This window comes from Magallana gigas, chromosome 1 (genome assembly GCF_963853765.1).
Source record: "Magallana gigas chromosome 1, xbMagGiga1.1, whole genome shotgun sequence".
NCBI classification, from domain to species: Eukaryota; Metazoa; Mollusca; class Bivalvia; order Ostreida; family Ostreidae; genus Magallana; species Magallana gigas.
The window spans coordinates 29,083,710-29,155,798 of record NC_088853.1 but is presented as its reverse complement, the minus strand read 5'-3'; the positions used below and the strand labels follow the sequence as shown (position 1 = coordinate 29,155,798).

The following is a 72,089-nucleotide window of genomic DNA, read 5'->3' as shown; positions in this document are numbered from 1 at the left end:
GCTGACTCATGAAATACTTTTCCAGTATATAATCTTTAAATTAAATTACAAAAATATCTTGGAATTAATTTACAAAAAAAAGAAAACTATTGAAAATGATGTTTGGAATGTTTAAATCATTGAAAATGATGATTGGAATGTTTAAGAGTAAAAATCAACAAGCATCAAGCATTCCATGGAAAGTGGAAAAATTATTTTTTGAAAAGCTGCTTGTATATTATTGAATTTAATCTACTTCACACAAAATCCCTGATAAACAATGATTTTTGTCATACTATGGGACTGGTATCCAAGGAAATTTATTTCCTTAGTTACGGGTGCACAAATCTTTGAAAATAAAACAATGATTTTAGCTAAACATCTACGTAAATTATTCCTTTACATGATATTATATAGTATTTTGCTTTTTGTATTTATCATAAGATTGAGTTTTCCCATTTTTAGGAAAAAATAAAATTTTAAAATATTTCATTGTAATTGTTGCCATGACAACAGGAAGAGAACATGCATTTAGACGCTTATCAATTTTCAAAAATTGCACATCTTTATCACTTTATATGCAAAATCTACAAACACTGCTGGAAAAATGAATTATGTATTTCTGTTAGTGATCATCTGTACTATAAATATGCAAAATAAAATCCATAGGCAACTTTGAGGGGGAAAAGTTGTACAAGGTTTAAAAGTATATCAAATTTGCATTTTAAGCTTTTACAAAGGGGTAAAGGTAACATAAAAACCAAGTACATGTATTATTAAATTGAATAGATCATATTGTTTCTTATTTTTAAAATATTCCCTGGTTGAAGATGCACAATAAGTCAAATTTCCATATTTTATAAAGTTTGTTTTTAAAATGACATTTTAAAGATCAATCATTTTCATCTAAAATTAGAAAACATGGACACACGGACGTAAGGGCAAATATAAGGTAAAATACTTATTTCATTTATAAATGAGGTATTTTACTCCTCAATGTGGTTGAATCATAAATTTAGTGAAAATCTGCATACAAAACAATCATTTAAAATATTATGTACCAAGAAAAAACAAGGGAAGGAGGTCAGGTTTTACCCTCTGAGTTCATTTGATTTGACCTTTTTGTACTTAAAGTGCAATTCTCAACATAATGAAAAATGACTTAGATATTCTTGACAAAAAATGTGAACAATAACATCATATACCAATATTGTTTTTCATTATATAAGTACTATAATGATGGTCAGAATGATTATATAAAATAAATATATATATAATATATATTTTGTTTAAGTTGCATCTTTCCTGACCTTTTTGTACTTAAAATTAGCCAACTTTTAATAAGAAGTGTGATTTGAAATAAAAGCTTTCTAAATGTTTAGATTTCTTATGATTTCAATGCAGTTTTCTGGATATTTTTGTTTTCCATTTCATAAATAAGATATCATATATAAATGTTTAGAAAGAGGGCTTTAAATGTAAAATTCTTACAAAAATATTCGAGGTTTTTTCTTTTTATTTGAAACAGTTTACACTAAAAGTCTATCACCTATAAAGCTCTCTGAAGGGCGCGTAATTATTTAAAATGACCTCAGCTTAGAAGAAAGATATGCTCTTCATCTCTATATGTAATACTGAATCTCCAGTCTACTCTAACATGTCTAGGAGATTTCAAGTTGTTCTGATAAAATCAAACACCAATAAGATTATTGGGGGGGGGGGGGGGGGGGGTGGAAGTCCATCATAATTCATTTTTCAATATGTATATTTAAGAAAAAACATTGCTGCATGAAAAAGTATGTGCAGAGATGTTATTTAAAAAGTGAAGGTCAGAAAAAGAAATCAAGGAGGTAACTTGATCCTCAGAAGGCGAAATATCCCATTTAGTCACCAATAGTTTCATGCGCGGATCCAGAAAATTTTTCCAGGGGGGGTCCGAAGGATAATTGTGTTTGCCAGGGGGGGTCCGAGGCATATTTTCGCGATAATTTTACTATGTAAATTTAATAAATTTTCATTTTCCAGGGGGGGTCGGGACCCCCCCCCCCCCGACCCCCCCCCTCTAGATCCGCGCATGAGTTTCTTTCTTTCACTGATATCAGCCCGAATCATATTTGGATGTAACTATAATAAATAAATGACAATAATTATTTCAGTTTAATTGGTCATATCCGCCCCCTCCCAGCACCCATGCATGCAGAAATTTCACATAAGAAAAATTGTCTCAACAATATATGTATATGCTTACTTTGAGAATTGATCTACTAAGCCACTTTTAAAAAGTGTTCTGTCCATCTCCCTACTCGATCAGTAATAAAACTTTTTGTCATTAAGATGGGGAAATATTTTTTCTTCAAAATCTAATAATCAATTATTTTACATAAAATTGAATTGGTCTGCAAAAATTCAGAGAAATATTATGACAGTCAGCTGATATAGATAGTACAGTAGCCTTAATATCAATATGTGAATTGTTGGTTTATATTCTTATGCATGGATTTATTTCCTATTTAGTCTTGGTTTTGTCAATGTCATCAGGTCAGTTCAAATAGCTTGACATAAACCTGTATTACTGCTTTTACTGCAGAACTTGCTGAATGCTCTATCTAACATGGATTTTATTCTTTATTTAACAGTGTAAAGTTAACACAAATAAAACAATCTTATGTTATGAATATCAACTTTAATTTTTACCATCATTAATTGTAATAATTTTCACTGAAAATAATTCAACAACTCAAATGATCAAGTGGTAATAAATCATTATGCATCAGCATTGACATATGAACACATCTTATTTTCAAAAATAGACAGAGTATAAGTCAGGCACACATTTGCTTTGAAATAGTTCAGAAAATACTTGTTTGTACCTTTGTATTTAACCCAAATATCCCTATATATAATTATATATAATTTTGAGTTCTATTTGATAAGATTCTCAGTTTAAGTTGAAAGCCAGCTCTTCTTTTCTGTGGAACAAAGTGGTTAACATAGCTGTTTATCTTCAAGGATGAAAGAAATTCTGCTAAAGAAAATCATCCCTTGTCAACTATAGTATTTGTTGGTCTGGTTTTTTTTTCAATTGCACTTTCACCCTCTTCTTTTGCAAAATTTAAATATTTCAAGCATTGTCTCTGACATCTGTCTGGTATGAATATTTTAATTTTTGTGTAGACATGGTAGATTTTAGTGTCCATCCTCATTTAAGTTGATTCATTTGGCTTGCATGTGACACATTTTCTGTTTACAACTCACTAAGTTATCTGTAATAAAACAAAGAACCCGTTATAACTAATACACCTTTCCATCCCCTATTTAATTAAAGCTGCTTGGTCCGATTTTTTTGTTATTACAGTATCAAAATTTTTTCCATACAAATCATTAATCTTAGAAAGTTATGGACTTTCCCCTATTTACACCAGTAGAATCAGTCTCCTTTCAAAGTTAGAAATATTCAAAGTAAATAAAAATAATTTCTCTTTGGGCAAACGAAAAAACAAACCAAAATGCATCACGGGAATGTTTAGAAAAGGAAACCGCTTGGTTTCGTCCCCCCAATGATTGGGGTTATTCAACCCGCATACTATGCATCGATTGTAAAGAAAGCAGACTTTGGAAATATTAGCGAACAAAACGTACACATGTTTATTTGTAATTGTCTGATCATTTCGACCTTTATTTAAAGCGATGTCAAAGTCGTAATTCAACCATACCCGTCTCGTCGTCAGGGGTGAAATTTAACATGAGGCGAAATAACGCGGTACCTTTTAATGTCGTTTGTTTTGTTAGCAAATTTTGTACGTATTTTTCTTCATTGAAATTTGGCATAATTGACGGGTAAAACTACTGCAATGTCTATTATTATACATATACTAAGCATAGCAATCGTTTAAAAGCGTGCATAAAATTTGATATAAAATCGGACCAAGCAGCTTTAAACTGTCTTGAAAACTCATACAGTAAAATATTTTACTGTTATAAGTCATTTAATATATGTGTAAAATCTTGACTTTTTCTAGCAATATGGTACAAATAGTTGATTTTATGTGAATACAACATTAATTACCAACATATAGAATAATAAGAAGACTGATCAATTATTCACACAAGATACATTTAAACATGGATTTGTATACATGTAGCTACCATATAGTCTATACATGTATGTTAATACATTTTTCATTAAAAGTTTATTGTCCTTGATGCACAAAAACTATGTACAATAAGCAATCACGTATACATTTTCTTTGTCATGTTTAAACTTTTATTTATAATGTTGTGTGCATTGACATGTTAATCCGAATTTTCACGAAGATCTACAGCATCCACTATTTCTCCCGTTAAAGAAATGTTTGCTAGTAGAAAATAAGAAACCAGTAAAAGTTGTCACTTACCATGATAATGAACTAAATAAACACTTCTATAATCCAGAAATTAAAATCCATAGTCGTCTCACTTCAGCTCCGTAGAAATATTGGATGTAAACAATGTAAACAAAATACCGTTTTTACCTCCTTTCGTAAGAGAGTCATATCAAAGGGAGGTAATTAGAGTAAAACTTGCACGTTTCCAGGTGTATAAAATCAGTATTTATTTATAAACGGGTGACTTGCCGAAAGATTTTTTAATTGATTCTTCTAGAACAAATGTCATAATATAAATATGTAGTGTTAGTTAACCTTGACATGGTTGTAGAATTTTATAAAAGTGCACTGAATTGACTGGTGTTTGCATGCAAAATTAACAAGATAAAACGGGTATAAATATCAAAGGATGAAGTAAATGTAAATTCTTGATGATGTTTAAATTACAGCAAAGTGTTTTGTAGTATAAAAAATTATTGATAGAGTTTTAAGATGATTTAACATAATATTGTATTTGTATATACAAAAATTTTCATGTTAAAATGAAGTACAAATCAGTCAGTCTAAAAGCACGTGGTTTCCATAGTAACAGCACGAATAAAAAAAAAATTACCCAAATATTTTAAATACAATCTTCATTCTGATTATCTTTATATGTGTTTTTATCATTATTGTTTTTATGTCACTTTCCATATTTTTCACAAAATGCTCGATGCTTGCTGATTTTTACTCTTAAATATATTGAAAATGAAATTTGAAAGGTTTAAATTTTCATTCCCCACAACGTTTTCTGAGTTTTAAACACATCACTCTAGATGCTGATGTTCAATCCTTGGCGTAGTTGAGTCTGGCAACTGGAGAGGGGAATGAGTGAAGAGGGTGTCATCAGACCCACTTGCTGATGCTAGATATGAGGTGTTCTGAAGGCGAATGGTTTCCACGCGACGCACTGTTGCTTTTCTACACCAACATCTATTCCAGAAGGATGGCTGTTTAAGACAAAGGGCTACCCCAAACCCGGTGAAAAAGGCCCCGAGAAACATCCCAATGACTAAATATGTAAGGATGAGTACAGCTTCACTCAATTCTAAAAAAGAAAAAAAGTTTTATAAGAAACATTTCATCAATGTAACAGGTTTATTAGTACTAAATATATGCATATATATATTCAAATAATTTGTCTGTGAAGATTCTAATACATACGAGGTGTTAAGTTAAAAGGTTCTAAGGATGAAGAGGTAGTAGTTGAAAGGGTGGTGTTATTAGTCCAATCGGTGGTAGAAAGTGTGGTGGATTGTGTGGTAGATTTCGTTTTCCAAACTTTTCTTGGAGACTTTGTTCTCATAGTTTTGGGAAGCAGGGTTGTCTGAAAGGAAATATAGTATGATTTAAAGAATGTAATATTTCTCCCCCTCTCTAAAAGAAATAAATCTAATACAAATATTTTATTGGTACAAACACAATTACAATAATCATCAAAGACCTGGTGAACATTATTTAAATACATATGTAATGTTTACATAATTTTTTAAGAATTGATAAGTAACAGTAAACTATCTTCTAAGTTTAAAACAGTCTCTGATAAATTTAACTAATTTTTAAGATTTTTATCACATTACTGTTTATATACATATAAAAGAACATTTTCCTTGATAATATACTCGATGCTATTTCTGATATTTGTATATATTATAACCTCGCTGAGATAAGGATTATTATATATTTTGCAAAATTTGTTATCAATGTGATTTTGTTTAAAAAAAGTGATCAATATTGAATTGACGTTAATTCCCGCTGCGTGCGAGATCCGCGAGATTTGATTATTGTTCAGAGTAAATATTGACTTACCACAACATTTTTACACTTTCTGTCGTTGATCGTTATCGTAACGTTGATATCTAGCATCCAGTTTGTGAAATTTCTGCATGAAAGTGTAGGGGAGTCCTTAATTGCTAGATAACGCAGGTTTGGTACATCCGTTTGGGCAAAGGAGATTTTCTTCACTCTAACCATTTCCACCCGCTGGATTTCTCGTAATTTCGGGGTATGTCTCACATTTCCATCATCCCCATTGCACCTTAGGGTTTCTTGATCCCATCTGCATGTAGATAATGCAGGACTAAATCCGCAGACCAGACAAATCCAAAGTAACAACATCTTTTAACTCAAACTAACAATCTCAATTCAAAGTGACGCTAACTGAAAACGAGGCTTGGATTCGACTAATGTACGCAAAATATATAAGATTGTAAAAATTCTATAAATATTTTAAAATTTCAGTCTTAGATTAATTACATCATGGTTGTATACTTTAAAATATATCTATTCAGGTAATTTTTTTTTTTTAAGAAGAAAAAAGAATTAAAAAAAAAAAAAAAAAAAAAAAAAAAAAAAAAAAAACTATTCACCTGAAAGGATTACTGTTATAGATCAACCAATGTATCAAAGAAAATAATTCATTGTCAAAAAAAAAGAAAAAAAAAAGACATACTAATTATGTAATAATATCTATAGCTATTCAGACACTAAAGGTGTTGATAGATCAAGATGCTTGTCTAAAGGTGTTAACATTTTGTGTTGTTATATAATCATGAACACCCATTATATCGATAATGCACATTATAACATCCATTAACATAAAAAGGTTATATATCTATCGATGTGAACATTATTAATTAATTTATTACACATGTATAAGTTTTATTATCATAAAAATGTTACACTGACATAAATTTCTAACGTCATGTTATAACACTTCCATTGTTTACATATAGATATATATAGAACGAATTTTATTTTCAAATCACCAATTCTTTCAGAGTTGTTAAACATGGAGCAAAAAGTGTACTACGTTTTGATCACTATATTGAATTTATTGGTAAGTTAAATTATTTAATCAGTCTAATCTTTAAGTAACAATCAATTTTTTTTTTTCACGGTATACTTATTTCTCCTCTAATCAACCTTTTTTTTTCCCATCACATAGAAACTAATTATTCTGGCAGAAATGCCATCTCCGTCATCACACTCGGAGAATCAGGATCAGGCTAGGTCAGAGGGACCTAGCCATCAGCCTAGATCCGAGGGAGCTAGGCGACGGAATGGAAGGAGGAGAAAAGTATGTATATAGTTTTTAAAATATTTATTTCATACAAGTAAATACATTTTTTTTTTTAAAATAAAAAAATACAGTGCGATATTATTCATGTCAATAAAACATTTTTTAAATCTATGTACACAGACAAATATATATATAAATACATATTACATTACAGTGCAGAATGTGGGGAGAGGATGTGGTATACTACACGTCCTCTAACGATAATATGTCTCTAAGAGGGACTGATTTCAAAAATCCCGACAGCGTTGGATGATGCAGGTAAATATTGTTCTTTGTTAGTTGCATTTTTTTCTCCCAAAGTTTTATTTATCTTCAATAATAATGGATCACGTAAAAAACCGCTGTCCTTTAAATGGGTGTTTTTTTCACAATTTGTTTGATTTATCTTTGATAATTCAACAGACACTATTGATAATATTGAAATCAAACATAAAATTATAAATAGATTAGTTGACATTCTTCCTCTTGTCTTTTTATAATTATTAAGAATGTCATGTTCATCTGTTTCAATATTCATTTCATTAACTAACATCTTCACTCCTCGACTCAACGATGCAAAATGATAATGCTAATCATTTGTTAAACGATAAATATCCTATTTTACGAAGAAATTGTCGATTATTTTTTCATTTTTTTCAAGTTCATCTGTAAACAATGATAAGATATTTGAAAAAGATCTTCCTTCACATCTTAACACTGAAAACAATATGCAAAAAAGTCCACAAGAAGAAGTAAAATAGTTTTGAATTCTTTTGTTAGAGTAAATGAAATTTGGACCATTTGCAATTAAAAATGTTGAAATGTAATGATTATATTTATCCACGCTATTAGCTAAGGGATCAAAAAATTCTATAGTAAAGGAATGTGTAGTTGGTAGATATATACACACCCAATGTAATCCCGCCTTATCACTTGTATCTGTATTAACCACATATAAAGCAGGTCTCTGTGTCTCTATGAAATTCAACTGATCGGAAGCTAAAACACCTTTGAATTGTTTCTCAACAGTCTTATTAGACATCAGCAAATCAAATATTTCGCTGGAATTCATTATTTCACATTAACATTACGTGCCGCATCTATAGATAAACAAGACGGAAATTTAGCATATAACAATAGAGTAACTGTTTCACTCAGTGGTGTATTGAACTTTAATTCTATTCTTGTATGCCCCTTTCTTATAAGAGGGAACATTCCCTCCTTTTCGCAACAATCCAAATCAAATACATAAATGCAATATCCCTTTGAATATTCTTCTCTAGAAAAATTTACAACTTTTGAATTGTTACACAAACTATAGTAGGACTCTAAATAGTTATTTGAAGAAAAATTTGGAGTAAACGGAGATGAAGGAATTGACTGACCATTGATAAAAAACCCTACATATCCACAATCAAAGTTTTTAAAGTTAAAAGGATTTTTTTGATAGCTTCCGTTGAACCCTTCCGATGATATCAAAGTTACAATAAGATGAGAGGGTACTGCACCTAAGTATAAATCATCTGCACTAAATGAATATTGTCCTGTTGGTATATTAAATGTTTTTACGTCTGATCGGTAAAATGGATACAAAGCATCTCTTTGTGAAATTGCTTCTTGATGACCAATGAAAGCGCCAGGAGTTAACTTAATATGTTTTAATTTCAATTTAGCATCCACAATATTTACTTTGAAGTCAGCATTTTCATTTGAAGATAACAAGCAGAATTCTTTTTTATTCGGCCACAATTTAATTCCAATTTGAATTCCATTTATTAAAAATCGATTTTGGTTTTCATCCATTAAATCTAAGCTCAATCCTCCCATTAATTCAATTATTTCTCCATCCTTTGTTAATTGATATCTGTAATATAACCCACTGTTCCTTCCTTGTAGAGCGTCAACATCATCCATACCGTCTGCATTATCTGTAAAGTACCCCTCACTTTGTAAAGCATTGCTTTGCTTTTTTAAGTCTTTGTTTAACATAATATCTAATATACTTTTATAAGCATAATTCGTAGAAACAGAACTCGTTAAAATTTGTTGTTGAAGAGTAAAGTCTACTTGAGACCAAAGTGTTCGTAATGGTAAATTAATTAATCCAACATTATCGTTTGATGTTACCGATGTATTGTTTCCGTTAACAATTTTCAGTTTGATATATAATAATGTTGATTTTAAGTCAATGTAAGAAGTTGAGGATCCAAAAATGTTAAATTCAATCGGAGAATTTGGAAGTAATTGTCCAGAAGGACGATATTCAATCCATTCAAATGATTCCAATCCTGCATCGGTTGTAGGTAAATTAAAAACTGCGATGTTGTCAGAGTGTCCATCCTGTGCTCCTTGGAATTTAAACATGATCACTATATTGTTATAACAAAAACTTAATTTTTTTTTCGGTGGAATGTTTCTTTTTTTTAGACTGATCCTTTTTCGCCGGCTTTCGTCGGTTAGAATGAGCACGTTTCTTCGATATTTTCTTTTTATCTCCACAACATGTTGCTTTCTTGCATGTAAATGACTCCGTTTCCTTATCAATAACTGCGCGTGCTCTATCAATTGCTTCCTTTGTTGGAGTAACCATTTTGATTATTGCATCATCTCCTTTGCCGTGAAGATTTTTCCCTACTATATAGACCTTTTTATGCTTTGATTGATCATTTGTAACCATATTCAAAAAATGTGTCTTCCATTTGTCAGCAAAAGAAACATATGGAATAAGATTGGCCATCATTTCCTTTTTAATTATAACAAAAGTTTTTATAGATAAAATAAATTTTGCACTCTTTTTCTGAAATGAAGTGTACAGTTACAAGTTCCTTGAGATAATGAGGATAATTGCAAGTTCTCATCAAATAAATACACGCGAATTCTCTTAATTCTTTTTTGTATAACTTTCATATAAAACGGCTTACAAAAAATAAATGAGTAAGTGTTATCATCATGTTCCTGAAGTTGTACTCTTCTTAAAACAGGTAATTGTTGATTTCTTACAAATATATCCTCACATATATCGCAAAATATATATATTTCTGAAATCGATTTAAGAAATTCTGATTTCATTTGAAAGGAAAATTCTGTAAGTCCGCATTCCCAATCACCGCTCAGATCTAATTCATGGGGAAGTTCAGTCGTAAAATCTTGTGATGTGTTATAAGTGTGAATATGATTACAATCATTTGAATTAATCATAAAAAAATAACTCATTTTTTTTTTTCAAACAATAGTATATCTGATTATTCAAAATTAACAATGTTTTCCTCGGGAATCCAACTATTAAATGAAGAGTTGTAACCCATCCACTTTACTAATACTTCTTTCTTACCATTGCGTGATCGTTTCTTAACAACATATTCTATTTTATACATTGTTTTATCATCCACGTAAATTCTTTGTAGTTCCTGCTCATAAAATTCACCAGTAATAATTTCGTTATTAAAATCCTTAAGCACGTATTTAGCAATATTTTCTTTAACGTGTCTGCTAGCTATAATAAACTGCTCTGTGCTCCACCGAACATCATATTCTTTTTCAAATGTCCTTTTTATAGATGAAATACGCACAACATCATCAACTAAAAATTTAAATTGATTAAGTGGTTTGTTCTGTGATTTTTCATCATCTTCATATAACAGTTTCCATAATTTAATTTCATCCTCTTTTTTAACAGACGCAGGTGTTGTTTTTATTGATCTGTGGATAGTATTATTATATGAATCAGTGATATCTTTAAGTTTATCAATCCATTTAAATGTATTAGAGTTGTGCATATATTTTATTAATTTAGATTTTATTGTTCTTATACACCTTTCAGCAAAATGTGCCTTTATTTCAGTATTTTGAGTTGTAAAATAATCAATTTTATTCGTTCGAAGCATATTTTTAACAGTTGAGTTATTGAACTCTTTACCTTGATCTGTTCTTATTTTCATTGGCTTTCGCTTGCTTGATTTGAAAATAGATTGAAATGCTGCTTTGATGTCTTTTCCAGTGTTACTTTTAATCATACGAGTAAATGTAAACCGGGAGAAAGTATCAATAACTAACAGAAAGTTTTTATATCCTCTATTATATTCCTTATATTTTTCCATAATACATACATCTGCATCCCATATATAATCAGATTTGAAACTTACAAATTTATTTCGTTTGAATTTACGTTGAATTCTTTTATGCGATCCATATACTTCCTGCTTTTTAAACCATCTTTTTACATCACCAAAAGAAATCTTACTGTTTTCTTTTCGCAATACTTGATAAACTTTTTGAGGTCCAGAAAAACTCGCTGACTTTTTGGCACCGTAATACACCGCAGCAATTTGCTTTTCTTTTTCATCTATGGAACTCATATTACAAAAATTTCAACCACTTAATTCTCTTATTTGGAATTCCAGGAGGAGGTTTTCTTTTCTTTTGTTTTATTTCCTTGAATTCTGTTGAATGAAAATTTAAGTTGTTTTGGTTCTCCACTGTTGATCCATATCCATTTTGATTTAAGATTGTTTTTTCATTCTGCGAGTTCTTCTCAGAAATATCATTTTCTGTCTGCGAATAAACATTTGCATACGTCTTCAAATTTATCTTTTCTTCAGCACTGGATAAAAGATTTTCATAACGATCATAAGGAAGCATCACCATTTTATCAACTGAACTCATTTTAATTCTTTTAGTAATTGTTTTCGCACAGCTCTTAAAATATTCAACATCACATTTTTGTATTTCACCAATAAGATCTGTTTGTATTTAAGAGGTTTCTTTTTGGAAAAAAGAAAATTCAAAAGTTTTGAGTGAGATTTTAAAGATTTTTTCTCCTTCTTTGAAACTCGTAGCTCTCCATATTCAATATTATATAACACTTCACATATACCATTCACCTGGCGTTCACTAGCGGTTTGTAATAAATATTTGCACTGCTGTTTATTTGTTGTTGAATCTGTTAATAGATCAATGAAACTGAACACTTTTAAAACAGCACTGCTCATTTCTTATTTTTGCTTTCGATATATAAAATAGTATCCTCTTGGTTAAATATTTTGGTGCGAAACCTATGTGCATCGTCCGATGTCGGTGAAAGATCAATCAGTAAATAAGAATATTTTTCACGTGTAGCATCTTTATATGCTTCCATCAATATTTTTGTCTGTCCAATCTGATGCCCCAACATTCTTACTTGCGTCATGCCTCTTGGATTCCGCATTAATATGTAATAATGTAAATTCAAAGAAATTGTTCGAGAACTCACTCCTTTACAAAAAATATTTTGTGTTATGAATATAACAGTGAAGTGTAAATGATGTGACTTTTGTGTAAAAAGCTTCTCCATTTCCACGTCATTACAAATCTCTTGCATCAAATCATCAAGAACAATTATGTTATGTTTCTTGTTCTTTGAAAGTTCATTAATTTTTTCCTCTCCAGGTAAACCTCGAAAAAATTCTATGTTTTCAATTGTTTTTTCCATATTTTGAAACATCGATTGATAAACGTTATAACAATACAAAATTTTGCTTGGTGGTTCATTTAAAAACATGATTGAGCTTTGTGATAGTAGTTTAAAGACCAATGACGTTTTCCCTGACCCGGTACATCCAGTAACACATATAGTGGAGCATGGATGGAAAGGATACATCTTTTTTTGTTAAGTGATAAAATATGAATGAATATATCTAATGAATTCTTTTATTATTTATTAGGTCCTTCCATCAATGACGTGTCGGAGTGACAACATATTTATTATTCATCATGTGTTAAATAAAAAAAAAAAATGATTTCAACTTGTTTTTTTTTTATCTTTTATTAGATACAAATATTGATAATAGAAACTCATACACATAATAATGAAAAAAAAATTAGAAATCATATGAAGATATCACTAAATTTCTACATCAATATAAATAATTCAAAATACATCATTTAATATGGTTAAAAAGTCTCAAATAAGTGGATAAAAAATGGTATACAACTAAAAAAAAAAAAACAGAAATAATTTTATTGTACATGCTTTATTCATTAGAACATATATGAATTCAATTTTTTTTAAATCTTTTTATTAGATTCAAATACTGATGACAGAAACTCATACACATAATATTAAAAAATTAATTAAGACTGTAGTAAATAACTACATCATAAATATTAATTAATAAAAAAATCATTACACATTGTTAAATGTGTTTACATAAAAAAAAAAATCACAAATAAGTGTATATGAAATGGTATGCAAATAAGTAACAAATGAAAAAAAAAAGAAAAAAAAAAAAAGGAAATAATATATCTAATCCTTTTCGAGTTTTTGCTTTTTGCGTGGTGTCATTGTTATATTTAAAGTAGAAGTATGAACACCATCTTCTAAAACTTTCCGTTTGCAGTAAAAATACGTAATACCATTTCTTGTTTGGTTGTATGAAAAGATTTTATTATCCTTTAATAGAAACCCTCGATTTAATCCTTCTTCTCCATTCCTTGTATCCAAAACTTTTTTATATGTTTCCATTGGATTTTGAATACTTCGTTTTGAAATACCCTTAGAAGAAAACTTAACTTCCTCTTTTCCCTCATCAGATTTTACAATTGCATATGTTTTGGAACACAAACCAATCATTGAATCTCCATCAAATTCAAGTTTAAACAACCCAGGAGTACGTTTATCATATGTTGCATGTTTCATACAACATTTTCTTGGAAACCATACAACAGAATCAACATTATGATTATCTGTACAATTTTCATTAATTGTTCTAAAATATTTGTCTTTTAAATGTGGTTTAATAACGTCAGATAAACTAGATTCGGAAATTGCAAAGTACGCACTATCAGTATCCATTTCCATAAACTCAAAATCTGTTCTATCCACAAACTGATCTAAAAAATCATAATAAAACTCTAGCATACGTAATTTTGCATACTGTAAAACAAAAAATCCTAGCTGAATCGGCATGTTATGTATGATCTTTTTCTTTGCCATTTCAATTTCGAAGAAATTATTTGTGTTATCTAATTCCGTTAATTTTATAAATAAGGGTTCATTAACTTTCTTTGATGCATTATCCACACCTTCAACAAAAGAAATATTTGTAAACTTATCTTTATTCAAAAGCAAACTTCCATATGCAGAGTTTCCTTCAACTTTAACTGTATCAGATATAACACTTAAAGTCGGATCACGATCTCCTTTTCTTCTTGCATCAGATATATTTTTAGTAAATTCCGAAAAACATTTCATAAATGCAGATTCGATAACAGTATAAATTCTAGTTACTACTAAACCCTTTTCTAAATACCACTTTAAAAGTGGTGTAGCAAGCATTATTTTGTTTGCCCTATTCCCTCCTATCAAAAGTGTTCTTGGATTTTCAGAAAGTCCTATTTCTTTTGCATGCGTCTGCATATGTTCACCTATCTCTGAAAATGCTACTTCAGTCGTGCAAAATAGAGGAGCCATTTCACTAAAATAATCTTCAGGAGATAAACTTGTATTTGGTTTATCATTGTCATTCCACTTTGACGGCACTTCAATGTCACATTCAATTATTCCGAAAAGTTCATCTTTTTTTACTGATTTAAGTATCTGATTCATAGTAGCTCCGCCTTTACATTTCTTATAAAAGTTTGGTGTACTCTTATTTAATAAATGTTGAAGAGATTTGTTTTTAGATAAAAGTTGTAAAAATTCACATTCCCAAATTGATTGTACTTTATATCCAGAATCAACTAGGTATTTCTCACAATCTTTTGTTTTATTAAATCGTTTCAGTCGTTCATTACTATTCATTGATCGATTTAAATGACAACAATGCCCGTGATAGTAACACCCATTATACTGATACACTGTTTTTGTAAAAGGGTCATATCCATCAACTGGAAACGGTCCGATCCGTTTTTCACGGTTATTATTTAATTTATGTAAAATTTTATATCCGTGTGTTTCGATTAACCAATTCATCCAAATGTACATATTATAATATTTGGTTTTCTTTTCTGCCTTAAATTTATTGCTTTCACGTCTAATGACAAAATATCCTACAGGCATAGGTTGACCAATGCAATACAGATAAAGTGCATTTGCATCATATCCTACAATTCGACCACATGGTTTATCAATATTGTTACGGATGAAAGTTTCACCACTTTTATGGTATCTTGTAAATATAATAGAAGGACCCCCTACTATGTTGTCTTGAATAGAACGATAAATATCTTTAGTTGAAAAGTCAAATAGTGGGAATATAGCACCACATTTTTGAGAAGTATTGAACAAATTTAACCTTGCGATTCCTGGAATTGAAACTGCAATTTTGAAAATATCAATCTTTTTTTCCCAGTATAACTTACAGTAATTTATAATTCCTTGTACAAATGGTTTTACATCTAAATTGTTATACCATTGCAGAAAGTCTTTAAATGATTTCATACTAAATCGATTCCAAATTTCTTCTAAAAATAAATAATTTTCTTCGATAGAATGTTTTCCATCATCTAAAATACTTTTCTGTTTAAGTGTTGAAAACCAAGCGTCTCCAATCTCTGGTAGTTTTGGATAATTAAGTTTTTCAATGCTGTCAAACCATTCATAAGGAAAAAAACCCTTTTCTTCTTCAACACCATACGCTTTTAAAAATTTAGCGTATGATGTTCCAGGAGCAATAAATTGACTCATATCTAAAAATCGAAATCTGGAAGTTGCAATACGAATTATTTCGTTTTATAGCATAAGATTTTTTTTTTAGCTCACCTGAGCTGAAAGCTCAAGTGAGCTATTCTGATCACTTTTTGTCCGTCGTCCGTCCGTCCGTCCGTCTGTCCGTCCGTCCGTCTGTCCGTCTGTCTGTCCGTCTGTAAACTTTTTACATTTTGAACTTCTTCTCCAAAACCACTTATCCAATTTCAACCAAATTTGGCACAAAGCATCCTTATGGGAGGGCGAATATAAATTGCAGAAATAAAAGTTTGATCTGTATTCAAAGCGGAGAAAACCTTGAAACTGTAGAAAAAGGGGGGTGCATTTTTAAAAATCTTCTTCTCAAGAACTACCGAGGCAAATTCAACCTAGTTTAGCATAAATTATCCTTATGGGAAGGAAAATATAAATTGCAAAAATTAAGTGGTAATTCTGTTTCAATTCTGAGTTATTACGAAAATAATAATAAAGGAAAGGCGTGTTTCAATCAGTTTAATAGCTTCGGGTTCGGCATCCGGTAAAATGATTCCATACTTCTAAAACGAGGTTCTTTGTTTAAAGCAGCCATGACATTATACGAAAAAGGGTCGATCTGACTATGATGAATTTGCTTGTTGTGCAACAGTTCGCGTATGAAGGGAAATTTTGAAACATACAAAATATATTGGTGCCGATTTTGTGAAGTAAATTGAGGCTAAATATTTCAATGTGTTGACAGTTTTCACACATGACGTTGGTGTTAGCTTGTTCTGATTTTCGTTTCGTTCTCATCGTTTTTAACAAAGAATGATATAAAGAATGTTTTATGAAATAGTGGTAAATCGTAGTTCCGAATTCAGCTCTACAGTAGACTATCAGCATAATCACCATGTCTCGTTCGTCTCCGTAAATCTCCAACCAGCCTCTCTGACAAGTCGGAGATTTACGGACACAGCCGAGTTACGGAGACAGCCGGATCTGGTTGAACGAGACTAAGCGGAATCAGCCGAAGATTGCTGATAGTAGCGGAAAGGGCAATCCGAATAGAGGCGGAAATATTTTTATTCAATTTCTCCATAACTAATTATTCTTCATATTTGCAGTGTTCGACATTTCTTTTTCCCATGAAAAGAAAAAAGAATACAAATCAATTAACGCCCAATGTCGGAAACCCTAGTGAAGTACGAAACTACGCGCACAAAAGATTGCTCGTACTTCGGACAAGATCGGCAGCCTTTGTTTATTTTCCCGCCAAACAATCAAGATGTCAGCAAGTAAGAAAATTAAACTTGAGGAAAAAACTAGCGTTTGCGGTTTTATACAACATGTGTCACCGATAAAAACAAGCCGCACTAACAATAAATACTTTAACGCTACGGTACAAGTCCAACGAGATACCTTTAAAAAGGTTGCCTGCTTTGATGTGATGAAGCACTCTACCTTGGTCGAGGCCAGTCAAGCGAGAACGCCACTGAAACTTACAGATGTACAAATAGTACCCAGTCGATTAGACTCAGCCAAAACAGAAGTTCTTGTCAACTACAAAAGTAGAGTTGAAGTATCCAGACAATTATCATTTTCATACCAGAAATCTACAGAGGATGATCATGACTCGGCAGGAGAAAAGTTCAAAACGCTGAAAGAAGTGCAGAACACCCCAGAATTCAACAAGGTATTTCTTTTTGTTGTTTTAAAATAATTATCACCCCTCCTCCCATACAAGGATGGGATATTAACTATCCATGTTCAAGCCGATAAGAAGCATATCATTTATTAGATCCAGTCGACAGGTTATTTCTACCTACGTAGCTATTAAAAGATTAATACCTACCTTCGTATTTCCACCTACCGTAACAAGACATTGACCAGTACATGTACATTGTACAACTTTACTGCTAAATTCTTTCCCTTATTACAACTAGATCAAAGTAAATGTTTAATTTCTTTGTAATTATTTATGAAAACATAGTAAACTTATTTTTTAACTTATTAATCATTATGTCTTGATTAGGTTGCTGTTGAAGTCAAGATTTTGTCAGCAAAAGAAGTATCAGTACAAATAGTCAGAGAACTTCCAATTCAAAAGCAAGAAGTCATCGTTGGAGATAGCACGGCAACAATGAAATTGACACTATGGGATGAGATGGTGACAAAGCTAGAAATTGGCAAAAGTTACAGATTGAATCAACTCTCAACCCGTCTGTTCCAAAATGTAAAAACTATTACGGCTACGAAAGCTACAAGCATTGAAAGCATTGATGATTTGGTCAATTGTTTACAGGCACCTGAAGATAATGATGTCATTGAAAAGGAAGGAAAAATAACCCAAGTAGGTTTAGTGATGCACTTTTCATGTGAAATGTGTAAGGGAAAAGTTGCCCTGCCAGATGATGATTCTAAATTCATCAGATGCCCAACCTGCAAAATGAAAATGGCCAAACAAACTCTACAAAAATCCATGAATGGTACTCTCTGCTTCTCTTATGGAAACCAGAAAGTAAAGCTATCAATTTTCTCCTCAACATTATTTACAATGTGTATTGCTAATCACCTCAGTGTTGATAATGCGGAAAACATTGAAGATTTTCTTCTGTCAAATTCTTTCAGAGTAGCGTACTCAAATGAAACAAAAAATGTGCAAAACATTGTCCATCTTACTAATGTTGCTGGTGTAAACCAATAGCAAGCTTTTTTTTTAAGTATTTTGACTTCTGTGTCATTTTGGAATGCTGGAAACTGTTATGAAGGATTTATTTAGTACTGTGAATATCAACAAAGTATGTTATTGATCATGGTATGTAAAGAGATGATGTAAGAGGTACCAACAACACCTAATCTTAAAAATTCATGGTAAACATTGTTGTGTAGGCTTTGTAGATGGAAGTAACATAGCGAATGTAGATTTACTCTGTTTATGACTGGTGTAAACCAATAACAAGCTTTTTTTTAGTATTTTGATTTCTGTGTCATTTTGGAATGCTGGAAACTGTTATGAAGGATTTATTTAGTTCTGTGAATATCAACAAAATATGTTATCGATCATGGTATGTAAAGAGATGATGTAAGAGGTAATAACAACACATTAAAAATTCCTGGTAAACATTGTTGTGTAGGCTTTGTAGATGGAAGTAGCATAGCGAATGTAGATTTACTCTGTTTGTGACTGGTGTAAACCAATTTTTAGTATTTTGACTTCCATGTCATTTTGGAATGCTGGAAACTGTTATGAAGGATTTATTTAGTACTGTGATCATCAACAAAGTATGTTATTGATCATGGTATGTAAAGAGACGATGTAAGAGGTACCAACAACACCTTAAAAATTCCTAGTAAACATTGTTGTGTAACTTTTTTAGATGGAGGTAGTGTAGCGAATGTAGATTTACTCCGTTTATGACTATATTTTTTTTGTGCATTGGTTTTTATAAAGAAGCAAAAAGCTTTAATTTTTTATACTCAATTATGTCATTCAATTTTGGAATTATGTCCCTTTTTCCATAGGTCAATTACTGTTGAACTGTTATATTTGAACAAGTGTACAGTCACTTGTAACATAAGAAGTAAATAGATCGATTTACAAGAATGGAAACTGATAATTTCAGAATTGAAAGATATATTTCTGGGAACTTTAATAAAAAATTTGATTAATTAGTGAAATTTAACATGCAGGTTTTGTGCATCTAGTCAGTATTGATTTTGTTTTTCTTGAGCCAGATATTGTGTTCTTTCTTTTAATGAGCATGGAGTAAATATTTTCTACATTTTAATATTTTTTTGTTCATATTTTTCATATTGAATGATTTCAGTGATGTCCTTTTTTCCATCTGTTAAAAAACCCTTTCTACACTGCACAATAAAAAATTTCGTTTATTAAGTATTTCTTTGCAGTCAGAGTGATCTCTCCTTAGATTTTTCATTTAAATTCTAAAAATTAGAAATACAATATATTTAACTCCATTTGTAATTAATTCAAGTATTCTTTAATAGACCAAGTTAAATCAAAAAGTGATTTTTATTGACTGATACTATGTTGTCTTTGAACTTATTCCCAGGGGTAAATGCCACACACTATATACTAGAAATTAAACAATCACAAGATTACATGTAACTCCTTTTTTTTTTTCAATGTCCAAAAAAATTGCACTTGTGTAGAGAGGGTATTCATTCCTATGAAAAATGGAAAAAATACACTCTTATTTTCACAAGCATACATTCCTTTGGAACTTAAATTTTGATACTTATTTGAAGATTATATACTATTAAAAGAATTTGATGTCTGATTAATACATGTATTATTAATGTCGGAAAATTATCAAGTAGGTTTTATGCATGTTGGAACACCTTTTAATTAAAAAATTTTTAAAACCAATTATTGATTTTTTTATTAGTGCATTTAGATTTGTTTTATAACATTTTTGAGCAAACAAAACTGAAAACTTAAAATTTTAGAATGAAAAGTATTACCGTACTTCTGTAGTTTAATTATGTTTGTGAAAAATATAATTTGGATGAAGGTCTCATCAAGAACTGTAAATATGTTTGATACATTATATTCATAATTGAAATGCAACAGCTATCAACACATATTTTTATGTGATACATGTAATTCAGTTTTTGTGGTATTTCCGTATTTTAACAATTTAAAATGACTTATCACTGTACAATTTGCAAAATGACTTTGTATTGCTTTTTTGGAAAAAAAATTGTACTTCCACATTTTTTGAACTTCATTAATAAAAATCTGTTTGTATTTCATTCCATTTTTTGTTGTCAATAGCAATGATCTGACATTTGAATCAGAACTTAAATCCACATTAAAATGTGACATTAATAAAAAAAACACTTACGTTGGTTAATGGATGATGATTTAATTTGTTAACTATGTTATACATGATAGGATCTTTCTTTTGCATTCTTTGCCTTATCCATCCCAATAGTTGTTTTCATTATTTCTAATCACTACATAAGTAAGAATTTTATGTGGAATTAGGCAGACTTGTCCAAAAATGCAACCTTGAAGGCTTTTTCAGGTTGGAAGTAAGCTATGCATCCCATTCAATGTAATTAATACTGAAAGCCTGAAAGCTGAACATTTCTCATAAATAAGCACCTTCAGACGGGTATATAAATCGTTCGATTTCGTTACACCCGATTGCACACTCGAAACTCGTGGCCGTCATGTAGCACTCCTTTCGTGCTCTTATATTTTTAGCTCACCTGAGTCAAAGGCTCAAATTAGCTTTTCTGATCACAATTTGTCCGTTGTCTGTCATCGTCGTTGTCATCATCGTCGTTGTTGTAAACTTTTCACATTTTCGACTTCTTCTCAAGAACCACTGGGCCAATTTCAACCAAACTTGCCACAAAGCATCCTTGGGTGGAGGGGATTTAATTTTGTCCAAGTGAAGGGCCATGCCCTCATTCAAGGGGAGATAATTGGGAATTAATGAAAAAATGGTGGTATCTTTTAAAAATCTTCTTCTCAAGAACCACTGTGCCAGGAAAGATGAAACTTTTGGGGAAACATCCTCAGGTAGTGTAGATTCAAGTTTGTTCATATCATGACCCCCGGGGTTTGGTTTTGGCCGACCAAAGTTTTACATAGAAATATATAGGAAAAATCTTTTAAAATCTTCTCAAGAATAACAAAGCCATAGTTGATCATATTTATATGAAAGCATCCTCAGGTAGTGTAGATTCAAGTTTGTTCATATCATGACCCCTGAGGGTTGGGCTGATCCAAAATGGCCGACCAAAGTTTTACATAGAAATATATAGGAAAATGCATTAAAAATCTTCTTCTCGAGAATAGCAAAACCACAATTGATCATATTTATATTGAAGCATTCACAGGTAGTGTAGATTCAAGTTTGTTCATATCATCACCCCTGGGGGTAGGGCGGGGCCAAAATGGCCGACCAAAGTTTTACATAGAAATATATAGGAAAAATCTTTAAAGATCTTCTTCTCAAAAATAGCAAAGCCACAATTGATCATATTTATATGGAAGCATTCACAGGTAGTGTTTATTCAAGTTTGTTCATATCATGACCCCTGCGGGTAGGGCGGGGCCAAAATGGCCGACCAAAGTTTTGCATAGAAATATATAGGAAAAATCTTTAAAGATCTTCTTCTCAAGAACCACTGGGCCAGGAAAGATGAAACTTATGTGGAATCATCCTCAGGTAGTGTAGATTCAAATTAGTTCATATCATGACCCCTGGGGTAGGGTGGGGCCAAAATGGCCGATCAAAGTTTTACATAGAAATATATAGGAAAATGCTTTAAAAATCTTCTTTTTAAGAAACACTGGGCCAGGAATGATAAAACTTTTGTGGAATCATCCTCTGGTAATGAAGATTCAAGTTTGTTCAAATCATGACCCCCAAGGGTAGGGCGGGGCCGAAATGGCTTATCAAAGTTTAACATAGGAATGTAACAAAAAAATCTTTAAACATCTTCTTCTCAAGAACCACTGGGCCAGGAAAGATGAAACTTATGAGGAATCATCCTTAGGTAGTGTACATTGAAGTTTGTTCAAATCATGAACCCCAGGGGTAGGGTGGGGCCAAAATGGCCGATCAAACTTTAACATAGGAATATATAGGAAAAATCTTCTTCTCAAGAACCATTGAGACAAAAGATGAAACTCCTGTAGAATCGTCCCCATATAGTGTAGATTCAAGTTAATTCACAACAAGACCTCCAAGGGTAGGGTTGGACAAATAACCTATAAAAGTTTTACATAGGAATATATGAAGAAACCTTATGATATTTATAGGGAATTATCCTTAAATTGTGTAGATTAGATTCAAGTTTGTACATATCATGACCCCTGGACAGTTTAAATTCAAGCCCCTTCCCCCCCCCCCTCAGTAAACTTTCAGTTCTGATATGATCTGGTATGTGCTTTTTCCTAGCCAATTGCTCAGGTGAGCGATGTGGCCCCTGGGCCTCTTGTTTCATGCATACCTAAAACTTTAGTAAGTTTATTTTTTACAAGATTTATATCATATTTACTTGAATTGAATCCTAAAACAGGAGTTTGCATACAATAATTTGTAAAATTTGTTAATAATTTCTGAACATAGTTATACATCATATTTCGAATTCTGTTGTTTTCATTAACAATATCTTCACTTTCCAAATCATATTCATTCAAAGACTCGGTCTCGCTTTCAGTTCCATCAGAGTCAGTAGAATGATCATTATAATCAATTTTCCAATCACCTTCTGCAAGACGTTTTTGAAAATCTTCATAAACATTTTTTTTCTGAATTTTTTTAAGAAATCGTTTTGATGGAGGTTCGAAATCTTGACACTCCAGTGCATATCTTTCACTTGTTTCATTAACATCATTATTTCTGCTTTGAATTTTACCAATTGGTTTCCAAAATTCTAAAAGCCTATGCAATTTTTCAAAAACAATAGACCATTTTTCTTGTGCTAACTGAAAAACTTTTAGTGAAATTGAATCCATATAGGTTATCATTTCCCTTAATAATGTTTCTACATCTTCATTTAATATGAAATACGGCATTTCAAAGTCAGGAACATTGCTACATATGCTAACTGAAATGGGTTTATGAATTCTTTCAAGTTCTAATTTAGAAGTTAATTTACAAGCACTGCTTTTTTCTAAAATAGCTTCAAAATCAAAAACAATGAACCATGGAAAATATTCATCATCTTCTTGAATAATAATATCAATTTCTCTTAATGTTTCAAAAATTGTGTTTTTTATTTCATTAAATCCCCCAGGAAATATATGAAGTGTTTTATTTGAGCACCCCTTTTCATGTCGGTGGAGTTTTTTGCAAGTAGTAAAATGTTTTTGACAAAGTGAACATACATACTTATTTGCATACCGTTTCATATTTGTTATGTATGATAAATGATTCTCATACATATTCAAGTACATCTGATCATCATAGATGGATGGAGACTTGTAAACTATATGAGTGTTTGCTTCTTGATCTAATTCAAAAATATCTATATTAACCTTAAAACATTCTTCAACAAGCGGAATATGCTCTAAAGCTACACCTTGAAATGATGTAACATTTATATATCGAACATCATATATTTCTTTTTCAAACATAAACTCACACCAAGTTTCAAAACATTTCTTTACACGTGTTTCAAATGCATCACGAAAAGAGTTTAATTTATGATATTCCAAACATCTAAATAAACATAATTATCCTTGTAAAGTTTTGAATCTTTGGGATTTTTATGAAGGCTAATAATTGCATTTTTTTTCATTGTAATATACTCTGGTAAACAGGTTGGTGCACCTAAAATATGCTTTAAAAAATAAACAAAAAATGTAACATTTGTAACTAAAACTACTCTCCATTTTGTGTTAGGACGATCTTTCAATACGTAACTACAGATATCTATTTCTTGTAATTTCCTCTCAAAATTTTGGAGATCTTTACGTTTCGATATGTATAAAGGAAAATCAAATATTTCACTGTTTTGATAAGGTTTAAAATAACGATATTCATTTAGTTCTTGATTAAATAAAATGTACCCAAACACTAGATTAAGGCGAAATGCTTTTTGTTGTAAATTGTAAATCTTATTTGCAAATACCATTATATCATCAAGTGTAAAAGAAGGTGAAAGGGGATAATTATATACCACATTTAAAGTTTTTTGCTCTGTGTATTCCCTAATTAAAGGATTATATAAATTATAAAACTCTTTTAATTCATGATCAACATTCCCATCTTTGATCCAGGGTGCATCATTTTCCTCCCAAGGATAATCTCCTTTTCCAGATAAATGCACCATTAATCTATGATGGATAAGTTCTTTCCTGTTATCAAAATAAGAATTACATAATCTACATCGAACCTTTTTTGATGTTTCATTCGGTTCTACAGAGGTGGTATTTTTCTCTCCATCCCTTACATCAGGAAGGATATCCCTTGTTTCCATCTCAACAACGGATGTAGGTGTGTTTCCTACTTCTAATCCAGAAAAAGTAGAGATATCCATTTCTTCTGCTACATTTTCTGAAGCAGCAGGTGTATTTGAGGCTGTCCTCACTTCCGTCGTATCTATGGTTGATGTAGGAATATTACACTCTTGGGTTCTGGTAGGTAAAGGCTACAATCAAATGAATAGTTAAAAACTACACAATTAAAAAAGAAAAAAAGTAAACAAGAAAAAAAAATAATTTCAATTACATATTTTTGTTTCTTACCTCAGATTCAACTGCAGAAGCAATGGAATTGATTGTTCTAACATTTTTTTCTGTTGAACTTTTGTTATCTTTCTATAAACAGATAAATATGAATGAGAAAAAAAAATACATGTGTAAGGAAAAGAATTAACAAAATAATAATAAAAAAAAATAATATTAAATATCTCTTACCTTCTTCCGACAATTCTTGGAATGCCTCAACAATACATCCTTCCTGTTGAATGTTTTCTGACAGGTTTTACAATCAAAACGAAAATTGTTCGAATGTTCAATTTGAACATGTCTTTTTAATGTATGTTTGTAGGCATACTTTTTAGAACAAACCATACAAATAAATTTTTTCTGTAAAACATTCATTCTTCTCTGTACCACAGTATCATTTTGCAAACCATTTAAAGTTGCCCATTCTTCCAACTTATTAACATCCATAAATTCACTTACGTTGCGTTCTAAAGAAGTTTTAGCTTGTTCTAAAATCACATCCATATTTCATCTAAATGATTTGAAACAACTTTGCATATGATCTTCACCTTATATAGGGAAGAATGTAATAAAAATAACAGCTACGTTGTAAAACAATGAATTAATCCTTCCTATTTACATTAGTAAAAGTATGGATTAATAGTTGTTTTATTACCAAAAATGTACAAAGATTCATGTTTATATTAATAAAAAAATATATAAAATGTATGTTAATGGTCGCTTTTTGTGCATTTATTACATTTACAAATTACCACGAACTCAACATATACTTCTTTAACCACATACACCTTAATCGTTCTGACATATTTATGATGTGGTAATGTAAGAGTGATTAATGCACTAATTACCATCATTATGCATGCAATAAAACATAAGACAATGCTTATGATAATAAAAAGACATAAGCTTAAGATGTAAAATATAGGAATTAATTATATTTGTTATATATTCGTCATCTATCCACCTATATCACCATGATCATACTGATATTTTATGATGTGGTGTTTTATATTAAGTGTCTAATATAAACACATAACCAAAAACATTAAACCCATGCAAAATAACAACCACACATGCATGAAACAACCACACAAAATAACCACATATACCCACAAATAACCACTCAACCACAAATTAACCACATAACCACACAACCACAAATTAACCACACCGCACCGGGTGTGACCACCTACCGGGTGTCATTGGGCACCATATATTACTACTCCCATTGCTTGGAGACAGATTCTGCAGTGTTTTCCAAGCCTACTACGTCGGAACCTGTGCCTTCTAGATTGGCTCCCGCTGCAAATTTTGTCTTGTCAACAGGCACACGAGCAACCTCAGGCGAATTCATGAATGCAGGGAGGTCAATCCATAACATCTCTTCACCTTTCCTACTAAACTGGAACGAATGGAAACACCCAAAATATGCCAATTTTACCGAACGTTATGCCAGCTTTAGAGATTGGCCAAAGTTCATCAAAGGCCCCAACAAGAAGGACTTGGCTAAAGCTGGTTTCATCTACACCGAAATTGGAGACAGAGTCACCTGTTTTTCGTGTGGATTGTCTCTCAAGGACTGGGAACCCTTCGATGATTCCTACAAAGAACATTTTCGTTGGTCAAAGAATTGTGTTTATGCTAACATGGTGTCAGACGGGAAAGACTATTGAGTTAAATATGTTGTAACATTATTCTTACATCCTTGTTAGAATAAAATCAAATGTAATTATTATAGTAAACAAATTTCCATTTGACCTGGTATTTATTTCATAAGATGAAATCATTTAAATGTTATAATCCAATCAGACAAATGTTCGGAAATGACAGTGTTTCCAAACTGAGGTGCAGTGTAGACCAGGAAGGTAATTAGCGTAGCAGGAAGTACATTATGATTCGGATATGACGACCATCCTGTTCCGTTTTCCGGAACAGACTTTAGTGTTCCGTCATTTATACAGCAGTATTCACGGTGACAACATGATTTCTTCTTGCTGTAAGTTATCGTTAGAAAATGGACGCTTCGTGGAGGTATACACGACGAAAGACAACGAATACAGAGTAGATCTACGCGAATGGGAATCCGATCGATATCCTAGCCGCAAGGGAATAAGTTTAAAACCAGACATTTTTAAAACATGGACAATGGCTTTAGACATGATTGATAATGCTTTGAACAAGAATGAAGAGTTACATTACCACATTGGATCCAACATTTTTTGCACAATTAAAAAGGACAATCCATGTGTGGACATTCGTCAGTACTGGCAACCAATTGGCCAAGAACCACTTGCTCCAACGAAAAAAGGACTTTGTCTTCGCCCGATCGAGTACAGAAAGTTGAAGTCTCATGTGGCTGAAATAGGGAAAGCTATTCCTGACTTCGATTCACTCGTTCCATGTTTCATGCGCGATGATCATTTGAATCAATTAGGCCTGCTCCAGTGTCCTACCTGTAACCCGCTGGATTATACCAATTGGTGAAAAGAAAGGGTGTAGGGAAAATTTTTTTTGAAAGAATAATAATTAGCATGAATATTGTAATATAATTGTAAATATTTCTAGAATTATGTGTATGTTTTATCAGTATTGTTTCCCTTTCATTATGAATCGTTTGCAGTAAAACCGTTGTCGATATATCACATATTACATGCGCTTGGGGTGTAAAATGTAGTTTTACATGTCAATAAATGAAGTTGTTAAACATGATTTCTTTTTTTGTTGTATGATATGTGTTATTGTTAAGCATGTTTCCGAATTGTTATATAATAATATTACACCATCAGGATATGTTCATAAAAATTACAAGTCGGAAAGGGTGTTTATCATTTTATGATTTCAACATGAGGCTGACTAACGTGGTTTATCAGGGAGAAATGAACTGTGTACTAAATCTCAACTTTTTGACTCAACAGTTAATTAATGTACGTTACAACCCTAGGTCCTTTCCGGGTGTAATTTACCAGAATAGGAAAATCGGAGGAAATTGTTTAATATTTTCCAATGGGAAAATAAATTGTAATGGTCCTTGTGAAAGTTTCAGTCAAGGTTTAAAAAGACTGAGAAAGTATGCACGCGTCATACAGAAACTCGGATACGATGTACGTTTGCAAAACGTACGACTAGTCACTGCGTCTGCTTGCCACAAATTATCTGGAAAAGTGAACGCAAGTTCCTTGTCTAAAAGTTTGAATTTTTCATACGACCCGGAGTTGTTTCCCGCAGTCATGTTACGACGAGATGGTATTCATTTCACCTGTCATTTGCGAGGAACAGTCCTTATCACCGGTATCAAGAGATTGAAAGATTTAGACAACGTAGTATTTCCAACAATTTTAGAAATCGAGATGTGTTTATAAGAACAATTTCTTTTAATGTTTGGTAGAGACATGTCGTACGAGAAATATTTAGAGTCCGTTTATTACAACCCAAAGCATCCAGGGTCATTTGGGGGGTTAGAAAAATTATATCGTGCCGTACGAAAAGAGGGAAAATATGTTCTGAGTCGAACAAAAGTCAAGAACTGGTTACAAAAACAGGAAACGTTTACTCTACATAGACAGATTAATAGAAAATTCAAACGTGTGCGAGTAGTCGTTCCAGAGATTGGTTATCAGTGGGATGCTGACACGGCCGTATTGAACTCGTATCGCAAAGAAAACGATGGATTTGGTTACTTTCTTTTTGTCATTGATGTATTTTCGAAATATGCATGGACAGTCGCTTTAAAATCCACCAAAGGTAGCGAGATGTCACGCGCTTTAGCCTCTTTGTTGTCAAAAACTAACAAGCCCAAGAAAATACGAACCGACAAAGGTTCCGAATTCATGAATAGAGATGTTCAGAAGCTTTTAAAAGAAAATGGTGTGTCTCATTTCTGTTCTCAAAACGAAAAGAAAGAGGTATTAAAACTATAAAATCAAAATTGAGTCGATACATGACTCAAAATCAGACTCATCGATGGGTTGATGTCTTAGCTAATGTCACAAAGAGTTACAACGCCACCTATCACCGAACCATCAAAATGGCGCCCGAACAAGTGAAAAAGAAGGACGAAGCATCTATATGGATGAACATGTACGATCATGCTCCCAGAAGTAAAGTTAAAAAATCAGAAATAAATATATCTGGACCTCTGCGTTTTCATTTTAAAGTCGGTGATAAAGTTCGCATTTCTCATCTGAGACAGCCATTTGATCGAGAATACGATGAGAGGTGGACAGGTGAATATTTCGTCGTTAAATCGCGCATGGTCAAACAGAGAATACCCCTTTATCACTTACAGGACATAGATGGTGAAGACATAAAAGGGACATTTTACGGAGGAAAATTACAAAAAGTACTCATCGACAGAGACGTCATGTATAGAATCGAGAAGGTGTTGCGATATAAAGGAAATCAGGCTTTAGTTAAATGGTGGGGGTGGCCTAAAAAATTTAACAGCTACATACCCAGATCGTCATTGAAGCATTATAAGAAGAGTTAATTATGTGGTATATAAAATATGATAATTAATAAAACCTAATCATAGCATTGAATTTACTTTTAAAAAATAAAAGAATGGAGCAATCTAATATAATGCAGAATGCCAATTTTCTGAGAGTTCTCAGACAAGCTAACCGCAGTCGACAGCGCACTATGATTCCTAGTGCAAGCGATCGACAAATATTAGCTCTTTGCGATGTCGTGGCTCACTTGCTGCAAGGACATGTTCCGATCTTACCTCGCGATCGCTCTCATTTCCGACGTTGGCGACTTGTTATGAGACAATTGATCAGTCCGAGGATTTCAATTGCAAGAAAAAAAGAGACACTACTCTCTCACTGCGAACTGATTCCAAGACTTTTGAGAGATTATTACTTAGCGAGGATACTCATTCGTATTTTGAGAGACAGAGGATCTTAAGTTATAAGAGAGAAGAGCCACGATTCGCTTTAAACATGACTGTGTATTTATTTTTGGACGGGAAAGACTCGTCAAATTTTCATCCCTCTAATACTCCCGATGATTTTATCGTTACTCTACCTAAGCAATACATGTTGACCGGTTCTTGGGAGTGCGCACTTTTAGAGGTAAACATTCGTCTGTCCAAAGAAAATGTGGTATCTCGAGTGTACGTATGCTGCGATTTAGTTGAAGACAGTTATGTTCGAAATAATATGATACCGGTTCTGCGAGCTTGCGATGTAACAAAGGACATTAAGGAGTCTTATAACCCTCCCTTCTACTTTGATATATATAAACAATACTTTCGTAACATCAGAGTTTTTATAAGAAACGAACAGTTAAGACCTATTCCAACAAGTATTGAATCGTTTGCGTGTGTCTTGTGTTTGCGGAAAAAGAAACCATGGGCTCAGTAGAGGTGTACGACTACGATAAAATGCAATGGGTTCCTTACGTTCCCGATTTTAATAAATGGATCAAGCATTTTGAAGACATTTCCGCTGGCAGGGTGCGTCCGGATTATAAAGGGAGGTACATTGTGGGGAGCGGCTCGCAACACCGACATGAAACTCCTTCCAGGGACCATCACCCTTTCGTGAAATTAGTGACCCCAGTAGCTCAGGCAATCGAAATGGCTAAATCGGAACTGGAACGTGAAAACGACAACTCCTCACCGAAAAAGCGAAAATTTTTAAGAAAGCGAGAAATGTATCGTCCACCGGGAAGACCTGCAAACTCTAAACCTAGAACCAAGAAGCCAAAGCTGACCACGCAATTCGACGATTAATCATGAATGAAAACCATCTGAATCAGCTCTCCATCTTTGAACCTCCGCCGACGGACACGACCATACTTACAAGAGAATGGGTAGAGTTTAGACCTATCAATCAAATTTCTGAGTATTCTGCTTTGGAATTCAACATTCCTCCTCTCTCCACCGGATACATGGACCTTCAGAACAGTCGCTTAAAAATTAAGCTAAGAATACTAAGCCCGCTGAACACCCCCATCACCGAAGAGAATGCCGTTGGTTTGACTAACTTACCTCTACACAGCATCTTTTCTCAAGTGGACACTAGTCTACAGCAGACTCCAGTGTAACAGCTGGGAACGAATTATCATTAGTGCATCAGTCTCAGCTCTACTTTAAAGACACCTCTGTTCCCGACGATACGGACCCGATCAAAGGGATAAACATCGGTTTATTTCAAAGATATCAGTTTACCAAAGGTGGAAAAATTTTAGACTTGGAAGGTTCCTTACACGTAGATATTTTTCAACAAGATCGTTTGGTTTTGAACGGGGTAGCACTTTCCCTAAAACTATGGCCTAGTAAGGATTCATTTAGATTAAAGTCAGCTGAGGGTAAAGATTACAAAATACAAATTATCGATGCCAGTTTTAAACTCTGCATTCAGCGACCCAATCCCGCCCTTACCATGGCGCATGTGAAAATGTTGGAGAAGTCCCCTGCCGTGTATCCCTACTTGTTTTCTAATTTGAAAATTGCTTCCATCGCTAAGGGAGAATTCAGTTTGACCATAGACGACGTATTTCAAGGAGAAAGAATGGTGTCCAGTAGCGCCTTTAACGGAGACTATAAGAAATCTCCTTATAACTTTCAACATTTTAATTGTAACTTTGTAGCTTTCTACGTTGACGGGCAATCACTACCCTCTAAACCTATACAACCGAATTACAACTCAGGCGCGTACTTGGAAGCCTATCAAACCCTTCTTCAAGGAAGAGAGCACGTAAGTGTAGAGCGAGGGGAATATCCCATTGGAAATGCATTATATGTCTTGAATATTAATCCCTACATCGACTTTAATACGAAGCGGAAAGGTCATTGTCGCTTAGAATTAAAATTCGCTTTACCCCTTCCCGAGAGTGTGACTTTAATATTATACGGAAAATTCCCACAGGTTCTCTACATTGATCAGTCTAGGAGCATTATATTCAAATGAACAATTACGAATTGAAACATTATTTATCATCATACGACGTTCAAGTCGTATGCAGCGACGACCTACCTGCTGTTGCAAAAAAGCACCAATTTTGGATCGTGAATACAGACGAATGCGGGGGAAAAGGTTTACATTGGGTCGTTTTTCATTTTCCCTCAAAAGGATCTATGGAGTTCTTTGATTCCCTCGGAAATCCCCCGGAACATTATCATAGGAGATTTCAAAGTATTCTAATATTCAATAGACCAAGATATAAATATATCGATTCCAGAATCCAGTCTGTGACTTCTTCCTTGTGCGGACACTATTGTATTTATTTCATCTTACAAAGAATTAAAGGACGTTCCATGAATAACATTGTACATGACTTTTATGATTTAAATACGCATGCTAATGATCGCTTGGTGTCTGATTTTATAAATGATATGTATTGATTAAGAAAAATTCAAATAAATTATGTGTGTTTTTGGTTTTTTTTTGTTTTTTTTTTTTTAATTTCATTTTCCTCCAAACCAAATTTCATCATTAAAAATAAAAAATCATTGTTTGTAGTGAGAAATTAGGGGAATTATAAACAATGACGCTGTATGGATTATTTACTTAAAAGTGAAATTTTAAGTAAATGTGGATTAACTCTATTGATGTGATGTTTCAGTAGACGATACATGTAGTGTCAGTGAATGAAAAAGAAAACACGTTAATTAACCCACAGACATTATTTACACAGATAAATCTATTAAGTTCTCTTTGTAATAAACTCAAAACTATCATTTCATTTGTTACAATGGAATTGTTGTGTTTTATCAAAGATGAAGGATGTTATTACACCTTCTCAAACTGACCACCCGTGTAGTACTTGAGTAAATCAGCGTAATAACAAACTAAACAGATTTCTTGTATAAAAAAAAAAAACAAAAAAAGCCCTGTATTAAAACTCGACCAGTACAGAACCCTCCTTTTATACGAATCCCCCTCAAAAAATCATGAACAACAGAACGAATGATCAATCCGGAGAGGTGAGGTGGGGTTACATGCATGCAAGATTTCCGATAACGTATTTTGAATGCAGACTTTGCTGTGAGGAGCAAAATGTATGCTAAATATATATATATATATATATATATATATATATATGCTACAAGTGCAAGAAAATAGCTTGTTGTATGCCATGTTTCCAGCGATTAAAGAAGTCCTGTGGCTGTCCTCTCTGCAGGAGCACAACAACACCTGGTAAATTATCATGATTGTTAATTGGTGTACAGTAGCGTGTAATAGATGTTCCCTTTTAAAATTTTATCATTATTTTTTCTCTCTCTCTTTCAGACGCTGCTTCAATTTAAATTTCATTATAACAATGAGGGGGGGGGGGGGGGGGCAAAGAAAAAAACCTACAATTAATTAATCTTTTCTTTAACTGTGTTTATCTCTCGATGTTTGTATATTCACATTAAAGAATTAAGTTTTAGAATACAATTGAGGTTTAAGGGTTACTAAATTTAAAAAAAAATCCCAACAGTAAAATCATCTTTTTTTAAAACAACGTAATTAATAATAATTCTTTTCTTCAGTAAAATCAGTGTCAATTTATATAAAATGTTACGATTTAAATAAAACGTAATACTTTCACGAGAATAAAGTCGTAATGTTCAGCAAACTCCATTCACGACTGTACTAACTAAGAATCGTGTATAATCATTCCTGCTACAGACGTATATACACATTGCGTAATATACCCATCGTGCAGCTGGTCCGCTACGCGAGGGGACAGTCTTCGAGTAACATCAAAGGCGCCGCTAGCCCTGGGTGACTCGACTTTCACAAGGCGGGGGCAAAGGAATGGAATTCTTCAACCTGCTGACTTTGAACTGCTACGGAATCAAATAATTTAAGTGCCATACAAGAATCGTGTATATTCATTCCTTTTACAGACGTATATACACATTGCGTAATATACCCACCGTCCAGCTGGTCCGCTACGCGAGGGGATAGTCTTCGAGTAACATCAAAGGCGCCGCTAGCGCCTGGGTGATTCGACTTTCACAAGGGGGGGGGGGGGGGGGGCAAAGGAATCGAATTCTTCAACTTGCCGACTTTGAACTTCTACGGAATCAAATAATTTAAGTGCCATACAACTAAGATTTATTGTTTTTAATATTTATTACATTTATTAATCGTTTATTAATCATTTTCTTTGTAAATAATTATTTTTCTTAACCTTGGGGCAACTTTACCAATATGGACACTTCCACTGGTCAAGGATCAGTTCCATTTTATTAATTAGGGGTGATGAACGTCTTTTATTAGTTTTAAAAAACTATGTATGTACCTTTTATCCATTTTTTTTTGCTATTACTCTAAAAAACAATAATACCTTGTAATTATCAACTGTTAGAATTTATTTTTGGGGGGAAAAATTCATGACCTCGTAATTTAAATGACCATTCCACCCCTAATTGGAATGTGTCATTATGTATTATATAAGAGATGAAGGAAAAAATTCGCCATCTTAATTCCAAATTCGAAGAGACACGATGTTCATGATTCTAGTTATTCTGGTGGTTCACGTTGATGCGCGGTGCGGAGTGTCAGAGGGGGTAGTGCAGTGCCGGGACTGGAGGGAGTTTGAGAGCGGAAACTACCCCATGGCAAACTTACTCATCCTGGAGAGGGCAGTGGGGGAGATTAACATTGAGGGATATTTAGCACTGACCAGACTGGTCATCCACGACCCACAAGCTGATTGTGATGACATCAAAACAAACCCCTGGACGACGGTCCGCATAGGCTCCCTCACTTGTCAGGTAATTATATTTTTTTGTTATTTATTTATTTAATTAGTTATCTACGTCATAAAAAAAAAATTAACAATAATTTTAATTCTCAAAAGAAAACTTGTCAGGGAGATATATCGTCAAGAATTTTTTTAATTGAATCGATGTTATTTAAAAAAAATTAAAAAGTTAATAAAAATTGAAATTTATGTTTTTTTTCTCTTTTTTTCAGAACGCTCAGCACAGCAGTGGGGTCAAAGACATGATAACAACAACTACCCTAAGAACCGTCGAATTGGGAGTTATTACATTCAGTAAGTTTTGAATAAAAAATAAATAATTTTAAATAAATAAAATAAAGGATTATTTAAATTACTCTTATATAGAAGTTGTTTCTAAAGCCACCCTTTGTTTATTTAGACACACCTTGGATATATGTTATTCTTGGAGGGACGGGTGTAGTGGTTTTCATTTTCTCGGGGATGATCGTTTGTGTGATTAAGAGAAGGTGTCAGAGGAGACGGGTGGACCTCGAGATAGAGTCGCAGTCGCTAACCGAGTTCGACGCGGTTGTGATGAGAGATTTTAAGAACGATTAACTTTCTTTTTAGTGATCATTCTGACTTTATGTGTGAGGAGAAGAGGCCAAGATCTACACATGCGAGCCCCCACACCTCCACCAGTCATGCCAGCGCCACAACCAGCACCACTCCGCCGCTCAACCAGACAGAGGCGCGCACCCACCAGACTGTCATATTAAAATGATCTTATCATGATATTTTTTTTAAACATGTTGACTTTTCGAAATTCTTTATGTATTTAATAAACGAAATATAAATATTTGAATTATTTGTAATCTTTGTATTATTGTGTCAGTGGTTCTTTTGTAAATTTTGAGTACATTGCTACAGTCTGTTTCAACCGTTAACAGAATTGAAAAAGACAGGTTGAAATTTAAAACATTTTAATTTTGGCAAAAATTGCAAACATTCAACTTCCGGAGGATTCTCCTCCCTTCCATCTCCTTTCGGAGCGCCTCCAAACTTTCTTCGAGTCTCAGCACCCGTTGCTGAAGACTTTCTTCAGCTATGGTCTGGAAAAGATAAATTATAATGTAATGAAAGGAACAAGAAAACTTAAGGATGTATAAAATAAAGGAAAAAAAACTGAGGCCTGTATTTTCTAAAGAAAAAAATTTACGACTACGAGCAAAAAAAAAAAAAAAAAAAAAAAAAATATATATATATACAAAAAAAAGTTATTAGCAGAATTAAATTTGGTCGTAGTCGTAAGTTCTTTTTTTATAAAACAGGTCCTCTAGATAATCATGGTTAGATCATCCTTAAAATAATGTTTGTCTGTGCTTTCCCGACTCAAATTTTTAAAAAATATTTGTTGACAAGATAAAAGGAATAAAGAAAAATATATATATTTCGTTTTTCCGGGAGAGCACAGCCAAACAATTTTAAAGATGACCTTACATGAAATACATTAACCAGTGGCGGATCCAGGAATTTCGCAACGAGATGGTACAGTAAAAGGTAGGGGGGTGTAATGAAGCCCCCCCCCCGCACAGTAGGTCTATTAAGGGTATGGCCCTGATGAGGGTCCGGGGCGACTCCCTCGGAAGCTTACACATTTTTACATATAAGAAATGTTATTCCGTTGCGCCGTCCCTAGATCCGTCATTGTTTACTTTCGGATAACACATGACGAATTCAGTCATAACCCGGAAAAAGATTATCCAAGTAAAATAATGTAATACATGTGTATGACTAATGATGTACTATATAAGACTGAGGAAAATGTACTCATTGTTTAATTAGGTGTTCAATGTCATTTGAATGAAAGACTGTGAATTATGCAGACATTTTGTGCTATATGTAACAAGTCGTTTTGTAACAGCTCTTCTTTTAAGCGACATTATAAAAATGTACACGATAAAACAAATAGTTTTCGTTGCGATATTTGTAAAAAGGTACTTACTCGAAAAGACAATTACGATCGACATGTTAGAGTATGCAAAGCAGAGTTTAAATGTTTTTACTGTGACTATACGTTTAAGTTTTCATCGCATCGCACATTACATGTCCACATGGAGCATAAGGATAAATTATTTAAGTGTGATAACTGTTGCGCTGAATTCTTGGACGAGAGAAAGTATCAAAGACACCAGCAGACATGCAAGGTATAGTACCACATTTTGAAAATCGTTGTTAATGAAAATATAAGATATATGTACCGTATCTGCAGGAATTTGGGGGGACGCTGCAGGTGTACGGGTTGCGCATGCGCCATCCCCATCCTCCGAGGAGAAGTTAATTCGTCTCCTCACCTACAAAAAAAAATGCATAATTACATTTTTTCTTTATTAACATAATTTTCATGTATGTGTTTGTCATTCATTAACATTTGTTGTTTAATCGATGGTTTATATATTACATTTCTTTGTGATCGTAGAATATTTACAATATAAAAAATAGAAATTAGAAGAAAAAAAAAGTCAATATGATAAAAAACATACCCGGCGAAATCTAGGCCCTCTAGGGGTAGACTCGATCATAATGACCCGGGAACTTAACCACACATCATTGGTCTGAAATTGAAACGAATAAATAATGAAAGGTGTTACTTTTATAAAGTTTGCCGATATAGCATTACATGTACATGTACCACTCATTCGCATAACGTTGAATTTGATAGTAGCGGTAAATATCAGTGTAAGGAACTTAGCATTGTTTGATAATGATTCTTTTTACTTTTTATAAACATGATTAAATTGTGAATATCCATGACACCATTTACATTAGATATACAACAAAGAAAATATATGAATGAGGATACATGTACATGAGAATGATTTATTGTCCCTTAGCATCCATTTTTTTTTTTTTAGCTTACATGACTTAAAAACATTCTTATTCTTTCACTTAACAATTTTTGTTGTATTACATCTGTTGTAAAGAATTTTCCTAAAAGATAGTTTTTTCGTTTCATATGATATTAGATGACATCGCAGGAAGATGAAAATAATCTTTAAAAAAAAAAAAATACTTCTACATAATTCATAAAATACATGTATGTTTAAATACTTACACTTCCACCTTTTCTTCCTGCCATTTTTTTCCGTCCTCGATGTCAATACTATAGGTATAAGTTAGGAAGTGAAAAAATACATTGAGTGCAGGCTTATTTATATGCTTGGATAGACTAAAAAAATCCCTTTTTCTTTTACTCTTTACATATAAAACACAGTATTTGTGATTAATCCGTCTGGAAAAGCAGTACACGTGTACATCTATATTCCTTTATACACATCATCATCCGGGATTTTTAAAAGATTATTCCAGTTACTTCCTTTCAACACAGGAAACGATCACTTAAAAATATCGATTAGTAGAATGATCCAGACATCTTAATTAATATACCGAGTTTGACATTTTTTTTTTGTATTCACCATTCAAAACTTTATAATGATATAATAATTACGAAAAAAAAAAATGTTGTTTAAAATAAAAAAAATAATAATAAAAAAAGAAAAAAAAAAAAAAAAAAGGACAGATCTTATCTCTTTCTAATTCTCTCATACTTCTTTACTTATTTAGAACAATTTTCCAACAACATCCACGACGTCAATGCAACGAAACAAAAGCAACAGATCTATGGTAATCTATGACATTTATTTTCTTGAATATTTTTGATTTCAAATTCATAGTTTTTTGTTGTTGTTTTTTTTTTTTTTTATATTTTAACTTGTCTTTTTTAATTAAAGCAGAACAACGATGCATCAATCCCTTCGACACCAGCACAAGACAACACCTTTGAGGTTTTTTTTTTTCATCATAATTATAAATTTTATATCTATTATATATATATATATATATATATATATATATATATATATATATATATATATATATATATCTGCATTGAGGAAACAATCTCTTAAAAGTTCGTATTCATAATTCGTTCATCACATGAATCTTGATTTGATTTATTTTTTTTAATTTAGAACAATGAATAAAGATCATCAAATGCATCAACACAACAAAAACAAGACCACGCACCGAAGGTAAAATAAAACAAATCTAACACACATTTTACGAAATTGATGGTTAATCGTATACTAGTATTTTGCTACAATGAAGCTTAATTTTTTTTTTTTTTAAATTCTCGTTTAGGATTCTTCTTTTGGCTATACGTGTCGGACATGTCATCAAAAATTTGATTGTCGACGAACATTGTACATTCATCAGATGAATGACCATGTTCAAGTAGGAGCAGGTCTGTTACAACCCAGACCCTGGGGGAATGGGTCTCCGCCATGGGGGGAAGGCGACAGAATTGATGAACAATTAAAGGAAGTATATGAGACGAATGCTTCTTTAATCTTAAGAAGACACCAGGAAGGAAATGTTTATAGTGTATACAATTTCCGATCGATAATCATTTCACCGTTTCCGAAATTATGCAAGCAGGAAACGAAATTTATGACCGTCAACAAAAAGCCTTCCGTTTAAATTTGGAATTTGGTTTAATATTGAAAAACACCGAAACAGGTGAATATCGGTATTTTAAAACTTATCACAATCAAGAGGTATTTGAACGTCCCATTTACGTATCGAGAAGAATTCATTTAAAACGTTTACAGCATCGCATGCAGCAATTAAACATCACTGATTATATTTTGCGGCAGCGTCCCGATACAAAGTGGAAACCATTTCTGATCACAAATGTCCGCATCGTTACATATCATTTGAATTTTGTTTTTGGTAACGGTAGAGTTACTGTGCCTGAACACATCAGTCAATCGAAATCAGTCATTTCAATGACAACGAATAGTAAAGGTTATGCATATAAAGACAACCTTTGTGCTTTCCGCTGTTTAGCATATCACCAGAATAAAGATTGGTCTTTGTTGGAGGATCAAACACAAGAGCTATTTCAAAAATGGGTCTCCTTTAACAAAAGACAAAGCAAAGACATAAATTCAAATTCAAAAACGTTTCCTGGTATTACTTTAGATCAACTAGTTTATTTCGAAAAATGTTTCGAAATCAATGTCAACTTATTTTCTTTACAAGAAGATGGTTCTGCACAAGTTATTTACAAATCAAAATGTAAATATTCAAATGACATTTACTTAAATATCTTCGAACATCATCTGTCATACATTACGAAATTCGACACTTATGCCAAAAAATTTCAGTGCAAAACTTGTCATCGTCATTTTGGGCATTTAAAAAATTTGAAAAAACATCAGCGTGTGTGCATGATGAAAACAAAAAGACAATTTCCAGGGGTTTTTTATTCTACTCCAAACACAATTTTTGATAAATTGGAACAATACGGCATCACTGTTAATCCCAGTGATCGTTTGTATGAATGGTTTTTAGTTTACGACTTTGAATCTATGCTTGTACCAACTGATGCTGGTCAGAACAGTGCAAGTCTTCAATATACGGAACAGCACGTCCCCGTATCCGTAAGCGTCTGTTCAAACGTAGAAGACCACACCGAACCCCTATGCATTGTTGAATCAAACATTGATTCTCTTGTTGAAAAAATGGTAGAGTACATGTCAACAATCGCTCAAAAAGCAACCGAGTTAACTAAAGAAAAGTTTTCTGATGTGTTTAGCGCCCTCGAGGACTCGGTGTTTGACGAGAGAATTTGTGAAGACGCACTCGAGTGCATCGGAGATGACGAGGAAATTCATAAAATGATAAATGAAGAAAAAAAGCTTTCCAAAAAATTAAAAGAAGAATTTGAAAGTTATTGCGAGCAAATGATATGCATTGGTTTCAATTCGGCCAAATACGATATTAATTAAATAAAGAGTTACCTCGTTAAACACCTCCGGCTCGACGAAAACGGCGCATTCGTTACCAAACGCAACAATGTTTATTCATGCATCAGTACAAACACTTTTAAGTTTTTAGACATCTCTCAATATCTGAGTCCCGGTATAAATTATTCGGGGTTTTTAAGAGCATTCGATGTTCAAGAGAGTAAGGGTTTTTTCCCATACGAATTTTTTGATGATATAGACAAACTTCGTTACGACCGACTTCCACCTCACGAGGCCTTTTATTCAACTCTCAAAAATGCCAACATTACCGACGAAGAATATGCCTTCTGTCAAAGAGTGTGGGACGAGAAAAAAAATGACAACGTTTCGCGATTTCCTCGTCTGGTACAACAATCTCGACGTCGAACCTTTCGTACAAGCGGTGAAGAATTTACAGAAATATTATTTCGAGCGCGGTATTGACATATTTAAATGTAGTATATCGGTACCAGGTCTCGCGCGTCGAATGTTATTTGAAAGTGGTACGAAAGAGGGGGCCAGTTTTGCTTTGATTGATCGTGAAAATGAAGATCTGTACGACACGATCAAGCAGAACATTGTAGGAGGTCCGAGCATTATTTTCAAACGCTACCACGAAACAAAAAGGTCATTTATTCGTGGTAATCCGCAAAAGCCATGTGGTCGAATTATCGGCTTTGACGTCAATGCGCTATACCTATACTGTATAGGAAAAGAAATGCCCGCCGGTGCTTTTGTGCGTAGGCGCATGCTCGATAAATTTAAACCTCAGAAACGAGATAAATATACAATTGCATATGATTGGTTAGATTGGTTGTCCCACTGTGGGAAATATAAAACCATCAAACATAAGCTGAATTCAGGTAAAGAAAAAAAAAATGGCCGCTTTCCTGTTGACGGCTACGACGAGGAGACTAACACGGTGCTGCAGTTTCATGGATGTTACTGGCATGGTCATCGTTGTTGGTTGACTCGACATGTCAAAACCGACAAACTCTTAGAAATGAGACAAAATAAAACCAAACTTGCAACGAGTTACCTCAGAAAACAAGGTTACAAGGTTGTTGAAATGCGCGAGTGTACTTTCCGTAATAACATTCGCACTAACCTTCAGTTGAAAACATTCGTCAACTCGAGAAAGCAACCTACAGGTCAAGGTCCCATGACACATGAAGATGTCATTAGAGGAGTTTTGAGCGGCAAGTTATTTGGCATGGTAGAATGTGACATTCGGGTTCCAGAAGCTTGGTCTGATCACTTTAAACACCCGACTATGACACCATTCGAGTATTTCTCAGAGATGAGTCCTCTCTTTTGTACCACGGACATTCCATTTGACGCCATAGGCTCGCACATGCAAAACCACGCGAAACGGTTTAATCTGAGTACGAAACCTCGTCGTCTTCTGGTAGGAGGCACGAGAGCGCGTCAACTGTTAATAGCTACGCCTTTACTGCGCTGGTATATAGAGCACGGTCTGGAGATCACCAAAATCTACCAGACTGTTGAATATACACCTCAGAGATGTTTTAAGAATTTCGTTCGCGATGTAAGCGACGCGCGACGTCAAGGCGACGTAGACCCGACGAAATCCATAATTGCGGATACGCGTAAACTAGAAGGAACTAGAGGTACTGTGAGCAAGCTCACAATTGATACCCCCCGCTAAGAAAAAAATCATAACGCGTGTATTTTTGCTATTATAGAAAATATTGGATGAATCTATTTCACTGTCCATTTTCTATAAATAACAACTGCTTTATTTTGAAAACAGTTAATTTTTAGCTTCTAATATTTCCATTAATACAAGACATGACACAGACAGAATTTAGCTTTTTGGAAACAATGACCTTGAAATTTCTCAATTGACCTTGGGTCAAGGTCATGACACACCCTTAGGTCATAAGCAATCTTTGTGTGAAGTAAGAACTTCCAATGTTTCCCCATAAGAAAGATATGGACTGGACACGAATTTTGCATTTTTTCTGCCAGTGACCTTGCCCAAATAACCTTGGGTCAAGGTCATGACACACCCCTTAATCATAAGCAATCTTTGTGTGAAGTAAGAACTTCCAATGTTTCTCCATAAGAAAGATATGGACCGGACACGAATTTTGCACTTTTTCTGCCAGTGACCTTGACCTTGCCCGAATAACCTTGGGTCAAGGTCATGACACACCCTTAGGTCATAAGCAATCTGTTTCTCCATAAGAAAGATATGGACCGGACACGATTGCACAGACAGACGGACAGACAGACAGACAGACAGACGGACGGACGGACAAGGTGATTCCTATATACCCCCCCAAACTTTGTTTGCGGGGGGTATAAATAGTGCATTCGGATCCACAATTATGGACCAAGAAAAGTTTCAAACCGTCAAATTCGTACGTGGTGAAGGAAAGGCCATGATGGAGATAAATGATCCCTCTTTTAAGAAATTATCTACACTTTTCGACGAGGAAGAGCTTTTCGAAATTGAAAAAAGTAAGAAAAAATTAAAACTGAATTTACCCATTCAGATCGGTTACTTCATCTTGCAGTATGCAAAACTGCACATGTTACAGTTCTACTATGACTTCATGGATAGATTTGTAGACCGTGCATACTTTGAATACTGCGAGATGGACACCGACTCTGCCTACATGGCCATTTCGGGACCCACCTTTGAGTCTGTGATTAAACCTGAATTACGACAGATTTACGATCACAGTCCCAAAGGTCACTGTGTCGACAGTTTAGAGATCGAGGCGGACTGCGACCGGCATTGGTTTTCTCGCACTTGTTGCGAGAGACACGCAAAGTTCGATCGTAGAACGCCTGGACTCTTCAAAATTGAATTTGAAGGTGACGAAATGATAGGTTTATGTTCGAAGACTTACATCGTCTCTACTCGTACGCAGAAGAAACGTTCCAGTCAATTGATTGTAGCGCAGCGACTACTTAGACGCGCAAAGAAATGTAGGTTCAGAAAATTTCAAGTTATCAAACCACGTTTGGTGACGAAACTTAAGTTTTCTTGTAAGGGAATTTCAAAGAAAAGACTTAAAGCCCCCCTCGCCTTATTCAGAGATGTATTAAAAACTCAAAAAGTGGGGACTGGAACAAATATGGGATTCAAACTTAGAAATAACAGTATGTATACGTATCGTCAAATAAGGAATGGTTTGACTTATTTTTACTGTAAGAGAAATGTTTTAAATGACGGAGTTAGCACTGAACCATTAGATTTCGAGTTATGTCCTGTAAAAAGCAAAAAGGAATATGAAGCTGAAATAGATGACTTCGATCTCGAACTAGTACACATGCTCGCGGAAAGCGAGTAATTGATATTATTTGATGCATGACACTGTTGTTCGAAGAGATTGTATATACTTTTTTTTTTTTTTTGTAAAGTTTGTGTTGTACTGGAAAGGGGGGGGGGGGGGGGTTATACCGTCGCATCGTTTCATCTCTTGGATATGATGAGAAATATTATCTAATAATTTCGCTTCTTCTGTGAAATTTTGTAATTATTTATGTACGTTGAATGGTTGATTATACAGTTGTCTTAAATGTGGTAAAAAAATATTACTCTAATTCATCGTTTATTTTGAAATATCCATGTTCAATGTATACATCTACATGTACATTACGTAATTTTTTTTTTTTTTTATTTCGCATGTATTTTTACTGTTAATGAACTTAAACTCAAGATTAATTTACCGTATGTATTTTAGTTTGCCTAACTATTTACATACATATATACTTGTATGTACAATAACGATTTTTGGTGTAATTCACGTTATTTCATTTATCCCAAGACAAGGTCATAAGAAGGGTTCAGTATCTATATATTCAAAAGCATTTTATTTAACATGGAGAGAACTTCCACCTCGTCATCAGAATCGTGGTGTTTAATGGGAAATAAAATTCCCAAATCTGAAATTGTCTACTTCTGTCAAATGATCGTGGTGTATATCATTATCATTACCTCAATTGTTAACTTGTCTCTAAAGAACGGTTCCTCTGAACTGTGGATTTCCTTACTTAGCAGTGCAATAGGTTACATATTACCTAACCCCTCTTTAAAAACAGAAAAAATATAAGAAGGTTAATGATACTCGGATATAAGACATAAATCATCAGCATGTCTATTCCATTTCAACCGTGTTCGAGTATGTGCATAAGCGGTCAAACAGGAAGTGGTAAGACGCGATTTGTTTACCGATTGTTGACTGATTTGAATGAAATACATTTTGTATTGTTACGGTATTCACCAACCTCTTTTTGACGAGATGGAGCAGCGTTTTTCTAACTTGAGATTACATCACGGGGTTCCCACAAACAAAGAAATAGAGGAACTGACCTCTGATCGACAACATACGCTAATCGTGCTGGACGATTTAATGCATCGAGTAGTCAGAGATGCCGACATGGAACTTTTATTTACTCAAGGCTGTCACCACCGACGTCTCAGTGTAGTATTCATTACACAGAATTTATTTCCGAAAGGTTCAAAATCAAGAACCATAGCTTTAAATACCTACTATTTGATACTGATGAAAAATGCCAGAGATGCATCCCAAATTTCAATGTTGGGTCGACAGTTATATCCGGGATGTTCTAAACTCTTGATGGAGGCTTACAAAGATGCAACTAAGCGTCCCTTCGGTTACCTGGTGGTAGACACGTCACCTCGAGGCGACGATAAATTTAGACTCAGAACAGATATATTTCCGGGAGAGGACCCTGCAGTATACTCATGTTTATAAGAACAAATGTAGACCTTTGGTATAAGATAATTATAATGACTTCTGCTGTCAGACAACAGAGACATTTTTTAGAATTTTTGCTTCAGTCAAATCCCGCACAAAGAAAATTGATATTAAGTTCCATCACCAGAGATCAATTAAACGTGTTGGGAGAAATAGCCGCGAACGTCATCCATAGTGTTATTTTACTGAATCCAGAAGAGAAAAAAGCTCTTAAAAAATACAAATCTGTTCTCCTCGTATTAGGCGACAAAAAAACGGCCAAAAAAATAAAAGGAGGTTACTTAAAAAGAAATCAACTCGGCATCACAACCTTGTTAAAAATCGTAAAACCTTTCCTGAAAAAATGGTGGACGTGATGCAGAAATCTGTGTTGATACCTTACGAGAAGTACAGCCGTCTCATGACACTCCAGGAGACACATCGCGCGAATTCCGAAGCAGACGCGGAGAGAGTCGTGGCAGAAAATGTATCTGAAAACATGATAGCCCTACCACACCCGGAGGAATCACAGAACCATGACATGTCAACTCAGACCGAATCCGAGGACTCGATAAAGCCTGAAACAACATCAGCCAATCTATCTACGAAGGAATCCGAGGAATCGCTTATCACAGAAAAGCCAGTGTTCAAAAAGAAAAAAACAATTGAAAATAAAAACATTAAAGCAAAATCTCGTTACAGACTTCAAACAACGTGGATTCGATTTTAATATGTCTATATATTTGAATAAAATCATTTTTATTAAAAAATCAGATTTGTTTCTCTTTTTTAATACACCATATTACTCTGAATAGTTTTAATATATTACTAGTATTATTGTTTACATGAGAACAAGTGTGATCAAGCTGTTACAAGAGTATTTCACCGAGAGTCACGATTGTTTAATATACTCAATACAATTGATATTTCAAGGTTTAATTAAATAAAGTCATCTGTTGTATTCCGTTGGAACGGCATTAATACTACTTATCAACTTCCTGCTACGCTCCTCCCTAATTACCTTCCTGGTCTACACTGAACCTCAAATTTTTTGAACCTCAAAGTGGGGTATAATGTCCCCCTTCATACTACTGATATGGCATGCCTATACAAATACTGTGTAAAAATCTCAAGCATCTGCGATAAACAGTTGCCGAGATAAATGCGACAGAAATTTTTGTTACGGACGGACAGACAGACGGACGGACAGACACACAAGGGTAAAACAGTATACCCCCTCTCCTTCGGTGCGGGGGTATAAAAACTTAAAACAGCAGTCTAAGTACAAGGTTAAATGTAGGTCTGTTGTGTATGAATGATTTCAATGTAGGTGACTGTTTAGTTTTCCATGTCTTTATAGATTTGGGAAGATTTGAGGAGAGAGTACAGGCACTAGATGTCCAAAGTCAGCAAATCCGAGACTTGCTTGATCTTGAGCTAAAAAAGTATGTCTGTGTATCTTGTGGCAACCAGTATAAGAAAGTGGGGCATTTAAGAAGACACCTCAAGGACAAACATCTGTGGGATTTCATTGAAAATGATACTGAAGAAGACAAGAAACCAGATCGAATTGCGATATACAGGGCCTCATTAATGAAATGTCTACTACTGCTTAAGGACACCAATGATGGATACTATATGGGTGATGGTGACAGGATAATGACCAATGCAAAGTTTCAAATGTTACTTTCAGGTGTAAGTCGCCACACCAAATACCAAATCTGGTTGTTTAGATTCTATGCATATTACTCTTGCATACAAAGTCCAAAAGATGCTTATGAATATAAGTGGAACTGTACATCAAATCTTTCTGGTGGCACCGGCCACAACATTTCAAATGATAATCTTGTGGAAATCATGGTCCATAGATTAAAGGATAAAGTGCGCTCACAAGGAGCAAATGTTACATTTCAAAGTGCGAAAAAAGCAGCCTTATCACTGCAGGTGCAAGATGAAATAAAACAGAACGTGATGAAAGAGATTAACATGAAACCAAAAGGGACAACTCGAGCTGAAACATCCAAGAAGGCTGATGTCGAGTTAATTATTGACCAACTCAAGATGGCAGAAGTTTTTGACAATGTGCCTGGAAGGCAATTCCATGCATTTCCTAATTTTCAGGACCTATTTTTACGTGTTAAAGTTTTTGAATTACATAAATGGATTTAAAGCCAAAAGGAAAGATTATCATATGGGATTGTATAAAAAAAAAGACAAAAGAATGTAAAGAATTTTTGATTCAAATGATAATTATTTTGTTTAGATGCATTTATGTTATAGTATACAGAAAAAATTAATATATAATGTACCTGGAAATATAATTTCAGTTTATCACAGTGCCAATGGTTTATTAAACTCTTATTAAAGTTAAATCAGTAACACCAAACTATTGAAAATAAAGCTTATTTATTCCAAAATATCAATCTGACTCTTCAGTGTCTTCTGCAAAATTATACATATCAGAGTCGCCAATAACTTCAGAGATAATTTTACTGACTTCAGTAGCTGTATCAGTTGACCATATTGGAAACTTTTTCATAACATCATCAGGTGTAAATATTGAATCGCTGCTTTGCACCAATTTGTTGAGAACTTCATTTGTTAGTCCGAGCACTACTTTAAAATCTATTATACAATCTATGGACATTTGTGATTTATAAAACACCAGTTTATCATGTATTAATTGTTTTTCTTTGTCGCTAACAAATCTGGTCATTTCATCTTCAGAATCTGATGCACTATCTTCATTTTATGTTTTAAAATATTCATGTCTTCGAGGACACAGATCACTTTTACAATCACAACTTTTTTCACAAACTTCACAACAGTCATGAGATGGTAATATTTTTTTGTTAGGTGAAAGATATGCTTCACATAGGAGTTCATGTCTACATTTACTATCATCTTTAGCCAATCGAACAAGCTCGCGTTCAACCCTTTTAAGGTGATTTTTGTTACTTTAATACATTATCAGTTCATCAGATAAATGTCCATCCCTCCCTGCTCTTCCCATCTGCTGCACAAGTGTATCTAATTTTCTAGGTAGTTTATAATGGACAACATGATGCACATTGTGAAAATTAACGCCCATACCTGCAGCATTTGTACAGATCAAAACCCTGATATTGCCATCTTTACTCATGTCTTTAGAAATAATTTCTTTTACTTTCTCATCAGTCTTGCTATGGAACATTTCAAATAATTCACAGTCATTTCCAAAATGTTTCACAAAGGTTGTGTAGATTTTTGATGCGCCAGAAATACTTTCACAAAAAACTACATGTCTCTTAGTTTTAACTTTGTTCAACCTCACACTGTCAATTAGCCATTTGAAAACTTTTTTCTAAATTGTCAGAATTAGGAATACACACTGAAATGATTTTAATATTCTTCCGATCTGGTGAATCTAATATGATTTCAGAATTTGAACGAAAGGATAACATTTTCATTATTCTTCTACGCTGACTAGGTCCAGATGTTGCAGTTAACGCAAGTAGAGTTGCCTTTGGATAGATTGACCGTACCTCCTCTATGTTTGCAAATGCCTCTCGGAAGGGCTCTCCATCTTTATCACCTTAACCCCTTAAACAATACAAAAGAATGAAAAATCTTGCTGAAATGTTTATTGTAAGAAACGAAATCTTCGCTAGCCAAGGGTTTACTATCAACTCTACTACTTTAACATGTCTAAGTAGCAGAGTAGATCGTAAACCCTTGGCTAGCGAAGATAAAGAAACAAGGGCTTGAGTATATTCTGTATACTACATGTTTCAAGAAATTGATAGATTTGCGTGTATAATTATCAAAAATGTTTAAGTCACAGTACTTTACAGATGCACATTTCTATAAAAACACTATTTGACAGCATTTTAAAGACTGGTTTTATTTCCAGTAAAAGGAAACTCCGAAAGGAAAATTAATAATATTATATTTGCTTACCATTGTGTAACAGTATGGGCTTCATCAACAGCAATCAACTGTAATTTACTTTGGTAAATTTCGGACTTCAACATCTCTCTCCAGTTGCTGTTATTAATGAAGGACTCTGGACTGCCAAACACAAAATCAAGCGCACCTTGTTCTAATGCACCGGATTCTCGAAAGTCTTTACCGATAAAAGTAGCTTTAAAACCCAGACTGTTGAGTTTATAACATTGTTCCTGCATGACACTTAACAAGGGGGCCACGACAACAACGCATTTTCCTGGATGTAGCACTGGAAAGTACTCGTAGGTTAACGACTTTCCACTACCTGTTCTGTTACATAGAAACACATATTTTGCTTGTTCAATCGCACTGATGGTTTTTTATTGTTTATCTGTCAAAGACTGTATTTTAAATCGTTTGCAAATTATTTCTTGATGTTCTGTGGAGGCCGCCATTGTTGAATACGTCATATTTTTTTTACCTTATGTTACGAAGATTTTCATTGGTCAAACAATGAAAACATTCAAGGGACATAACTCGATTACGACGATAGGCGGCGCATTTGATTTCTTTACAGAATCGGCTAAATCTGCTAAGGTTTGTAGAGGAGCAGAGTGGATCGTAAACCCTTGTCTAGCGAAGATGTCACAACTACAATGTTTGAGTTCAGGTAAGAAATGCAAATGTCATTTATTTGTTGGGATTTGAGCAGAAATCGTTGTGGGAGTAATCACTCCAGCACTTGCACCTTTACAGAGATCCTATGAAGTTGTTGCCTCTCCCTTCTTAAAAATGTTTTCTGCTTCAGAAGAAATTGCTATTCTACATGTTACATCACAGATATCGATGCCTTTGCTCCGGAAAACATCGCTATTCCATGCGCAAGTAAATCACGGTTATCAATAGCTTCTGCACAAGGAGAGATTGCATTTGAAGATTGTGTTATGCCTTTGGATTTATCCTGTTTACATTCCGAAGCATCAGGATTAAATGACAGCAGCGAAACATTTAAAAAAAAAAAAAAGAAACTTACAGTAGTAACTTATATGCAGTGTTATATACGTAGGTTTATTTTATTGATAGACACAACTTTGTTATATTGACTTAATTTTCTTTTGTTAGCTGAGTAGTACTTTATGTTTGAAATTTAATTTGTTCGATCATACAGAAATACCGTGCCGCATCTGTTTGTGATCTCTCATGTTGACATCTCCCTCATCCATTTCTCACAGGGATCCCCTGTTTATTGCCATTTGTTTATTTTCGTTTTTCTGATTGATGGTCAGATCTTAGACTGGCGTGTCTTTGAATTTATTATGATAAAGCCTTCTTGTATCCTGTTCTGAGAATAAATGTATTTGACCCCAAATTCTGGGTCCATCTTTAAGTTATTTAATATGACCTTTATAGAAAAAGGGGAGGAGTTGTCAAAAATGAGACTTGAGGAATTAATAATTATTTTACACTCTGACTTAGAATTTCTTTTTAAAAGGATGATTGTTTAATTGTGATTTTGGACTTTAATAAATTTTAAAACCGGATATTACGTAATCACAACATGCTGGTGAATTTTAACTCGCATTGTGCTTCTTTGGACTATTTTTGTGTTAATGTATTGAGTTAAAGACAATGTTTACGCCTGTACGAGGACAAAACAGTAATTTCAGTACACATCTTACTGTAATCAATTTGGAAGCAGGTCTAGATGATTTCAATCCTCGAAGTTTACAAAATTATCCACGAGGAAACAATGTTCCATCAACTTCGGACACAGTTTCTTTTGAAAAAAAAAATCAGTGGATTTAGTTCCGAAAATGTCAAAAACTTTCGTATGGAATTTGAATTTTTTTTATTTTTACTAAAGTCTTACAACTGATAATAGACGTGTTGCAGATTTCCATCTTCATCTATCGGGACCGGCTTTACCTTGCGTTAAATTTGTTAGACACCTCTGTAAAACGCACATGGTTTGCCTTAAAGAATGCATTTACCGAGCAATATGCAAAACAGGGAATGATTGATCCCGATATGGTTACTGAGAGAGCAGGTTTCGAATCTCTGAGGTTATCTTAACGACCCTTGGACGATTTTCATAGTATGATCATGGAAAAGGGTTCCCACCTGCAAAACCCAAGAGAGATTTGATAACAAAATTCATCAGCGAACTACCTGAACAGTTGTTTTTTTTTCGTACGGACAGCATCCGTTAAATCTTTCAACGAAGAAAAAAGAATTAAAATATTTAATTCAAATCGTTGGTGAGCCGGCAGACAATGCATTTTGGGTTCCGTGCATTTCGTTTACGCCTTGTGTTGATATATTTTTTGACAGTGTGCTATATTAAGTTGATCATTTTACTGTACGTTTGACCTGTAGTTATTTATGTTCACACATTTTGTCATTGTAGGTAATCGTGGATGTTTTATTCCGAAAAGATAACATGTACAGCTTTTGCAATGTAAATAATTTGTTTAGAATAGAAATGTGTCTTGTTTGTATCGAGTTAACTTAGATGGTTGCATCGACAATGTTCAACAATTATGATACAAGTCGAGATATGTTGAGAGTGAAGTTGCGCTAAATTTTGCACATTTTGCGAACTGTGTGTTTATGTCCAACAAAAAAAAATATGCAACTTTGTGTTGTAGTTTACATAGATATTGCTTTCTCTAACCAAGGGTGTGTTATTCCCACAGGGTTATAATTTATGCAGTTCTAAAGTGTTTGAGGAATCAATAATTGACAGTTATACTCCAGATTATACTCCTTTCATAGATGGAATAGTTACAGACAGTCATGTTCAACATAAGCATGCATCAGATGAAGTTATGGATGGTCCAGATCACACTCAAGATGATACTCCTTCCAGAGATGGAATAGTTACAGACAGTCACGTTAAATATGTGCATGCATCTGATGAAGTTATGGATGGTCCAGATCATACTCCAATTTATACTCTTTCTAGAGTTGGAATAGTTGCAGACAGTCATGATCAACATATGCATGCATCAGATGAGGTTTTGGATGGTCCAGATCATACTCAAGATTATACTCTATCCAGAGATGGAATAGTTGCTGACAGTCATGTTCAACATATGCATGCATCAGATGAAGTTATGGATGGTCCAGATCATACTCCAGATTATACTCCTTCCATAGATGGAAGTCTATCGAGTTATTGCTGTTTCTAATTAAGGTTGTGTTATTACGACATTGTTACATTTTATGCATTTCTATAATGACTGAAATATCTTTTGAAGACAAGATCAATATGATTTAGCTGTAGAATTTTTCAGTGGTTTTAGTGTGTAAAGAAAACAGAAGTCAAGATAAAGAACACGAAATAGCAGTGTAAGGAGTATGTGTGAACACATGTACTGTGAAAATCATGTACAGTGTGAAAGTGATAAAAATATTGACATGATCATGTTTTTCCGTAGAAAAAGGGGAAGAGTTGTCTAAGGTGAGACTTGTTGAAAAGAATATTTTTTTTATGTTTGTGCAGTATGGTTATATTGCCGTTATCATTTTTTTTATATCTAATATTGAAAGACAATTTTTTTCAGTGTAAAAACAGGATATTTTTACTTGTTACATTAGGTAATCAATAAACTTATAATCACAACAGCAGAAGGTCCATTAGATTTGTCTATACAACCACTAAGAAAAAAAATACAAATTAGTATAGAATTTTTGAAAAACATCATGCATGCCATTTTTTTTTTTAAAATCACTTGACATTTGAAATGATATGTTTTCGAAGTTCTTAATTATTGATCCTTATTTATTGTGTGATGCACATGCACAACGATTTTTTTTTCAAACTACTTCCGCATCCATTTTAAACTTTTATGTTTTGATATTGAATGAGTTGTAATTGTTTAAAGTTAATTGAAGTAAATATCATTTGCAGCATTTTGTGTTTGGTTATTTAGCCAGCATGAAGAATATGGCAGTTTAATTACCTTAATTATTTTTTTTTATCATGGACTTGCTTTGAATGTTTGGTTATTGTTTTATTCTAGCTTACAAAAAATGATTTTTTAAAAGGGGCACGGTCACGATTTTAGTTCAATTTCATATTATGTATTTATTATTTTACAATTCATTAATGACTGTAAAAAAATTGAGTCATTCGTAGAGTTATAAGCAAGATACAGGGCTATCAATTATTTGTCTTGTAAACAAGGCTCGTGCCCTGTATTTATTCACATAGGTTCACTATACAAGTAATAAAAATCTTTTTCAAGCTTATCTGTTTATCTTTTTATTTAACTTAACCATAGACAAACATTTCCTAATGTTTAAAACATTCGTTTGATGTCTAAAACTGAAATTTATACTTCAACGTTCAAAATGTAAACAAACGCTTTGTTTACATAGCGGAGAATTTAATGCTCTGTAACTCGCTTATAACTCAACAAATGACACTAAAATTTCGGTTTCCTATTCAAGATGCCTTTCGTAAGCATTGTAAATATTTATCAAAGTACTGAAAGTACTGTTAGACGGTGGCGCCGTTTGAAAGTGGCATATTACATGTATGTAAATTATTGTTGTCGAAAATCCACAGCCAGCGCCTCATACATGTACTAGCACAACTGGTCGTGAGTTACATAAATGGATAATTCTGTGGAAGTCGTAGTTGTGTTCACAATCCACATTTTACAAATGTTGTGTCTCTTTATCGTCATCTTTTGGGGAAAATCCATAGATTTATATCAGTAGCCTTTGTAGTATAGAAGTTTGCATCTATATGCTTGTATCTATATGTTTGTATCTATATCAGTTGATATTAAATACATGTACTACACAAATGTATTTTGATTGCCCCAGAATGACTTATTAAATATGTGGGTTGCCACCACATATTGAATGAATAAATCAAATCCAAAGCGATTTAATCACGGTACGCCAAACTATTTGATTGTATAAAGAAGCGGAATATTGGTTATTTCCCTTTTGACCTTTGGGTTGACCCTGCAAAGGGGAACAACTTTTGAAAAGTGTGGATTGGACTTTAAAGATATTGTAGATTTCTCAAAGTAACGAGAACAAATAAAGCTTTAGTATGATAAAATACTTATCAGGTTTTTACTAACTATTTGGGCATACATGTAGTTGTTTATTTTCCCTCTCGACAGCATTTTCCCTCAATTTCTTCACGTGGAAAAAGTTGCATCATCACACTTGCTTGTGGATCATCACACTTGCTTTTGTCCTCATAGTCAGTTATAAATTTAGGTGTACAGAAAACGGAATGGTTTTCAAGAACCTGTTTGATAAAACTGGTTTTGCTTTTGGAATGCACGTCATCATGAAACAGAAAAGTCAATCAATATTTTATCTTCGACTGTAGTGGATTATTTCCATTTCCTCACAACGAAAGTGAATAAAAAATTGAGAAAAAAATATCAAACAATTAATATTCAGTCGCGGCAGTTTCATTAATCAACGTTTTAAATTACATTTGTCTAATTGTATTTAGCTATAGATTTATTCAAATTATTTGAATGAATTTGGGAAAGTCACATGTATATTTTATCGCTTCTCAGTACACTTTAACACGCATAATTTACTTGCAACATTAAACTTTTCTAGTAAACTTACAAGAAATATAGATTAATTATTCAAAATTAGTTTTTAAAAACACCAAACAAAAAAATCCAAGTTAAACGCGTGTTTTTCTGATCGTACAGCTGTGTATATAAATTTCATTTTATTCTTTGCATGTACTATAGTCTTTACAATAGATCTACGGTCCGCAAATCCCGGCAATATTTCCGGAAAGATATAGTTCTGTAGCTCAGCAGAATAATACAGTCATCTTTTACCTTCATGTTTCATTATTTATCGCAAATATAGCATGGATGTATACGCTACGGCCGATGTAGCATTTCGTTGAGTGATGACACTTATTTCGATTGCGAATCGCAACAAACTGGCGCATTTATATAGGCCCGCCTATTTGTAAATGGAAACAAATGTCGAAGAAAGCTCATAATAGAGTTGTACTCGCGAGTTAAAAATTATTTGAGAACAAAAGGGTTGATATTTACGTACATGTGAAATAAATGTTATCTGTTTGCGAAAAAATCCCCCCAAACCAAAGAAAAGGTTCTCTAATAGCAGATGGATTAAAGTCACAGATTGTACTTCGCTCGTCAAATTGCGTTATTTCAGTTTAGTGTGAAAAATTCGTCAGAATATGTTAAGTGAACAAAATTATTATATCTTACATTACCGTTCACAATGTATCATAAATGTATATGGAATATTGCATGACATGAACCGATTGTTTTTTCTCACAAAAAAAGCTAGCGTTTGCTGCAAATTAGAGATACACGAGCTGATACGCCGTGAAATCCACAAGACGTTTTACAGCATGTCTTTAATCCCTTATTTTACAAAAAATCTGAACTGAAAATCTTTGAAACATCGTAAAATGTTGTTTGTTTATACATGTACATGTAAAATGGCGACTTGATTTGCACGTGAATTTTACAATCCGAGGTCGATCGATCGATTAGCGTGTTTGAGAGAAAGTCAACAGCAAGTAAAGCGTCAACATCGGTAGTAAATATTGTCTGATGAATATTGAGGTGCCTGTAATAATATTAATGTTCCTACAGACTGAGTGGGTTACAAAATTAGGTAAATCACAGGATAGTCCAAAATTAAACACATTTGTATCGTAAATTTCAAGTTTTTTGTTTGTTAAAAGAACACATGAACACTTGTAGAAGAAAGTGTGCCATTGATCGGTTGAAGTTCAATAAAATGTATTTTATCTAATATTCATTATCAGTATCTCTTGTGAATTCTTCAGAAAAGCTACAAAAAAATAAATATTCTTTCTCAACTAAAACCAATGCGTTGAAAATGAATGAATTTATCGATGAAGCAAGTATGTAATATGAAATGGCAAACCTTTTTAAATTGTGTGTGTTTCTGACAATTGTTTTCATCATAAAAAAACCAAGAAGCGATTATTGAGAGATCTCTTAGCCAATTATCGCAGAGATATAGTTTATGCAGTCCTGATACAGAGTTTAACGTCACAACTAGCAGTTGGTGCATAAATTATCGATACCGCGTAAGCAGACAGGGTAACGGCTCATTTAAAATAAAACACAATTTCATAAATTATTTACATATCTGTACAAAATGATTAGCAGCTATAATGCTTGAAATATCTGATAAGATTAAAATTAGTTATAAAACTGAAATCGACACAAAGATAAAACATTGCGTGTAACACTGCATACCTAACAGAGTTATCGTTCGTTATCCGCTAGGGTCCCCGTGAGAAATACTCTTCCGGTCAGGACCGTAGCAATAGACCGTGGCTATTTATAGCCACCGTCTAAAAATTGGAAAAATAATTTTGACCAAAATCGTGACCATGTCCATTTGAATTTTTTTTAGTGCATATCATATGCTATAATGTACGAGTGTGTAAGACTGCATGTAAATCCATTTTAAGATCTGTATGTTCGTTATATACTTTGTCGTTCAAACGTCATAAGGAAAATTTTTTAAAAAAATCCTTCTGGAGTCTTATTAATTTTTATATATGTATATCTCATATGTTAGTTTGTCAGTCATGGAACCGTTGTTGTGTGACCAATGTCTTGATTTGTTGACAATTATATGGTTTGACTTTCTTGTAAAAGATTAATGTAACGTTTATGGCAATGCCTGTCAAATATATTAATTTTGCAATAACCCTCTGCTTAACAAACATTATAACTACAGCATGGGAGATGCACTTTAAAAATAATCACTTGAGAGGCAATTAATTTGTTTGGACCAAGCTTGACATGATTTTATTACATGTGCACTTATCTGTTAACATGATAAATAAAAAACAATATCTTACCGGCATACCTTGTGCCGTGACAATGCACATTATTTTCCTAAGACCACTTCACTGCAAGTGCAGTACTACTCTTTTACAGTGAAAATGATTATAATTTGGTGAAATATGACCTACAATCAATAGTTTTATATATGTCATTTTAGCATGTCACAAACCCTTTGCAAAACTGTGGAAGCCCTACGCAGAAAATTCATTTAGGCCAAAGATTCCTGAACATTACTATTTTAAGTTCAGGTACAGGTGTGTTAAAATTTCAATCATCTGCGATATATAGTTGCTGAGATATCTTTGACGAAAATTTGTGTAACGGACACACACACACGGGTAAAACAGTATACACCCTTCTCCTTCTGAGCGGGGGTATAATGATAAAATTGTTCTAGTTGTTGGACATCAATACTATGATCAATTTCAAATGTACATCTCTAGCTATGCAAAATGTTTCTTTGTTGTGTACACTTTTGTTGATCTTTTCATTCAAGAAATAACTTTGGACGAAAATTACTATAAGAGTGCACTTATACCAAAATTGGACAGTTTTTATGAAAAACACTTTAGACCATTCATTGCCTCTTGCATATAATAAAATTGTATAATTTCATTTAAAACTATATGGACGACGGTAAATATTCTTATAGTCACGATTTAACAAGATGCAATGTTCACTTAGTAGTAGCACTTGTCACATGTACATGCTAAATGAATATATCTGAAATATGAATAAATGAATTGGTAATTCATATATCCTTGAAAATTATTGATATATCCTTGAAAATTATTGATATTCTTGCCCGCCCTCTTGAAATTAATTAAGAACAAAGCTTCAAGTGAATATATACATTGTGTTTAATACATTGGCCTTGGGCTCATGCATACTTGTCTACAATGCTCTCTCTGATATTTGCAGGCAGAGCAAATATATATAATTCTAGCACCAAGTTGAACCCTACTTTTTGGTACATTTCTTTTGACATAATTTTGTAACTTTTGGCCAGTCCTATAATTCTCTCAATGTGGATTCTTTTAGAGGTCATTCGTCTATATTTTACCAATATATTGGGTTCAAGTTGAGATCTTCCACTGAGCAAAGTTGGAGTATTTACCTAAATATCTGGGTTTGCAAACGGGTCTAATTCTGTCAATGTGGATTCTTTTAAAGGTCATTCGACTATATTTTACCAATCTATTGGGTTCTAGTTGAGATCTTTCACTGAGCATAATTGGAGTATTTACATAAACATCTAGGTTTGCAAACGGGTATTGTACCATTATTCCCCTGTCTGCCATAATACCGTAACTAAACTGAAACATTTTTTTTTCAGGTTTTACGAGATCAGACCTTTCAATAATTTGATGATCACTTGTAGATCCCCTCCCCCATATGCATCTGATATGAAACAAACTAAACCTTTTTGAGTACACCCTATCATAACCTTTAGAGTGTTTTATGTCTATAATTTGACCATGTTGTAGACTGACTGTCAACATTAGATGGTTTTTGGATGGTAATTTCTGTTTGATAAAGTATAACTTATTGCACAGAAAAATCTGCTGGCATATGCGCCATGATTAACTCTTTGGCTGGCCAAATATCCAATTCTTTTAATTGGAAATATAATCAGAGGCATGAAGGGGCTAAGAGTCCACTCGTTCTGCACATGTCAATATTTTGATTGAGTATTTGTTATTACATTGTTAGTTTTACATTAAATTTATTTTCTTTCTTTTGTTAATAAATTAAACATAGGTAAAAAAAGATTACAGAGCTCATTGTGGCAGACATCACCTTTATGAGACCACTTTTATCAAATTATATTATAATAATAAACCAACTATTATTCGCCGGCGAGAAATTTTCGCGAGGGCCTCGTCGTCGCGAATATTTCCCGCCGCGATGTCGTCTGGATGTTATAACAAAACGGGTCCGGCTATTTATTGACCACTAACATTAGTCGTCGCTTATGATGATAAAAATTAACAGGTGGAATAGGATCAGCTGTGTTTGGACAAAGATATCGAAACACACACCCGTGTTCACTGGACCAGTGAAGAAGAGAGTTGTCAAATGCATTTGGAGCACAGATACAGTCAAAGTCCAATATAAAAACAGCCGATATCAGAGATGCTTAGAAACAATTCAAATTTCTAAGTGAAAGATCAGAAGCAGTTAAAATTCCAAATTAAACCCCTGATCACTGTTCCTGGTGGAAGAACTGCTATCTATGGAGGTATCTGTTGGACTCCAAGTAAATGGAGTGCCACTGACAATAGTCCTGATGGAAGAACCGATACCCATGGGGGTCTCTGGGGGAGTCTTAATTGACAGACTTTTCGTCATAACTGGCACTGGCGTGGATGACACGCCATATTAAAGAGAATCATGCATGTCGTCAAGCTATTTTTACGATTGTATTTGGCGATTTTGCCAACCATTGCCGGCTTAGGCGGCTATCCCATTCAATGCGGACACTGTGTTGACTTTGTCGCTATGCTTTGTATAAGGATTTTGAACTCTGGAGAAGAAGAGGTGCGGGACGTTCTAGTTGCGAGATGCGATTAAGAAATTGACACATCCAACGTGAAGATCTTAACCACATTTAAAGGAAAACGATGGAAGTACTACACTTTAGTAGCCGAAGAATCTCTTTTTTATGGTATACGTATATAGATAGAAAAAATGTGTTTAAAATCCAGATATAGGCTTATATAAATAAATATAGTAGTTATTATTATGTTTACTGATAATACCTTTAATGTGACATGTGTTTTCTTCTTCTTTTATCACAAACGATATTTGTTTACATTTATTAGGGCCCCGCAAGGATTTGCGGGTGCCCTATAGTAATCACTCTGTCCGTCCGTCCTTCTGTCCGTCCGTCCGTCTGTCACTCTTCCGTCCACAAATTTTCTGTTTTTTTCTAATAATTTTTTTTATGGTAGCCCAATCAAGTTCAAATTTGGTATGGTAGTTCAGTAGACAGAAATACATATTTTGATGCTAAGTGTGGTTCTCTATGTCTTTTGGTTTGGAGCTGGGGTGGTGGGGTAGATTCCTTAACTATGCATAAGAATGAATGGGCAAAGAGAGATAACTTCTGAGAATGTTACCATTGTATACTTGGAAGGCTGTGCAATATTTGTCCTTTGGGATTAATTAACCTTCCACAGGAAGAAAATCCTAAGCTTTATCTTTATCTGTCACATTGAGATTAATTACTGCACTGCCTGTGTCTGCAAAGGAACTTTGTTTTGAAGTTAAGGTCAATTTTGAATGATGTGTAGTATTGTGTACATTCTTTGAAATATGGATTTCAAATATAATATTCATACTTTATTTTGGTTAAAATACCGTACACAATGATTTATGATAATTTTATTGAATTCTAAAATCAAGATATATATTAAGATATCCTTTACCACTATTTTATTTTTTAATTATTTATTTTATTTTTTTCTGCCTTAATGCTGTTAATTTTAACAGGTAATCAGATAATAACCACATTCTGTCATTTCTGAAAAAAAATCTTATTGTAAATTTAAAAGAAAAGGATGAGAGAGCAGAACAATTCACCCCCTGGGATTAATTATCTTGCCTGCTGCAGAAAATTTAGAGGCTTATCTCTAACTGTCATATGAAGATTAATGAACACCTTTGTATGCAACTGTTGAGGTCAACCCTGGGTGATACAATGTATTTGCATTCACTGAAGGCTTGCATTTTATAAAACACCTGTTCAAATCTTTTTTAAATACACATTTAATTTAGGTTTTTTTTTATAAGACATGAGGTTATCCCTGTTTTATGCAGATACAAGGTTACCATTTAGAGTTTTTGGACATTCAGGAATTATCTTGAAATTTTAAAAATACAGTTGTTACTTATAATTTTCAATTTTTTTTTTAAATGTAATCAAATTAAACTCTCATTCCATGAGCTGCACCCTTATATTTTTACCCCTCAGTTTAACACTTTAATTGTTGGATGAAAATCATATCCAACTACAAATCATGAGATCCTATATATTGCAGTTCTTTACATCTTATGCCGGGCATTTATTTTTCATCATTGTTAATATAAAGAGGATGGATTCAAAGTTTTTTTTCACTTCTCTATATTGATTGTCATAGCGGGGCCCTTCCTGACTGGTCAGTTTTCTAGTTAAGTCTCCTATTTCGGCATTTGTAGATTATGTAATTGGTGCTATCTCTAGGTCAAGATCCTAAATGTAATACTATCTGGGTAGGATGATATTTAAACCAATCAGCGTGGCTCCTCTAGACCACGTGATCATTCACTAGAGGAGAACGCCACGCTTTATTTAAAGAAGATAATTTGGGACAAAACTGTACGTTTCGTGTGCATTTGCACACTGTCTCCAGTGAAACGTTTATTTCCGTTATCTTTAAGCTGTTTGCCATTGTATTCAGTTGGAAATCGTGTGGAAATACTTCAATCCAGCAGATTAATAGTGAGTGCCTTTTCGTCCTATTATAAGGGCGCAATCCGGTTTGTACCGGTTGGGAGAAGTGTGCCACAACATGGGCGACCCGCATTTCCTCAGGATTAGTTTACTAGGACATTCGTTTATGACTCGTTTAGGACGCTACATGGATTTTCATCCGGATTTATACAACATCCGGATTTATACAACTTGAATTTACTGGAAGATCGGTACAGTGTGTGTACGGGCCCGTGGTGGATTGCGGATTTCTAGGTAAACAGCCATGCCACCTAAGCGAGGTCAGAAGCCCTCCACTCAAACAAGAAGCAAAAAGAGGAAAACCACTTCAGGGATCTCAAAAAAATTGTTTTTTTTTATCACATAACTAATTAAATTACAATTCATTACAAATTGACTCACCTAATTCCTAAAAAAAATTTGAAATGTTAATTAAAAATCTAAGTTTAGAAATATCTTAGGAGTTAATTTTTTTTCTCTCTATTAATATAGAATTAAATATTTAAATTATAATTGTGTTTAATTCTATATATTGTAATTTGTATACTGCAGATAAACACACTATCTTGTATTATCAATTTGATTTAAAATTCACATGGGTCCAAATGACATGGGCCGAAAAGATCAGGGTAAGATAAAGCACCCATTCACGTTGTTTACAAGGTGAAAGTAGTTCACTAGTTGGTTAAAAATAACTTTTGGTTGTATATATACTTATCGCTCAATGTAGGAAGTTATGTTTCTGAAAGGTCAAACTTTTGTGCATTGTCAATATTCGATATTGATACAAAATAATCTGTTGTGCAGGCTGGAATATTTCATAACCAAATTGAGTATGTAGGCCTAACTATCGCATGTGTCTCCGTGCAGGTGTATTCGTCCGCTGAAACCCAGACATATTGTTTACAATAAAATATGAACATTTTCAAAGACAATAACCATTTCGTATCCGCCAACTCGTTTTGTTGACGTACACTTCTGCTCGAAGTTGAAGTATGTCATCTTTTTTTCTTCAAACACATAAGAAAACTTTGCACTCATTTGAGTTGTTTGGCTCTTTAAAAATTGCAAACTTCCGGACGTACGATCCCTTGATGGCTTTCGAGCTTCGCTCGACGCCATAAAAAAGAGAAAGGGAGTGGGGAAAAAGAGAGACGCAAAAAATCGGTTTAATGAGTGACATTGGCTTAATCCTACACACAATTTTGCAGCGTATAAAATATAGATTAATTCAGAAAAAATTACCACTCGGTTTTCTGAAAGCAGCTAATCATCAGGTAGTCAACATGGCGGATTTCTCCGATTTATTGTAAGTAAAAAATAATTTCTTAAATGCTTTTATAAGTAATTACACAAAATAATCAAGAACTCCGGCATTTAGATTTTAATTTTTAACATGTTAAACTTTTTACAAATAATTAAACACCTTGTAAGAATTATTACATGTTATACGTCGTTTTAAAATTAACTATCTAAGCTTTTTATTAAACAAAATTTTAAAAACTAAATGCGTTAAAATATATCTATCGATTCTTACAAGGTTTGTGTAATGTCAAAGAAAAACTCTGTGCAGACATGTGTGAGAGGGTGTGTGCGTGAGGATGAGGGTTTGTGTGTGTGTTCGATTAATAGTCTTGCAAATACATGCATTTATTTTCTCTTATTTTGTTGATTAAACAGTGATTTGGAAACATCTCATGAATTTGAAAATTTATGGGAACAAATCAACAGACAAGTTTCACCATCTTCTAGGTATGGAACAACATTTTTAAGAAGGATTCATTTATTTATTTTTACCATCATTATTAATTTAAAGTTTAGGATTAAAGTTTCCGAATTTGTCCATCATTGTATCTCTGTAATTAAGTTAAGTACTTTGCTCAAATGTTGTTTTATGAATTTTTTTTTTTAAAAGGTTGGTTATTGAATTTGGTCAATTTCTTAAAAAGGACTTCCTGTTTTGATAATCAAACCTCTAAGACTGAGGCAAAGACGGAGGATGCAGGAACGACTTCCGTGCTAAGGCCTTTACTGAATAGTAATGGAAATGGAAAACCAGCAACCGTCCCTTTGACGGAAACAACAATTAAAACAGAGAATGTCCCTCAGTCGGATGAAGCAACCCTGACCAAACAAGACAGGGCAGTTAATACGGAAATACCTTTCAAAAGATAACGATACACACTTTAAAACCTTTTTTAAAAGTTCTGTTTTCCTGTTGGAAAGCACCCAGCTGTTATTCAATTCATGAAAGGTGTATATAATTTAAAACCTACCGTTCCAAAATATTCTTGTGTGTGTGATGTTTCAGTTGTTTTGAAATTTCTTAATTCATTACCGTGTAATGACAATTTGTCACTTAAGGATTTGAAATATAAATTAGCTATTTTAATAGCTTTGGTGTCTGCAGATAGGGGACAATCCATTGCTTTTTTGGATCTAAAATTTTTAAAGATCCTCCCATCAAAGGCAGTTTTTGTGATTAAAAAACTTACAAAAACCTCAAGACCTGGCAAGCCAGCCAAACGTGTAGTATTACCAACTTACACTAAGTGTAAGAAATTGTGTGTTACATCAACTTTACAATGTTAAATTGAAAGAACTAAAGACTTGCGTAGTAGCTCAATATTGTTTATCTCAATATTCAAACCTCACAAACAAGTGACTTAAAGTACAATTGCCAGATGGATTAAGTCTGTGCTGATTAGATCTGGGATAAGTGGATATGGTGCCTATTCCACTCGAAGTGCATCTACTTCAGCAGCTTTAGAAGCAGGACTTTCCGTGAAAGACATTATGAATGTGGCTGATTGGTCTAATGCATCAACCTTCAACAAGTTCTATAAGAAGATCACTGTGTCATCTGACGTTTCCTTTGGAAAGGTAATTTTAATGTTATTTTTACAAAATTCACAAGTTGTAGATTTCCTATAACTTTCAATGTAATTATCAACTAATTTTTTAACAGCTGCTCCCTACTGTAAAACATTTCTTATATCCTTTTCTCTTTCTTTCTTATAATCTATGTTCTTAAATTCATCCACTGCTGTTTTAAAACACATTGTGATATATGCCGTACATATTTATATTGGAAAATATCAAGGTGACCTCGAAAAGGTGACATAAGCATGTACTAATTATCAGGGTGACTCCAAACTGTTAGTGACTTGAACATTATCCAGGTGGACCTTACCCTGACCTCAGCAGGTGACCTGACATTGACCTCATTTATCAAGGTCATAAGTCACCCAGGTGACCCAGATTTGGAAGGCGACCTCATTTTACTGACCCCATACAGACCACAGACTATCCCCTTACTTCTTTATATGAACCGTGACGCAATGTCTGTTTCTTGTGTACATGTTTATCGTTTAAAATGCCGAATTGGTCGTTTTTAAATTCAAGCTTTTATTACTGTGCAGATTTTAAATGAAGTAAATACTGAATCTATTTCTGACGTTGTCAAATATTGCATCGAAATCTCGCACTGCGTTCTTGATATAATAATTGTTCTTAAACGGTTTAACTTGTAAAACGTATTAAATTGACATTGAAAATACATTGTTACACCAACTTTCGTTTCGCAAAATAACTGAAATGTATCCTCGACTCTGATTGGCTACAGGATAGGATATGATAGGATAAAACCTAACTTTTATATTTCCATCATGTATCGTGCATCCTATCCTTGCCAACTTTCAGGATAGCAGCACTGTAAAAGAAGTAAAAAAAGATGAAGAATTAGACTTCCTCAGAGAGAGATTCAAAGGATACAGTTTGGGAACTTTTATATTTCTATCATGTATCTTGCAGCCTATCCACGCCAATTTTCAAGATAGCAGCACTGAAAAAGAAGTAAAAAAAGATGGACCGATGAAGAATCAGACTTTCTCGGAGAGAGATTCAAAGGATACAATTTGGGAATAAAAAAAAGTATTCACCAGTCAGAATTACAAGAGGCACAAAGGAAATGCCTACCAATAATATTGCCCAAAATAAGATCAAAATTTAACATTATCAAGTTGGGGAAATCAACTTGTTTAAGATAAAGTTTATTACTTCTTATTTTGAAAAAAACAACCTTTTTTATGCTTCAGCTAACAAAATTTGGAGATTGTATTGAAATTGCAATGTTTATCTTTCTGTAGACAATTTTGTTTATAAATAACTTCCAGAGTATGCTTTTGATATGATTAGGCAATGTGAATTATATGACCAATTTTCTTTTTGCAGGTTTGTTTTTACTTAATGACATTATCATTTTAAAGAAAATTATTTTAGTGATGTGATTGTCACAAAAGATGTATGTGAAGGTGTATGGGGTATATTTGTAATATAACAGTTACTCTACTTGTAATAATGTCTGTTTATCCATGTACATGTTTCATTCCATTTGCTTCTCTCTTAATTTGTCCTTATTTTCATTCCAGTCCATAATTTTTAAGCCCTGCCATGAGTATGGCTGGGGCATATAGTGTTTGTCATGTCCGTCTTCCGTCCTTCCATCACACTTAGCGTTTTGTTCATTTCAAAGCTAAGTTTCAAAAAATCTATTCAATATATTTTTATCACACTTCATATGCTGAGAGATATTGATAAGTATGCAACTGCATCATCAACATTTTTTGACCTTGACCTTTCCTTTGATCTTGAACTCATTTTTCTTAAATAAATATTTAGCTCAGTTTATACCATTCAAGATAGTGTGATCAAACTTCACATGTTGATGCATACTGATGTAAATTATTCAAATTCATCACCATAATTGACCATGACCTTTCTGTTGACCTCACTTTTCTTAACTTAATGTTTAGCTCTGTTTTAATTATACCATTCAAGAAAGTTGATCAAACGTCATATGTTGATACATACTGATGTAAGTTCATCAGTTTTAAAGATACAATTTAAGATGATATAGTCAAGCTTCATATGTTAATGTATTCTAATGTAAACTTTTCAATTCTTGACCAGTTTTTATCTTGACCTTTCCCTTGACATCGCTTTGCTTAAATTAGTAATTAGTTTAGTTTTAAAGATTCCATTTAAGATTGTGTAATCAAACTTGTTATGTTGATATACTGGTGCAAGCTTTTCAACTTCATTAACATTTTTCCTTTGACCTAGATCTCTCTTTACTTAGATAAGTATTTAGAACAATTTTAAATGAACCTTTATAGACATTTTTATCAAACAAAATATGCTGAAACATATAAGTTGGAGCTATTCAACTGCATCAAAAACATTTCATCATGCACCTTTTTATGACCTTGACCTCTCTTTTATTTAATTCATATCTTGCTTATTTTTAAAGGAAACCATTTAGGATATTTTTATCTAAGCATGCACTTGTACATAATTTGGTGAGAATTTTTCATACAATCCTTTTGTTTAGATTTCAATTTAAACTTGAAGAATGTTTAAGATCTTATTTCATAAACACACAGCAGTTGTCTATTGAGCCGCAGTTTGTAAACAATTCACGGAAAATATTGAGCCGCAGTTTGTAAACAATTCACGGAAAACATGCAAGTCGTTAAGGAGATGCATGGGTCATGAACCATATCCGCAGTGTCTGTTTCTATAAGGTAGTATGATGTTACTGTTAAAGGCCGGATCTGACCTAGTTGAATATCCACACGGATGGCAATTAAGCATATTAGGGAGAAGGCCACACCCCCAACTGATAAGACTACAGAGTGAAGCTATAAATAGATACCTGCATAGCACAGACACGTGTTGAAATAAAAGACAGCAGCACATGGTTTCACTATTATTCATTATTACAGAGCTAAGTGTATAGAGTTTAGGGTTTATATATATATTTTGAATAAAACAATCATCAAAAATCTCAATTTACCCTTTTGTAGAAATAAAATGGAATGGACCAGTTACAATGAATCATGTGAAGTTGAAATATTTTCACAGTGGGGAGGCACTCCCTGCATCCCGCCAAATGTCAATAAATCTATTAATCAGCTCATCTCCCGGGGTGGGCCCTCAGTGGGGATCAAAATATTTGTGGATGCGGGGAAAAATATGGTGATAGTTATTATGTTGTAATAGATTTCCATGTAAATATTTAATAACAACCTTGATGGACAGAAAATAAGAATTTAATGCTTATAAAAATGGCCACATACATGATGCCATGGTAAAGAAATCTCCTTTGGTACCCCATGCCCTAAAACTTTCCCTCCAATTCTGGCCATCATTCTTGTAACAATATGGAGGAAAATGAGGACACAAGTATAATTACTTTGAAGGTGAACTCTGATCAAAGGGAATCAATAATTCATTTCATCAATTTTAATGAATGGGAGTTAGAAGAAATGATATGTGAAGAAAATACAACTGGGAATGAGGACATCAGTGCTGACGACTTTGAGAGGACATTCTGTATCCCGCAAAGTCAAAAACTGTGATGAATGTGAACATTGTTTTTGCAAACCCTGCATAACAGACGGGGGAAACAGACAAATGTGGTGGCCTTCTGAACCACATTACCTGACAAAAGAAATACCTCGTTCCGAAAGGAAAAGTATAAGTTTTTCTGGACAATGCTTTTCCATAGAGGAGTTTTTCTTGATGAAAGATATAGAGAGAGAAAACTAAATGTTCTTCAGTTAGACCCTCGGTTTACCAATGTTGCAAGCCATCGTAGGGACATTCTACCAGAATGTGTTGTCAACTTTGTGCGAGGTCCCAACCCCAAAAATATCTATCCCATACATGGGACACCGTTGGCAGTGACTGTTATTTTTTTTTTATTAAAAACAATATAATTATACACATTATTTTATTTAAATCGGAAAATTTTGTTCAAAATTTCTTTATATTGGAATCTGTTTTTGTGAAAATTACATCTGCACTGGACTCTTATCTGGTCACTGAGAGGTCGTGTAAACTGTGCTAAGAGCAGTGGTCAGGAGATAACAGCCGGACTCGGCAGGATGCACATTCACGCTTACATGCAGTGTATGTGTTCTTTATTTATCAAATAAATGGATTTATTGGACTTAACTCTTTCTTTCTTTGCTGAGGTAGGATGATTAAGACAATATCTTATTAGCAACCATTTTGAAGGCCTCTGTGGAGATTCACAGGATGAATCTCTGCCATTCAGTCAATTAAAAGGTTACTGAAAGGTAACTGAATTGTGACTGAATGGCATATCTGTGCCATTCAGTCACCTTTCCAGACCATTCAGGTATCATTCAGTTGACTGAATGGCAGAGCTTCATCCTGTGATTAGAGCTTCCGGTGTAATGTAAACAAACCTCTGCTGTCAATCAAAATGGGCAAATTTGAAAATCAGTGTCACTTCAGAATTTTAATTGATTAATTCTCCCTTATTACATACATTTGATGTAAATTATATGTATTTTCAAATGCAGAACACATAACTTTATATACACAACAACTATCTTAAAGTGGTAATTGGTGATATTTGTATAAATTTGAAAAAATATCCCCTGAAGTGAAGGGTGGCAAGAAAATTGAAATTTCCTCCATTTCCCCGATTGGCTGCTATTTATACCCCAGAACCGGCCTTTAAGGTTTAGCGGTTAATTCCTCACGCATGCTCATTTGCCCTGTTTTCTCTCAGGTTATTGTATAGGGAGAGTTTTTGGAGTTTTCGGTTCATTTTCTTCTTCCTCCCAAAGTGTCGAGTGGTCTTGTACTTCATTGTTTTCTTTCGTAGGCTGTGGTACTGCCTCAGGCGATCGAGCTGTGTCATCTTCCGGTGGAATGGTCCTGCATGGTCCCAGCGCACACCGACCTTATTGGCAATGAGAGATGATGAAGATCCAGTGCCGTGAGTAGAGGTATGAACTGCGGAGTGACACAGTGCGGTGAAGTTTCTGGCCCAAGTGGTTTTCTTCGGTGCACAAGTGAACACTGTCTGATGAGACTCTCACATTTATGAGTAGTTGAGAGTCTGCAGATTTTTGGTAGTTTTGGCCCCGTATCTGCTTATTGATGACACTCTGTATCCTGGAAATGTCTTCATGTTCCAGGTCAGGTGCCTTCCGTAAGGTAGGAATTTGGCGCTGAAAGTAGGTAGGTGGGCATTGCACGTAAACGACATTCTGCGACAGTGGTGATCGACTCCGGAACGCTTCCGTCGACTTCCGTCTCCTCCCTTCCTGCCAAGCGGTTCACCCTCCTCACGTATCGTTGGTTTGCATGCTCTCTGAGTTAATTTTTTCCACTCGGTCACAGAGTGAAATCAGTTTTTGCTGCATTCCCCTTGTATCAGGTGCCTTAATATTAAGGCAGCTGAGATTGTAGCTAGTGTCTGACACTCCAACCTTTGTTTTTAGGCAGCCTGGTAGAAGGGCCTCGTTGAGGGTTCCAGTCTCCGGTCCTCTAGATTTCTTGTGTTTCGTACCGCTGCACCTGACTAGAGATGAACCGACAGGTACCGGCCAGTTTACACGCCCTGCTTTTGCAGCTGCTTTGAAGCAGAGCTGCAAAAGCAGACTGTGTAAACTAGGGTTATGCACAGCAGGTCTGCAAGCAGACTGATTAGAACTTGCTTTATTTCACTCTGCAAAGCAGACATAACTGACCAATCAGCATCACTCAGTAATTAGATTAGAGATAATATGTTATACACATGCTTGACCAAAACAAAGAAAATGGCGGGTAAAAAGAGAGTAGAAGAATTAAAGTTAAATTCAGAACAACAAGAGAGGTTAATTGAACTTATTCAACAAGAACCTGACCTTTGAAATGTTTTATCATCTGCATATTCCAAGAAGGAGAGTAGGCAAAAAGCCCTTCAGACAATTGTTGAAAAACAAACGGAAGATTATGAAGGGTTGGAATGCAATGGTAAGTTTATTATGCAGCTGAATAATTTCTGCTCGTTATATGAAATTATTAATAAAAACTGCACAGGTTTAATGTAATTAAGTATTAATTTATTAGTAATTCAATGCTGATTTCGCTTTAATTTTTGTTGCAGTAAATCAAATACAAGCAAAAATATCATATTTGAGAGGGTATTACTCTAAAGAGCTTGCAAAAATCAACAAATCCAGGAAAAATGGGGCAGGGTCAGATGAGGTGTATTCCAGTTCATTAATACACTTCAAATCCCTTGATACATTCCTTAAAACACAAATTGTGCCAAGAGGATCACAATCAAATCTGGTAAGTTATAAAAAGTCCCACTGCCAGGAAACTTGACCATTTGTATTAAAATAGTCACGTAAATCTTCTTTAACATCATTACTTGACCGGTTACCAGATTGTTGTGTAAGGCCGGGTAGATCATTTCCAATTTCTTGCCTCCTGGTGCCAAAATTCACTGGGCCATTCTCGATGTCCTCCTCATCTACCATTCCTGCTCCCAAATATTCTGTTGATGATTTCTTTGTCCTCAAAATGTTATGCAATGCACAACATACCAAAACTATTCTTTCAACTTTTTCTGGTTCTATAGGTATAGCTTGTTTGAATACCCCAAATCTGCAAGTTAAAATGCAAAAAACACATTTTCCACAATTCTCCTTGCTCTTGAAAGTCGGTAATTAAAAGTCCTCTTGTTTTGGTCCAAATTTCGGGATGGGTATGGTTTCATCAAATAAGATTTTAATGGAAATGCTTCATCCCCAACAATGACAAATGGCACATGTTGCATTTCTCTGCGGTAAAGGTTTTCCTGGTGGGATATGAAAAGTATTCGACTCCAGAGTTTGAAATAAAGTTGAATTTGCGAAAACTCCACCATCACTTACTCTACCATTGCAACCACAATCTATGTATTTGAATTTATAATCTGCATCGACCAAGGCAAGTAAACCAATGATGTAAAACTGTTTATAATTGTAATAATTTGACCCGCTTTTCAGAGGACATCGAATGGCAATATGTTTTCCATCCATAGCTCCTATGCAATTAGGAAAATTCCAGGTATCTTCAAACTCTTTTGCTATTTTGTCCCAATCTGCTTGTGAGCTTGGAACCTGAAATTATTATTTTTAATGTTTTAAAAGGACTCATTAACCATGGATGATGATGAGGATATAGATGGGGAGAGTATGGACAATGTTTCAGAAACGTCACAAGAGGAAATCAAACAAGGTCCTGTCAAACAAAGTTCAAGGCTGAATGGACCAGAGGCAGTCATGTCCGCAAGACATCAGAAAAAGGAGTGAACTGAAACCAACTCAGGTTACCACTTTAGATGAGGATGCCCACTATGGCAACTACATTGCAGGAGCCCTGCGAGAAATGGATGACCGCACAAAGTCGCTAGT

At 33.7% G+C, this 72,089-nt stretch overlaps 4 protein-coding genes, 1 long non-coding RNA gene and 1 pseudogene across 6 annotated transcripts; 3 read left to right on the top strand and 3 right to left on the bottom strand.

Annotated features, from left to right (window-relative positions):
- Positions 1 to 5,081: 5,081 nt before the first annotated feature.
- LOC117686255 (uncharacterized) lies at positions 5,082 to 6,695 on the bottom strand. The gene is made up of 3 exons (XM_034460997.2): positions 6,192 to 6,695; positions 5,547 to 5,709; positions 5,082 to 5,430 (listed from the first exon to the last, which is right to left on the bottom strand). The coding sequence occupies exons 1-3, from the start codon at positions 6,498 to 6,500 to the stop codon at positions 5,150 to 5,152; spliced, it is 753 nt and encodes a 250-aa protein (XP_034316888.2). The 5' UTR covers positions 6,501 to 6,695; the 3' UTR covers positions 5,082 to 5,149.
- A 9,474-nt stretch (positions 6,696 to 16,169) lies between these two features.
- Positions 16,170 to 20,754, top strand: LOC117687174 (uncharacterized). The gene is made up of 2 exons (XM_034463402.2): positions 16,170 to 17,777; positions 18,117 to 20,754. The coding sequence occupies exons 1-2, from the start codon at positions 17,370 to 17,372 to the stop codon at positions 18,786 to 18,788; spliced, it is 1,080 nt and encodes a 359-aa protein (XP_034319293.1). The 5' UTR covers positions 16,170 to 17,369; the 3' UTR covers positions 18,789 to 20,754.
- Positions 20,755 to 24,340: 3,586 nt separating this feature from the next.
- Positions 24,341 to 26,072, bottom strand: LOC136273658 (uncharacterized). Its single transcript, XR_010711849.1, has 3 exons — positions 25,491 to 26,072; positions 25,320 to 25,391; positions 24,341 to 25,222 (listed from the first exon to the last, which is right to left on the bottom strand). It is a non-coding gene; the product is annotated as an uncharacterized lncRNA (long non-coding RNA).
- An 8,674-nt stretch (positions 26,073 to 34,746) lies between these two features.
- Positions 34,747 to 35,748, top strand: LOC136273493 (uncharacterized). Its single transcript, XM_066077965.1, has 3 exons — positions 34,747 to 35,016; positions 35,219 to 35,300; positions 35,407 to 35,748. Exons 1-3 carry the CDS (start codon positions 34,747 to 34,749, stop codon positions 35,583 to 35,585), a joined length of 531 nt encoding a protein of 176 aa, XP_065934037.1. The 3' UTR covers positions 35,586 to 35,748.
- A 191-nt stretch (positions 35,749 to 35,939) lies between these two features.
- Positions 35,940 to 45,505, bottom strand: LOC109620164 (uncharacterized). Of its 2 annotated transcripts, XM_034461163.2 has the most exons (5): positions 45,346 to 45,505; positions 38,083 to 38,130; positions 37,511 to 37,582; positions 37,229 to 37,321; positions 35,940 to 36,079 (listed from the first exon to the last, which is right to left on the bottom strand). In XM_034461163.2, exons 2-5 carry the CDS (start codon positions 38,104 to 38,106, stop codon positions 35,951 to 35,953), a joined length of 318 nt encoding a protein of 105 aa, XP_034317054.2. In that variant the 5' UTR covers positions 38,107 to 38,130; positions 45,346 to 45,505; the 3' UTR covers positions 35,940 to 35,950. The 2 variants fall into 2 exon arrangements, with proteins under 2 accessions (XP_034317054.2, XP_034317055.2); XM_034461164.2 differs by lacking the exon at positions 45,346 to 45,505 and having other exon boundaries at positions 38,083 to 38,456.
- Positions 45,506 to 46,426: 921 nt separating this feature from the next.
- Positions 46,427 to 47,757, top strand: LOC136273656 (uncharacterized; annotated as a pseudogene).
- The last annotated feature ends 24,332 nt before the right edge of the window (positions 47,758 to 72,089 follow it).

What these genes read in the sequence shown, in the direction of transcription:
- LOC117686255 (XM_034460997.2), bottom strand. Translation starts at nt 6,500, where the DNA reads ATGTTGTTACTTTGGATTTGTCTGGTCTGCGGATTTAGTCCTGCATTA. An exon ending in GAAAGTGTAAAAATGTTGTG is followed by an intron (nt 5,710 to 6,191) that starts GTAAGTCAATAT and finishes ATTTCCTTTCAG; the next exon opens with ACAACCCTGCTTCCCAAAAC. An exon ending in ACCTTTTAACTTAACACCTC is followed by an intron (nt 5,431 to 5,546) that starts GTATGTATTAGA and finishes TTTCTTTTTTAG; the next exon opens with AATTGAGTGAAGCTGTACTC.
- LOC117687174 (XM_034463402.2), top strand. Translation starts at nt 17,370, where the DNA reads ATGTCAGCAAGTAAGAAAATTAAACTTGAGGAAAAAACTAGCGTTTGC. An exon ending in ACACCCCAGAATTCAACAAG is followed by an intron (nt 17,778 to 18,116) that starts GTATTTCTTTTT and finishes TGTCTTGATTAG; the next exon opens with GTTGCTGTTGAAGTCAAGAT.
- LOC136273493 (XM_066077965.1), top strand. Translation starts at nt 34,747, where the DNA reads ATGTTCATGATTCTAGTTATTCTGGTGGTTCACGTTGATGCGCGGTGC. An exon ending in TAGGCTCCCTCACTTGTCAG is followed by an intron (nt 35,017 to 35,218) that starts GTAATTATATTT and finishes TCTTTTTTTCAG; the next exon opens with AACGCTCAGCACAGCAGTGG. An exon ending in ATTGGGAGTTATTACATTCA is followed by an intron (nt 35,301 to 35,406) that starts GTAAGTTTTGAA and finishes TTGTTTATTTAG; the next exon opens with ACACACCTTGGATATATGTT.
- LOC109620164 (XM_034461163.2), bottom strand. Translation starts at nt 38,106, where the DNA reads ATGGCAGGAAGAAAAGGTGGAAGT. An exon ending in CAGGAAGAAAAGGTGGAAGT is followed by an intron (nt 37,583 to 38,082) that starts GTAAGTATTTAA and finishes TTTCAATTTCAG; the next exon opens with ACCAATGATGTGTGGTTAAG. An exon ending in GAGGGCCTAGATTTCGCCGG is followed by an intron (nt 37,322 to 37,510) that starts GTATGTTTTTTA and finishes TTTTTTTTGTAG; the next exon opens with GTGAGGAGACGAATTAACTT.